The 72,089-nt window shown below is 43.1% G+C and overlaps 2 protein-coding genes across 2 annotated transcripts; both read right to left on the bottom strand.

Annotated features, from left to right (window-relative positions):
- Positions 1-21,016: 21,016 nt before the first annotated feature.
- Positions 21,017-26,905, bottom strand: LOC143415694 (uncharacterized). Its single transcript, XM_076881070.1, has 7 exons — positions 26,808-26,905; positions 26,493-26,598; positions 24,732-24,802; positions 22,666-24,631; positions 22,209-22,367; positions 22,074-22,127; positions 21,017-21,644 (listed from the first exon to the last, which is right to left on the bottom strand). Exons 4-7 carry the CDS (start codon positions 24,326-24,328, stop codon positions 21,397-21,399), a joined length of 2,124 nt encoding a protein of 707 aa, XP_076737185.1. The 5' UTR covers positions 24,329-24,631; positions 24,732-24,802; positions 26,493-26,598; positions 26,808-26,905; the 3' UTR covers positions 21,017-21,396.
- An 8,210-nt stretch (positions 26,906-35,115) lies between these two features.
- LOC143415715 (histone-lysine N-methyltransferase set-1-like) lies at positions 35,116-38,712 on the bottom strand. Its single transcript, XM_076881108.1, has 5 exons — positions 38,187-38,712; positions 37,373-37,493; positions 37,127-37,289; positions 36,816-37,008; positions 35,116-35,494 (listed from the first exon to the last, which is right to left on the bottom strand). Exons 1-5 carry the CDS (start codon positions 38,223-38,225, stop codon positions 35,366-35,368), a joined length of 645 nt encoding a protein of 214 aa, XP_076737223.1. The 5' UTR covers positions 38,226-38,712; the 3' UTR covers positions 35,116-35,365.
- Between the last annotated feature and the right edge of the window lie 33,377 nt (positions 38,713-72,089).

The following is a 72,089-nucleotide window of genomic DNA, read 5'->3' as shown; positions in this document are numbered from 1 at the left end:
GTATATACTACCCTTGGGCTCCATATTTGAAAAATACAATATTTCTTATCACTTTTACGCTGATGACATTCAAATCTATTGTCAACTGACTGATGACTTGGCAGCATCACTGAACTCCCTGTACGATTGTCTGAGAGAGGTTAAAGATTGGCTGTCAGAAAATTTTCTCGTTTTAAATTTAAATGAAACTGAAGTTATGGTGTTCGACAGCCATATTCCTCGAGACCAGCTTGTTGCCCTGCTGGGGCCCCTAGCTAACTCTCTCTCTCTCTGATTCTATGCGTAACCTGGGTGTCTATTTGGATAGCTCCTTTAAGCTCGATAAACAAGTATCATCTGTAGTTAAATATAGTTTTTTTCAACTGCGCCAGATTTCTAAAGCTAAGCATTATATACCACACAGGGACCTGGAAAAACGTATCCATGCTTTTGTGACCTCCAGGTTAGATTATTGTAATTCTCTCTACTGTGATCTCCAAGCCTTCTCTCTTCGAAGGCTGCAACTCGTTCAGAATGCTGCGGCTCGCCTTCTTACTGGCACTAGAAAATTTGACCCTATTACTCCGGCTCTTGTTGATCTACACTGGTTACCAATCAAATATCGCATTGAGTTTAAAATCTTGCTACTCACTTTTAAAATCCTGAATAACATTGCGCCCAGCTACCTCACTGACCTCCTCAATTTGTACACTCCTTGTCGTGCATTAAGATCATCAGGTCAGTTACTCCTGGCCCAACCTAAGTTTAGACTGAAGACCAGAGGCGATCGTGCCTTTGCTTCAGCTGCACCCCACCTTTGGAATAGCCTCCCTGCTTCTATTCGAGCCTCGGACTCTATCCAGTCCTTTAAATCAAGATTAAAAGCATATCTATTTGACTTGGCTTTCCCAACCAGTTAATACCCTTTTAAATCTTTTAATTTCTAAACTTTTAAATCTTTTATTAAATGTATTATTTTTATCAATTTTACTGCTGTTTTTTGTCCTCGTAGCATATTTTGTATTTATCTAACTCTCCTGGTCTTTTAGTGCCTCTATCCTGTCTGTGCTTGTGCCCGATTTGTACCCTGTTTTTGACTTATGTTGACTCTCCATATTACTGTGAAGCACTTTGGTGTGCCTTTGGGTTTTTAAATGTGCTATATAAATAAAATTGTATTGTATTGTATTGTATTAAAATGAGTTGGCTGCAACTTTGCTCACAAAGCACTGCGTCAACAGAAGGTTGGTGTTTTTGAAGTGTTTTAAGCTGTAACCTACAGCTGAATTAGGTGAACTGAACTTTTAAGGGTCACTTCACTCAAAATAAAAATCTGGATTTCCTTAGAAATTTCCACTCCCCCAGTCAGGAGGGACTACATTAAAAGTGTGCATTAGAATGAGTGATACGACACACTGACAGGATATAAGGTGAGTATTCAAATCACAGACACAAGTATGACAGTGAAACAGAAGCTTTATTCAGGGCAGACACATTTCATTGGTTCTCAGATTGCTGTATGATGTCTTTCAGTTTGGCAGATAAACACAAACTTTATCTTAATTTCATTCATGTGAGTTTAACACACAGATTTGGACTCTGAGAAATGCTTCACTGTTGTTCAGAGGTTCACACATCATCAGCTGCTGCTCAAAGAAACATGAACAGCAGAAAATCTCATGAAGTGAACGTGAGCTCGGACACTGACTTTGGTTGTTTGAAGGGAACAATGTTCAGAGGAGGTTCAAACCAATCAGAGCCCACTCTGTTGTTTTTCTAACCGCCTGTGTTTACATGAAATCAGCTTTAGTCTTAGTGACGGTGAGCACATCAGCCACAAACATGTGATCCAAACAGATTGAGGCACTGAGAATGGAGCAGTGGATTAAAGTGTTAGTCGCATTCAGAAATGTGGTTTTGGTTTCTTAGATACTTTGAGTCTGAGGAAAAAGATGATTTACCGAATGTTTCAGTGTCATTTTAGAGAAGAAGCTCATGTCACTTCATGAAGTCTGTTCTGCTGTTTCAGTTCTTGTTTCGCCTCCTCTTGCCTGTCACTGTTGGTTTATTTTTCTGTGTCCCTGCTTCTTTCTCTAATTCTATGGCATAATCATTTATGTCATTCTCACAGTGAAGCCCATAGTATGGATAATTACACTGGCAAATTCCAAGGAACATGTCTTTCATTTTCACACATTTTCCTCTGCCTTTTCTTTGCCCACAGTCCTGCTTGGCACATGGATCTTTTCCCATCATTTCTTCGTCACTTTTGATCAGAACAACAAACTTTCCATGCTTGACCCCTGGAGATTTCTCACACTCCCCTGTGTAAATGTAAGGAGTCTGATCTGAAGGGTTTTCAGGAGCAGCACTGACTTCATCTTCATCATCAGCTTGGTCTTTAACGTTAGCTTTACGGTTACCTTCCTTTTTCTTGATGCTTTGGTGAGCTTTTTTAATATAGGCGTGGACTGCTGTGTAAGTCTGAGACATTGGAATTCCTGCCACCTTTTCCCCACATGTGCGGAGTGTCTCTTCCACCTTGTAACACAAAACTTTCTTTTTAATACACTTCTCAATGGCTGTGCTGACCTCCTGTACTTTGCTTTGAGTCCCTTTCACCTGTCTGGATACGGCCACAGTAATGTGCTCTGTTGACACATTCTGGAATCCTGTCAGCACGTGTTTGTTCAGGGTTTTAATTGTTTTATGTCTGGATTTTTTGGTTATAAATCCAACAACCATCCAATCATACCTGTCATATGTCTTCTGCAGAAAATCCCAGACTTCCTGTGCCAAATCATCACGCTTTTTAGATTTATCAATAAGTGGTTTCACGTCCTGTTTAACATAAGTCATACTGCTATCAATGCATTGTTTTTGGATTTCAAACATTGCTGTCATTGCTTCATATACATTCTTCTTCATCTCATCATTTCTCGCTTCAGACTGTATGTTCTTCAGTCTGTAGTAGAATTGATTCATCATGTTGCCCTTGAAGATAAGTGTAAGAATGAGATAAGTATATTCTATGATTTCCTTCTCGTGACATTTAACATATTCAGCCAGTTCATCCCCGAGGTTATTAACGAAGCTCTTTCCTGTTTTTTTCAGCAACTCTCCCATTTCCCGAGGAGCTTTCTCATATTTTGAGTAGGCTTCTATAAAGCTTTTTTCATGTCTTTTCCTTTCATCCTGATCTTTAGCCCCAGCGAGACTGCCCAGCAGTGTTTTGTATTCAGTCCAGGCAGTCCTAATTTTCATCTCTGGCTTAGAATAAGTTGCAGCTGCCCAGATGTTCCACTTTAGTTCCCGATGATGCTTCTCAAGCTTAAGATCGATTTTTTCAAATTCTTCCTTGATATCTTTCAGTAATGATTTGTCATTAACATGTTCGTCTATCACTATCGCTATTGTCATTAGTAAGGAAAATACAGCACCTACCACTGGCACAACACTAGCCACAGACGCAGCAGATTTAAGAATATCATGACTAGTGTTTTTTAACGCATTCCCAATGCCTGTGATTAATGTTAGACAAAGTACACCAATATTTTTGAGGTTCTCCTTATTTTTTAGTGCACTTTTAAGTTTTTCTTTGCCTTGTTTTAGTTTCTCCAGAAGGGGTTTCTTGTGTTTGCTTTGGTCAGCAGACGGAGACGTGGTCACACTGGAGATGATGAAAAAGGCTGACATCATCAGCAGGAGCAGCGGACCAACAGATGCCATGTCTGAAAATACACAAGACCAAAACATCATACTTTTTAAATGTAGTCTTTTTTTTTTAAACTCAATTTTTATTATAATTTACAACATTGCAACTTGTACTTGTCAATGTTCACAAGTAGGACAGTTACAGGAACCGCAATGCAGAAATGTAAAATAAGAACTGCAATTAAGAAGCACAAAACAAAACTGGAAAGCAAAACAAAACCCAAGCAAACAAACAGACAGACAACAGCAAAAACAAAAAGAAAAGAAAAACAAAAACTTTATGTAATATTAAATAACATGTGACAAATCTAGCCATAAATGAACAAAACGAAACAGACCTATGCTAAATTATTGAAACAGTAAAGCATGTACGGGTCGCCAACGCTCAGTAAACAACTCTCTTTGAATCCGCAGAGCGTATGTTATTTCCTCCATCTGGTAAATTTCTCTTACTTTATCAAGCCACATATTATATGAAGGTGGGTCAAGATTCAGCCATTTAATAGTAATACACTTTAGTGCTGCTGTAAGCAAGATTCTTAAGAGATACTTTTTATCATTTCCCGCAAAACCATTAGGTAATACTCCTAAAATGGCTAGCTGTTGGTCTTTTGTTAATGGTTGTTGGAAAACTGTACTGAGAACTTTAAATATGTCATTCCAGAATGAGCAGAGTTTTGGGCATGACCAGAATATATGTGAATGGGTTCCTAAATAAGTACCACAATTTCGCCAGCAGGTGTCAGGATTTGTAGGCTTCATTTTGGCCATTATCTCTGGGGTTCTAAAATATCGCATGACCACTTTCCATTTAAATTCTCTCCACAGCCCAGAATTAGTCACAAGATGGGCTTCGCTGAACACCTCTTCCCAGGTGTCGTCTGAGATTTGAGTGCCAGTCTCAGCTTCCCGCCTTGCCTTAATATCCAAAGTTGCATTTGTATTGAAACTCATAAATGCGTTATAAAAATTACTGATTAATTTTGGGGAGGAATTACTTTGAAATATTTTTAGAAATATTCCCTCAATGGGTGAGGGCTCCAAAACTTGCCTCCATTCTTTATGTTTTGTCAAAAAGCTTCTTAGCTGCAGAAATCTAAAAAAGTCAGAAGAAGGAAGCCAAAACTGACCTCTCAACTGTTCAAATGAGCTCAGGTGCCCATTCCTCACAACATGACACAGTTTCTAAAGCCCGCTATTTGACCATGCTCTGAAGCCAGGGTCTTCCACAATAGGAGAAAAACCCTGCAAGGAGGAGAAGCTTGAAGAGAAAGGCGTTCAGAAGCGGAGACGGACTGCTACAGAGAGGCCAAGTACAGGTTCACTAAAGAAGTGGACGTTGCTAAACATCAGCACTCTGAGAAAATGCAGCAGCAGATCTCAGAGAATGACTCGGCCTCTGTGTGGAAAGGTTTTAGGAATATCACAAACTACAAGCTTAAAACCCCCCACTCCACTGATGACTTGCTCTTGGCCAACACCCTTAACGACTTCTACTGCCGTTTTGACGAGCCATCAGGCAGCCTTCACACCTCCAACGGCCCCAACAATAGAGACACTCTGGACACTCATTCCCCCACCTCTCCCCCCTCCACAGAGCCATCACCACCTTCAAACACTTCACCTACAACACCCCCCTCCTCACCCCACACAAAAGAGGATTTCACACCACCTCCTCCCACCACAACTCTTCATATTCATGAAGCAGGTGTGAGGAGGCAGTTTAAGAGTCTGAATGCTCGAAAAGCTCCCGGCCCAGACGGTGTGTCTCCTGCCACCCTCAGACACTGTGCAAACGAGCTGGCCCCAGTGTTTTCTGGCATTTTCAACTCCTCACTGCAGGCATGTCATGTGCCTGCCTGCTTCAAGTCCTCTACCATAATCCCCGTCCCCAAGAAACCTAGGATCACTGGACTAAATGACTACAGACCCGTGGCTCTGACATCTGTGGTCATGAAGTCATTTGAGCGCCTAGTTCTCTCCCATCTCAAGACCCTCACGGCCCCCCTCCTGGACCCCCTGCAGTTTGCATACAGAGCCAACAGGTCTGTAGATGACGGCATCAACATGGCCCTACACTTCATCCTGCAGCATCTGGACTCCCCAGGAACCTACGCCAGGATCCTGTTTGTGGACTTCAGCTCTGCCTTCAACACCATCCTTCCAGACCATCTCCAAGGCAAGCTTTCCCAGATGAATGTGCCTGATCCCATCTGCCGGTGGATCACTGACTTCCTGACGGACAGGAAACAGCATGTGAGGCTGGGAAAGAATGTCTCGGACTCTCGGACCATCAGCACCGGCTCCCCTCAGGGCTGTGTTCTTTCTCCTCTGCTCTTCTCCCTGTACACCAACTGCTGCACCTCCACCCACCAGTCTGTCAAGCTAATCAAGTTTGCAGATGACACCACCATTATTGGACTCATCTCTGACGGGGATGAGTCTGCCTACAGGAGGGAGGTTGAACGTCTGGTGTCTTGGTGCAGCCACAACAACCTGGTGCTGAATGCCCAGAAGACAGTGGAGATTATTGTGGACTTCAGGAAGCACACAGCTCCACTCCCCCCCATCATCCTGACTGACACCCCCATCACCTCTGTGGACTCATTCCGCTTCCTGGGTACCACCATCACCCAGGACCTGAAGTGGGAGCCCACCATCACCTCCGTCATTAAGAAAGCCCAGCAGAGGATGTACTTCCTGAGGCAGCTGAAGAAATTCAACCTGCCAACACGGACGATGATGCAATTCTACACTGCAATCATCGAGTCCATCCTCACCTCCTCCATCACCGTGTGGTACGCTGGAGCCACTATCAGGGACAAACAGAGACTGCAGCGTGTTGTGCGCTCTGCTGAGAAGGTGATTGGCTGCAGACTCCCACCTCTGCAGGACCTGTACACCTCCAGGACACTGGGGCGTGCAGCTCGGATCTCAGCTGACCCTTTTCACCCTGGACACAGTCTGTTTGACCTGCTCCCCTCAGGCAGGAGGCTCCGGTCCATTCGCACCAGAACCTCTCGCCATAAGAACATTTTCTTCCCCTCTGCTGTTGGACACATGAACAATAACCGTATGACTGTTCCCACCACTAACACATGACCCTACGCTGTGTTCACTGCATCATTCCATGTTTGGCACTGATCACCACCTGCACTCATGTATATATCTTTCTACTTAGCACTTTTAACTCTTATTTTTATTTTTATTTTCATGTCCATTTAAGCTTAATTTATAACAGTATTTATAGCAGTATGTTTGCACTGAAGCACCGCAGCAATTTCCTAATGTTGTAAACCCGCTCAACATTTGGCAATAAAACCCTTTCTTATTCTGATTCTGATTCTGATTGATAAAATTGAAATTTCTTTTGGAAGACCAAATGATTGCTTGATTCTACGCCAAATCTTCAGTGTGACCCTTGTCCATCCCCCCATACGCAAATTTTTAATTGAAATGTTAGAAAAAAGCAGGGATTCCAATGATCTTTCGCACATTGTCTTCTCAATGTTTAGCCACTGAGTTTCAGATAAATCCCGCACCCATACAGTCAGGGGTCTCATCTGAGCTGCCCAGAAATAATATTTCAGATTTGGAACAGCCAATCCCCCCTGCAGTTTTGACAGTTTTAATGTTTGGAACTTGATCCTTGGGCGTTTACCTTGCCATATAAATTTGGAAAAAAGTTTATCTAAATGATCAAATGTAGAGTTGGGAATGTCAATAGGCAGCATTTGGAAAAGGTATAGAAGTCTTGGCAATACATTCATACGTATACTCTCGATCCGACCTAAGAAAGACAGAGGCAGGACTGTCCATCTCTCTAAATCTTTTTTTATTTTTGCAACTATAACTTCATAATTTACTTTAAACAAGTCTGATAATGAGTGAGGAATCTGAATTCTTAAATACTTGATCCCTTCGTTTGGCCATTTAAAGCCACATCGCTCCTTGAATGTTTGTGAAATGTTTCCTCCTATATCCATTGCCAATGTTTTGTCAATATTAACTTTGTAACCAGAGAGGTGACCGTATGTACTAATAATTTCTTTTAAATGAGGTACACTGACTGCAGGATTTGAAATGTATAAAAGTACATCGTCTGCATAGATGGACAATTTATGCTGTTCTCCATTAATTGAAAGGCCCTGAATTTCATGTTCATCTCTAATCAACTGTGCCAGAGGCTCAATACTTATATCGAACAGCAGGGGCGACAGTGGGCATCCTTGTCTACACCCACGTTCCAGTGGAAATCTGGCTGATATAGATCCATTTACCTGTACAGCCGCCATTGGGTTGGAATAAAGAATCTGTATCCACTTAATTAAGTTTGGCCCAAATTTGAATCTTTCAAGTGTATGGCCCAAGTACTGCCAGGAAACCCTGTCGAATGCTTTTTGAGCATCAAGCGACAGAATCATTGTTTCTTCTTGTTTGGTCTTGTACAAGGACATTAAGTTCAACAATCCCATAGTGCCTTCCTGCAATGAACCCCGTTTGATCTGGATTTATAACCTGTGTAATAATTTTACTAACTCTTTTGGCTAAAATTGTGGTGAGAATGCGCAAATCAGTATTAAGTAATGAGATTGGCCTGTATGATTGACAATTTGTGGGGTCCTTGCCCTCTTTATGGATTACGACAATTGTAGCATCATTCCAGGATGGCGCCATAGTCCCAGACTCCAGAGCGCGGTGGTAAGCCTTCAGTAATAAGGGTGCGACTTTGTCCTTAAGTTTTTTATAGAATTCGTTAATAAAACCATCACGGCCAGGACCTTTTTTAGTTTTAAGGTTTGAAATCACCTGTAAAATTTCTTGTTCCTGAATTGGTTCGTCTAACTCCTTTGCTACAGATTCTGGCAGTGTTTTTAAATTGATCTTTTCTAAGAAATCAGATAGTGTATTGTCATCTTTACATGTATCTGAATTTTTATATAATGACTCGAAAAGCAACTTGCAATTTGATTTGGTTTGGTAATTAGGGTTTGATCTGACTTCAACTTTTGGACCATGTTACAAGTTTGCTGTTTCCTGAGTCTTATTGCCAGCAATCTACTAGCCCTGCTACCCTGTTCATAGTACTTTTGTTTAATGAATCTTAAATTGCCCTCAATTTTCTCGTTTAATAAACTATCAAGCTCACTACGTAACATTTTAAGATTGGAAAGCAAATTGTCTGTCTGTGCTTTTTTGTGTTGTTGCTCTAGGTATTTTATTTTGGCCTCCAATTCACGCCGCCTAGCCTCTTTTCTTTTTTTCCTGGCACTTGCAAATGATATTATGCGACCTCTAATGTATGCCTTGGCGCAATCCCAGAGAGTTAAAGGCGATATCTCCGGAGTTGTGTTCAACTCCAAGTAAGTATTTAGTTCAGTATGTATGAACTCACAAAACTGGCTATCATTTAGGAGTGAGGCATTTAATCGCCAAAGTTTTAGTCTTGGTGTCAATCCTAGGTCCCATGAAAGTGATAACGGTGCATGGTCAGATATTGTAATTGGTAAGATTTCAATATTGTCAATTCTATACTCTTCTGTTTTAGAAGTAAAAAAGAAATCTATCCTGGAGTAGGATGCATGTCTATGCGAGTAAAAAGTATAATCTCTGACTCTAGGAAACCTATTTCTCCAGACATCAATTAGTCCCAGTTCAGTTGTTACATGTTTTAGAGCTTTGCTCATTTGCGATGCATGGCTTTTAGAACTTGGTTGTTTATCCAAATAAGGTGACAAGACACAATTAAAATCCCCTCCTAGCAATAACACACCAGAACACTTTTGAAGTACTAGATTAGAAATTGTATGTATGAAATTTGGCTCATCCTCATTAGGGGCATAGATATTGATGAGGGAAACCAGTACTCCATCAATAGAGCCGTTGACCACAATGTACCTTCCATGTGGGTCTCTATATGTAGTGAGTGGGGTGAAGTTTATCTGTCTATGTACTAGGATAGCCACACCTCTTTTCCTGCCAGACTTGTGAGATGAATAAAACACTTGTTGTGCCCACGACCTTTTTAGCTTGTCATGCTCAATGTCAGATAAATGCGTCTCCTGCAAAAAAGCTATATGACAATTGAAACTTTTTAACTGGCCTAGAATTTTTTTCCTTTTGATAGGGCTGTGGAGGCCATTGACATTATAGCTTATGACTTTAAGTAAATCTATCTTGACTGTTTAGGGTTACGTTTGAAAGATATCTGAGAGGCACAAATAATTTTGCACTCCATGATGACCCAAAGTTTTGCTTAGCATAGGACAATACAGAAAGAACCATCAAACCAACAAACCAGAAACTAATATATAAACTACATTGTACAAGTTTTTTACCCACAAAAGATCCCCGGGAGAACAAGGGACCTGAACAGGGGTAACAACAGCAGGACAGAAAGTCAAAGGGACCCCGAGTGCAGCTAACTCAAGTTTAGATGTCTTCATATGGAATGATGAACTGAAGTTCGGGGAAAATTGCTGGGCGAGCAGTCTCAGAACCACTAATAAATCTCAGTGCTGTCTGCTAAAACACTATTGGAACTCAGGCCCTGCACAACGTAGTTACGACCAGGCACAGTGATGTAGCTTACTGACATAGAGAACTCTGAGTTACCTTCCACCTTGGGACAGAAGATAAGACAGTTATAGATCACCATCTGCTGGAGAGAGTATATTTTCCTTGACATAATCCATGGCTTTGGCAGCATCCACAAACTCCTTTTCAACGTTGTTGTAAGAGACACGGAATCTGGCAGGGTAGAGGATGCCAAAGTGGACTCCCGGTCTATCGTGGAGTATCTTCCTCATGTCAGTGAAAGCCGCCCTGGCTTTCGCCACGCTGGCCGTGTAGTCGGGGAATATGGCAATTGGGTTTCCTTTGAAGTGTAGTTTTCCTCTGCGCGCTCTCCTGAGGATGTCCGCCGCATCTCCTTCGCTGTTTAATTTAGCAATGATAGGGCGTGGAATGTCCCTGGGTCTCCGTTGAGTCAGGCTACGATGAGATCTTTCCACGCGGACTTCTCTGTCAAGCTGAAACACCTCTTTGAGGAGCGCAGAGACCGCCGCCGGTGAGCTGGAGCCCTGAGTTTCAGTCACACCGATAATCCGGATGTTTCCCCTTCTCATACGTCCCTCGAGGTCTTCACTAGGGATGGGTATCGTTTAGGTTTTATCCGATACCGGTGCCAAATCGGTACTTTTGAAACGGTGCCGGTGCTCAAACGGTGCTCAAACCGGTGCTTAAAGAATGGAGAACACAAAATTGGTCCAAAAACCTCTCATGTTCAGCTGTTTTTTGTAAAAAGATAACAATGTTAGCCTTTTCTGCAGCTATGGGGCATATATGGTATCACTCTTGGCTGGAAGCAGTGCTTAAACAATGGAAAAAACACAACTTTGTCCAAAAACCTCTCATGTTTAACTGTTTTCCACTTTTTCTTTGGTCATTTTAGCCTTTTTAGCCAGGGTGAAGGGAGTATATGCCATCAAACAAGAAGACAGCCGCATGTAGCTATGATGATGTTTGCTAGCTCACCTTACATGCATTAATGTAATAACGTGGTTAGCCTACTCAACGTAAATTAGCTACTCACGCAGAGAAGAACGGCTGCTGCCACCATCATCCGTCATCATTTCTGCTACACTGGCAGGGCTAGGGGCCAGGACTCTCCTCTTCGTGTTTTTGGGGGATGTTGCATAACAGGCAACCCACCGGCAGTAGATGTGCTCGGTGTGAGGTCTCGCAGCAAGCTATCAAATACGGCGCATTTCTGGGCTTTTAAAAAAAACGCTATGCGTCGCCAGGTGTTTCATCGGATTTGAGGTGTTACTTCCTTTGACAGTATCACAGTATCAGCTTAAAGCACTTGTTGCAGGCTGCTGAGTTTGCATCTTTTGCTATGAAGTACAGCCAGACTTTTGACCGCTTCGCCTTGGACATTTTTAATCTGTAGCTCTGCTCTAACAGAACGTACGTACCTGGCCCCGCCTACTATCCTCGGAAACGTAAAATGATTGGCTAGAATCTAAAGTGTATCACAGCTCAGGAAAAAAAAGCACCGAAATAAAGCACCGAAATGTGCGCTGCTTTTCGGTCTGGTTACTACCGTTTATGTCAGAACCGGTGCCATGACCGGTACCCATCCCTAGTCTTCACATTTGTGTTTAAGGGCTTCCACTTCTTTTGTGAGGGAATCCATCGTGTCTTGTACGGCCACCATTTCGTCAGACCAATTCGACAGACCCGCTTCTACAGATTTTACGTTAGCTCTCACCTGGTCCAGCTCGGCTCGAATAGCGGTAGTGTTGCTATTGATTTCTGCCTTCACGTCTTGGATATCCCTTTTCAACTAATCAAAGCTGACAGCCAGAGCAGACCTGACTTCCTGCTGGATGACGGCGGCGATATCTTGTCGCAAGGAGGTAAGAATATCCGTCTTGAGGTCTGCCACATCCATTTTAGCTATGGGTGCCGAATTCGGTGTTTGGCTAGCGGTGTTGTCACAACTTTTGCCCACGGCTGCACTGGTCTTAGCTGTCGACGAAGCCTCGTATTTGTATTTTCGCAGATTTGCCGCCATAAAAGCGACTTTCTTGGATTTAAATCCGTAGGAACTTTGTTTAAAAATTTAAGATTGTCTTTGAAAGCAGATTGGTAACTTAAGTGCCTATTTTTGATGCAAATTAAGCTGAAATGTGCAGAGGCTCTGAAGTAAGCGTATTCACTCCATCGCGCTCGCTAGCGCCCCCAATGTAGTCATTTATTAGAGCTTTTGTTATCTTAACATAAAACAGTCATGCTCTTAATTGAAATGACCCTCCATGCACTCAAGATTAAAGTACTAACATTAAAGTCTGATCAAAGTCTGCTATAGTCTGGAATCTACTTTGTCTACATTGCTGTTAAACTTGTTATGTACTGCTTTTTAAGGGAGCTTTCTATATTCAGAATTAGCTAAATTTGTATTTAAATTTTCACCATTAGGTGGCAGTGTTTGACAGGAATGTGTTACTGTAGAAAGAAACAAGAAAAGCAGTATTTGGGCTGAGATCAGACGTCTTTGTCAGCTGGAGCCTTTCTGAGTTTGTGTTCTACGGTTGTAAAAGACAAGCTTGTTATGCTAACTGGTGCCTTCAAATCGGCTGTAGCCATGAACATGAGAGCAAAAAAAATAGTTTATAGATTTTCAGAGCCTCCAGACAACAGTTCAATAGGTTTAAAGTGCTGACCACAGACAACTGTTTGTATTGTGAGGTGCTGCAGTAACAGGTAACCTTTAATAAAAAGCAAACGGGTCTGGAGTCGAGTGACTTGGTGTTTAAGTTTTGTTTATTCAGTGTTCTGGGATTTTCTGGGCTTTTCATGGTTTTGTCTTTTGTATTTCATAATCATTATTTATTCTTTAGCACCTCTGTGATTTTTCAGCATTTAGGTTTTGTGCCTCCCTTGTGTTCCTCGTGTTGTGTCTTGTGTCCCTGGTTCGATGTTCATGTTATTTCCTGTTTTACTTTGACAGTCCTGTGTCCTCTGTCAGTGTGTCTAGTTTTGCGTCCCCCTTGTCTCGTTATGTCTAATTCAGTGGTTCCCAAACTTTTGCTGGGTGTCAGGTTTTAGTTAACGGACTCAGGCACAGACCGGGACTCTTTGCAGGGTTTACAATTTATTTACACAACGACACCAGGTGATGCTATTTACAATGTGCTGGAGGGAGGGGAGGGGGGTCCAGGGCTCCGGGGTATGTGAGGGGAAAGACGGGAATCAGACGCCCTCCAAAGGCTCTCTCTCTTCACTCCCCACACTGGGGGAACACAAAGCCACTCACTCGCCCACGGGATGATGGGCAGGCAGGGAAAGGTCCGGGACAGATCTGTACACAGAAACTTTAGCTAGAGGCAAACAGACGGAAAGAACTCACGGATTCTGATTCAGAAACTACTGAGCGACTGACGCTGATAGCTCAACGATCCAGCGACGAGTGACACAGTGCTGCTGTCTTAAATCGGCCTTGTGATCATCCCGATAGGCAGCAGGTGCGTGGGCCAGGGGCGGGAGCCCATAATGAGCACCGCCCCGGCAGGTGAGAGAGAGAGAGAGAAAGAGAAAAAATATGTAGCCTAATACAGGGTCAGCAGGTGAGGCACAGGGACCATGACACTGGGCCCCCTTTTGTTTTACATGACAAATGTTCGCGCCCCCCACCCCCGCGCGTGCACGCACTAACACATCCTCCAACCACACAAACCCATATTTTGCTCCATTGCGATTATTTCACACCTCAAACATTTAGTAAATAATTAAGCAATTACAAGGGCAGCACGGTGGCATGGTGGTTAGCACTGCTGCCGCACAGCAAGAAGGTCCTGAGTTCAATTCCACCATCAGGCTGGGGTCTTTCTGTGTGGAGTTTGCATGTCCTCCCCGTGTTTGCGTGGGTTCTCTCCGGGTACTCTGGCTTCCTCCCACCGTCCAAAGACATGCAACTTGTGGGGATAGGTTAATTGGATAATCCAAATTGCCACTAGGTGTGAATATGTGAGTGTGAGTGGTTGTCTGTCCCTGTGTGTTAGCCCTGCGACAGACTGGCGACCTGTCCAGGGTGTACCCTGCCTCTCGCCCTATGACAGCTGGGATAGGCTCCAGCACCCCCTGCGACCCTGAAAAGGAGAAGCGGAAGCGAATGGATGGATGGATTAAGCAAATACAAGTAATCTGCAATAAATGACAGGTAGTAATAAAATAAACTACTAACTCTATGCTACGTCCACACCTATACGGGTATTTTTGAAAATGCAGCTGTTTCGTCCACACGATTTTTTAAAACCCTTTTTTTGCGTTTACGTGTGAACGAGGAATACAGAGTTTGTCACGCAACGTCAATGGTGTGTGTGTAACAGGGTCATAAATCTCATTGTTATAATTACACAAAATATGTTCTAAATCCCCAAACTGCTCCTTTTATACCTGACTTTTAGGACCTCCAAGCCTGTAGTTATGTTCATTATCAGTTAGAGCCCCTCCTCATTCTTTTCTTCTTCTTCTTCTTTGGTGCAATCCTATAAATACAGTGTACCCCTTTTGCCTCTTCCCTTTTCTACAATTCCCCTGTGGAAGAGGTGGGTGTCATTTCTTTCCAACACCTTAAAACAGGGGGGAGGAGCTGGAGTGGGCAAATTATTTACTTGGAGGTCTTTCTTTCTTTTACTTTTTTTATCAGACACAACGCAGAATCACACCGGTCACACTTGGTGCCGTGACCCGTCACATCGCCAATCCGCGATCTACTCCTCCTTCTGCTACCGCTGTTTTCCCGCCTCCTCTCTGCAGCTGTGTGCCAGAGTCCTGTGCCCTGCGCTTTGACTCACAGGTTTTTATATCGCTTTTGTGGTCGATGCCCCGCAATTTGGCTTGCAGGCATCTCTGTCACGTGTGAACTTAAAGGGCAAATACGTAGGTGATCATTTCTGTCACTGTTTCATATTGTTGCCTCAAATTATACAGGCACGGATTGTAATTTATTTTTTTTCTATTGATATTGGCTTTTACAGCCTGTTTTAATTGAGAGGAGAAAACAAACTTTTTGTTTTATTTTCTATGGTTTTTTGATTCTTTGATGTTTTTCCCCCCCACATTTCATTGTTTTGTGAAGTTTTGCATAATTGTGTGTGGGGGTTAGGCTCGTTTTTTTGCTGTTAACCCTTTAGAGCCGGTCGGAGCGGGCACGCTCTGTTTTACGTAACTATTTTTAAATCCCGGTAGCTCTGCAACCACATAAGCTAGCGCAATAATTTTTTTATGCATATGAAACCGGAGGAGTTGTACTTACATCTTATGCCATCAGCTTGTCCTAGGTCATGGTTTCCTTCCACATAAAGCTTTGCAAAAACTGCATAAAAAGCACTTGCAGGAACAAAAACAATATTCCAGAAACACGTTTTGCCGATCCGATCAGCTGTTCATAACACTTCCTACTTTGGAATAGACATCAGCGCGAACTTTTGCATGTCCGCCATTACCTGACGGAAACCGGAAGTGACGTCATTTTCGCGGAAATGTAGTCTTTTTTACCATCAGGGCCTCAGGGCTTATACTGGTGTTTTTAAGAGTTATGTTTGACTTTATGACTTTCTGTGTAGTTTCTGGGATGCTTAGGACTCATATTGCACTGCTGGAAATAGTTTATTTTGATGCAGATGCTGCTTTTTTGCAAATTTGCAGTATAATATTTATTTTCGTTTTTCCTGCATTGTATAAAAATTGGTGTATTTCAAAAATAAAACCATGAAGACACTCAAAATAAATTTCCTGTGGTAGGAAACTATTTTGTGCAACTTTTTTGTATTTACAGTTTTGAGGGATAAGCCTCTTAAATTAAATCTTAAAGTTTCTTGCAGTTTATTGCACTTTTTTGCAATTTATGTAATTACTATGCACTTAATGCAGACATATTATTTAAATCTGGGCTATAATTGTTGCATTGATGTATAGCAACTTGAAATGCTCCCAAAAATGGCACCACACCATGTAAAAATATAATATAAGCTCTGGCGGACTTGGTTCTATGGTAGGTCTTAAAGGGTTAAACAGTGATATCTCACTTGGGCCAACATGTTAGGTGAGAAAACTGCAGAAAGCGCTATGCCTGATCTGTTCTCTGCGGGGAGTAATATGACCTTTGGTTTGGGGAGGAGGTCATCAGATTGCTCCAAAGTGTTTTGGGAGGGGTAGGCCAGTAGTCCCTGGTATTGGTGCCCACACTGGAGACCAGTCAGTGATGCACTCACCATAAATGCCAGCAGCTAACTCCACACCAGCTGCTTGCGAACGCCAAACACACACCCAGGCTGTCACTAGTGACATCTTGAGCAGCTTGATTACTGACTTAGCAAAGCAAATTGGGGAAAATATCACGTCCTCTCTTAACTCTATGCACCAGCCAGCCCCCACCCAGCCACAGTCTCCCCAGAATGTGCCCTCGAGCTGCAATGACCAGTCCCAGCTGAAGGTTGTTGTTCAGTCAGACACCAAAGCTCCACCATACTTCAAGGGTGACAACACAGATCTATTTCCCATCGGTGAATGGGAGGACATGATGAGATGTTATCTGCACAGAATCAGCTGTGACACAGATGAAGAAATGCTTGCCATATTAATGTCTAGACTGACTGGCAAAGCCAGAGATGTGGTCAAGGTGTCACTTCGTTGCCGCCCTGAGTTGAATCGGAATGATCCTATTACTGCTGTGTTTGACATACTGAGGTGTAACTTCAGCGACTTGACATATTCCAGCCTGCCCATGAAAGACTTCTACAGTACTGTGCCACGTCCAGGTGAGAACGCCATGGATTACTGGATCCGGTTGAACAAGTCTATTGATGCTGCTGATGAGTGTCTCTGCAGGCGCGGCAAGCTGGTAGAGGACCTCAGTAGTGAGGTTGTTTCGATGTTCATTAATCACTGTCCTGACCACAGTCTTGCGTTGTCTTTTCAACTGAAGGCTCCTGAGGAGTGGACTGCAGCTGAGGTTCAGAGCCGTCTGGACAACTGTGTGAGGAAAATGAGACAGTCTAGTGTTTTGTCTCATAATACAGCAAGTCTGTCCATCCCACATCAGAGCCCTGTTGCTGTTAACAGCCAGCCCCACTCCAGCGGTGATCAAGCAGTCCCAGTAACAGATGAGCCAGCCTCGTACCCTATGCCCTCTGTTCCCTCTGCAGCCACATGTCAGCCTCTCTCTTCTGATGGCATGGTAAGTGTGCAGCAGCCCTCTGCTTGTCCTCCTTTGACTCTACATGTCATGCCCCCATCTTTGCCAGTTTCCGGCCCTCCTCCAGCTGAGCCAGGTGTTCAACAGATGGTAGCACTGTTTGACAAGGTTCTGTCCATGTGTACTGCATCACTAGACACTGGTCCTAGGTGCCCACAACCCACAGGTCATTCCCATGGGCACCGCAGTGCTCATCGTGTTTCGTGCAGAGTGTGTGGCTCACATGAACACACAACCCATGTGCATTGTAGGCTGTTCAAGCTATGCCACAGCTGCTTTGACCCTGGACACATGAGGCGTGAAAACCATGGTGGTTTTCTATTGATACAGTCTTAGTTCAAGCAGTAGGATCAAAGCCATTCCTTTGATCCTGACCACCTCTCCAACCACTTCTATTTGCCCAGGGAGGTAAGTTCGATCTTGTTGGTCGCTACTTATATACCTCCATCTAGCAACAACAGCGATAGAAATGCGGCGCTGAACGAACTGTATCAGGCCATCAGTGAGCAACAAACAGCACACCCAGACGGTTTCATCATCCTCGCAGGGGACTTTAATCATGCTGATCTTAAAACTGTTCTCCCAAAGTTTCATCAGCATGTACATTTTCCAACAAGGGGAGACAACATATTGGACTTGGTCTACACACAGGAAAATGGAGCATACAAAGCCATCCCCCTCCCCCATATCGGCACCTCTGATCACCTCACTGTTATGCTAATGCCAGCATACAGACAGAGAGTGAAGGTCATCAAACCTGTTATGAAAGAGGTAAGAGTGTGGCCACAGGAGGCCACCTCTGCTCTTCAAGACTGCTTTGGGTCAACTGATTGGGAGATATTCAAGGAAGCAGCCACCTACAATAACATCATAGACATCGAGGAGTACACAGACACAGTGAGCTCATACATCACCAAATGCATTGATGATGTAACACAAGTGAAAAGTATCACAACTCGAGCCAACCGGAAGCCATGGCTAACAGGAGATGTCCACCTGCTGCTGAAGGCCAGAGACAAGGCCTTCAGAGCTGGGGATGAAATAGGCCTGAGAACAGCGAGAGCCAACCTGTCCCGTGGCATCAGGAAAGCGAAACAGGACTACACACACAAGATAACCTCCCACTTCAATGACAGCAAGGACGCACAGAGCCTATGGCAAGGCATCATGGCTATTACAGACTACAAGCCTGCAGCGCGTAGCTGTGAGAGCGACACCACTCTGCTCAACAACCTGAACAGCTTCTTTGCACGATTTGAAGCACAGAACAACACACGCCCACAGAAAACACCACCACCTCCACACGACCAGCCTCTGTGCCTGTCTGCTGCCAGCATGAAGAGGACACTCATCACCATCAACGCCCGGAAAGCAGCGGGTCCAGATAACATCCCTGGTAGAGTGCTGAAAGACTGCGCAGAGGAGCTGAAGAATGTCTTCACAGACATCTCTAACACCTCCCTGAGGCAAGCCACTGTCCCATCATGCTTCAAGACTGCCACCATCATACCTGTGCCAAAGAAACCATCCCCAGCCTGTTTCAATGACTACTGCCCCGTGGCACTGACACCCATTATAATGAAGTGCTTTGAACGACTAGTCATGTCACACATCAAATCCACCTTACCTCCCACCCTGGACCCATACCAGTTCGCATACAGAGCGAAACGATCCACAGAGGATGCAATCTGCTCTGCCCTCCACCCAGCCCTAACTCATCTGGACAAGAAAGACTCATATGTGAGAATGCTGTTCATAGACTTTAGCTCAGCATTCAACACCATAATACCACAACAACTCATCTGTAAACTGGACAGACTGGGCCTCTGCAACTGGCTGCTGGATTTCCTCAGCCAGAGGCCTCAAGCGGTGCGTGTGGGCAACAAGGTCTCAAACAGCATCACCCTGAGCACGGGGGCTCCACAAGGCTGTGTGCTCAGTCCTCTGCTCTTCACCCTGCTGACACATGACTGCACACCAACCTACAGCTCCAACCACTTTGTGAAGTTTGCGGACGACACAACACTGGTGGGGCTCATCACCAAGAGCGATGAGACCCACTACAGGAAAGAGGTTGAGCTCCTGACCACGTGGTGCAGAGACAACAACCTCCTGCTAAATAATAGTAAGGCCAAGGAGATTATTGTCAACTTCCAGAGAGGCCACACCTGTCACCCCCCACTGACCATCGACGGCGCTGCGGTGGAGAGGGTGAGCAGCACCAAGTTCCTGGGGGTGCACATCAGTGAGGACCTCTCCTGGACCACCAACACTGCATCACTGGCCAAGAAAGCACAACAGCGCCTCTACTTCCTGCGCAAACTCAAGCGGGCAAGTGCTCCACCACCCATCCTGACTACATTCTACAGAGGAACTATTGAAAGTATCCTCTCCAGCTGCATCACTGTGTGGGGCGGTAGCTGCACTGACTATAACAGGAAAGCTCTACAACGCATTGTGAGAACAGCTGAGAGGATAGTTGGTGTACCACTCCCCTCCCTGCAAGACATTTACACCACTCGCCTCACCCGCAAAGCCATCACAATTGTCAACGATGCAACCCACCCCGCGCACTGGCTGTTCAGCCTCCTGCCCTCTGGAAAGAGATACAGAAGTCTCCGCTCCCGCACTACCAGGCTCACCAACAGCTTCATCCACCAGGCTGTCAGACTGCTGAACTCTCTTCCCTCCTGGCTCCCAGCCAGCAGAATCACCAGATTGGCAGAAGTATAGGAAGACAGACTGGACTCTACCCCCCACCCCCACCCCCCATCCACGCACACTCTCCAACAAGAAACACTCTCTGAACCAAGAACTGGAAAACATTCCTGAATGGAAACAACTACCTCTGCATTGCAATTGCACACACCTGCTGCTATATATTTTTAGTATTTCTTTTAGCACTATTTATATTATTATATTACCATTACTGCTGCGAACACTTTATTTTATTTATTTATTTATGTTTAGGTCTTGTCTATTTTTGTTGTGCATCTGCACTTTATTGTTTGTCAATGTCTACGCATGGGACAGTGTGAAACGTAATTTCAATTCCTTTGTATGGCAAGTACATTTGAAGAAATTGACAAATAAAGTTTTCTATTCTATTCTATTCTATCTGAAAGATCTGCTTCTTTTGATGTAAGCTTCCTGTGTTACGACAGCAGGTGGTCTGACACACACACACACACACACACACACACACACACATACGGGTCTATGTGGTATGGCGGGACTATACTACGTCAATCCGCCCGGTGGTGGTTTAAGTGGACTACCCTTTTGAAAGGACTTAGAGCCAAGGGAGCGAGGTTAAAGTGTTCGAAAAAATCTGAAAAAAATTTGGGTCACTTCAGACCTCATACACTCCCTATAGAAGTCTAGATACACTGATACACACCAACCAGACTCTATTGTGTTTTCTGGAGACATTGTCCACTTGACAACAATGTGTTTTATGAGGTCCAAAAAAAACAATATTGGGTCTTTAAAGGGACAATGATGTAATATGTAAATAGCTCATCATTACCATGAATACACATCTGACAGGACACAGGATTACTGGAACATCATTTTATTAGTGTTCTTGGATCTGAACATTAATTTTAACCATAAATAAAAAAAGAAATCTATGGACAAAAATGCCCACGCTTCCCACAGAAATATAAAAATATAGAAAACAGAAAAATTAAAAACATTTAAAATGAATTTTAATAGTTTAAAGGTAAATATTAAGGGGAGAAAATATGCATTTATAATTTTTTATTTTAAATATAACCCGTCAAAAAAAACCCTAAATAAATTAAATGTAAAAATTATGAAATACAAACTACTTCTGTATTTAACAAGAACTTTTTTTTCTTTAAACAGAACATCAGTGTTAACAACAATTGGCAATCTGACCAAGATGTAAAACCACAGCTCTCTAAACAGTTATTTTAGTTCATTTTTTTCTGCCTTTTTGCAGTTAATCCTCTGTTTCTTACAAAATCTCTTATGTTTTGAACTGTTCTTCCTGCCAACACCGGATCTTCTACCAATTTGCAATGACTGCATTCATTTTTGGTGGCTAGTTTCCCTTTGTTTATGTGGTCTTTAAAATGCCTCATCACTGCAGCAACCTCAGCCTTGGACCACATGTTTTTGGGAGCTCTTCGGGAATTGTGGGATTGAGCAGCATTTTTCTCTGGAAGATATATAAAGTAGTAGTAGTTAAAACAAACAAAAAACCAAACAAAAAAAACAAAAAACATTTGGTGGTTAAAAGAATGGATGCTACCCTGTACTAACTTCTGAAATGTGTTGCTACCATCAATATCAAAACGAGCTAAAATTCTCTTTGAAAATTTATCAAATTTCTAAAATGAGACATTTAGTGTTCCGCTGTGAATAAAAGACTGAATAAAAAGTTGAATAAAAGTCTCTTGATGCATGCTCAATCATCCAGGTAAGTAAATCCCAAAACGTTGATTCTGTTAATCTGGACGTAGCGTTTTCAGTGGGAGAAACATTTTGTCACTCATCCAAGTGACTTTTTGCCACCACTCTGCAGTTTGCCATATGTTGCAAAGTGATGAAACAATAATAAGCTTAGAGAACCAACTGCACCCCTTACCTTCAGAGGGAGCAGCAGTCTCACTTGCTGCAGGCATTGTGAGTGGTCCTTCATCTGCTGATTACACAATTTGATTAAGTTTTAATATTTGTAACAAACATTTTATCCACAGAAACCAAGCTAGTGGTAACTTACCACAATCTACAGTGTCTTGGAGCTGCGCTGTGTTTGTGGAATCAGCTACTGCATGTACAGGCTCACTGGTGCCACACGCCAACATTGTGAGTGCTGTGTCATCATCATCTGATTCACTCTCACTGTCCTTTGTTTCAGCATCACTTAATGCAATTTCATCTGAGAAATTGTGGGAAAACCCCCCCAAAAAACCAAACACAAACCCCCCAAAAACCTCACATTAACAACGAGATATGACAAAATACAGAACAAATACTGGAAATTATAGTACATAGTTTTACTATTTAAGGCCACCACTCTGCAGTTTGCCAAATGTTGCAAAGTGATGAAACAATAGACTTCAAGAACCTTAAATCATGGACATTTAACAGAATGGTCTGTGCTTTTAGGTTTTAATTCGGTTGATAAAGCATAATATTCAACTACTGCCCTAATATTTGCTCCTTTCAATACAAACCTTCTATTTTGATCTCATCCAGTGATTTCCCCTGGATCTGGGAAAGTTGTCCTTTTTCCAGTGTTAAAAGCAGTTTGGAAATCTTGGCCAGCTGTGTTGTGGGAACTGGTAATCTGTAGAATTCGCGGTGAACGCGGATATCATGACCCAGGAAATCTGCAACCTGATCAAGTTCGTTGTTTTTCAAATTAAGGACTTGTGAGAGTGTGGCAACATGTTTTCTGAGCTGTGTCGATCTTAGATACTCAGGCTGCTTTGCTCCACACTGGTGTGCATGAACACGCAAGGAGTCCATTCCTCTGTAATGACTCATTGATCGGGGTCTTGCAAAGAGGTAGATATTAGTGGCACAAATACCACAGTCAGGCCTCCTACTAACCAGTAGTGACAGAGCATCCAGCATGCTTGGTGTTAGCAGAACTGGAACATTTCTGTCCCTTTTTCCCATTATTTCTATTCTACAGAAATAGTTACAGAGTCTCTGTTCCATTTCTGAGAGCCCCATGGCAACATCTGTGTGGAGTGCTGTTTTGTCTCTTTCAAGAAAACTTTTGAGGCGCATCTTTGAAACCTCTCCAGAACGTCTTCGGTTGAACACAATGATTTGTGAGAGTGTAACTTGTGCAAGTTGGGCATAATTCTGAGCTGTGGCTTCGTTCTCCAAGCTGCAAAAGGCACTTTCTGCAGATTTTTGAAGGTAGTGATGGAGAATCCGAACATCTTCTGTAAAGGGCAATGTTGATGGCTTGTTAAACTTTGCCTCACTCAATGTGTTCAAGGCACGGTGAGACACCATCTCAGACCATTTGGAGACATACAACTTCTTGAACGCATCAGTGGACTTGATTAGGGCTTCATCCTCTGTCATGAGGGCACGACAATGGATAATGTCAGACATTTTATGCAGTGTATGTCCCAGTTTCAGCGCAAGGCTTGGAGTTTTGTATGACAGTGTCTCTTCATCAAAACCTGAAACTTTCTTTACTGCTTGCACAACTCTCTGGAAATTAGCAGGCTTAATAGCTTCTTCCATGTTATGCACTGAGAATTCTGTGCGCAGACACAACAACAAACGTCCCGCTTCACGAAGCTTCTGTCGTATATAATCATACTTTGTAGGGTCTTGTCCATGTTTATTGTAGAGGGACTGGGCAAACTGAATAACAGTAAAGTCATTTCGCACAGCTGAGGCAATCTCATCTTGTTTCATAACAGCAAGAACCTTCCAGACTCCACTTGACACCTGCGGATAACACTGAGACTCCAGAGTTAAAGCCAGGCCGAGTACTTTGGTTCTTCCAGGTTCTTTATCCGTGTCATCTTTTGGTTTGTTAGGACATCTGCGGACATGTCTCCAAAGATCCTTGCGAACATACATCCCTTGACAATAAAAGCAATGAGCAAACTTTCCCTCTACTGCTTTAATCTTGGGTCTTCTCTTCACTTTCAGTGGTCCCACTCCACCATGCAAAACTGCAGCATTATGCTTAAAATTTCCCTTATTTCTCAATTTCTCTAACAGACTTTTACGCTCGTTTGAGTCTCTAGGCAGGGAAAATGCATGCACAACATCAGGAGCCGTTTTGTGCGTTTTCAGGTGGCGGGAAATTTTAGCTTGTGGTTTGCCACAAAAATAGCAGTAATTTCTTTTACTTAAAGTCATTTTTTCTGATTCAGTTTCGCAAAGCTCACTTTTATCTTGTGGCTTGTCCTTTGTCAAGTTGTGGATTAAATTCGTTGAATCTGATTGTTCATGCGCTTTGGAGATGTCATCTTGGCATAGCAGACCTTTTGATGTGCTTGGCAATAATGAGATGTCTTCATCTGAATCTTCATCATATGACTCTGAATCTGGCACATATTCTTCTTCTGATATGCTGTGGTTGCCATCATCATCGCTTGATATTTGATCCAGAACTGAATGTGGCAATCCATCCTCCCCTGAATATTCAGAAATTTCTTCTTTCTGGAATGTAAGAACAAAAGTTTTTTTAATTGATCAATACTTTAGACAGGTAAAAAATAAACTGAAAAAAAGTCAAGCCAAATATGAATGGGATACACACCTGTGTTGACTGGTGGCAATTCTGATTTGCCAATTTTGCAAGGCAAGATTTGTGCCAGACCCCTAAACAAACTGAAACACATTTTGATAGACTTAATTTAGCTTTGCAGTTCTATTTAAGTGAAGTAGTTTTTTGTCAAAGCATTGCAGTAATGTCAAATGCTGAAAAAACAAAAAAAAAACAAAACTGTTCACATTAAGGATATTTTAATGACTACACATACACTGCTAATCCCCCTCCCCCCCCCAAAAAAGGACATCCCAGATGTGAATGAAGGAATTATTCTTATTAAATACTTTGTTCTTTAGGTAGTTGAGTGGCATGAAAGTGTGTAGTTGAATGTGTGTGGCCTCCAGATGCCTGTACGACTTCCCTACAATGCCTGGGCATGCTCGGGATGAGGTGGCGGATGGTCTCCTGAAGGATCTCCTCCAAGACCTGGACTAAAGCATCTGCCAACCCCTGGACAGTTTGTGGTGGATGGAGTGAGACATGATGTCCCAGATGTGCTCAATTGGATTCAGGTCTGGGGAACAGGCGGGCCAGTCCATAGCATCAATGCCTTTGTCATGGAGGAACTGCTGACATACTCCAGCCACATGAGGCCCAGTGTCGTCTCGCATTAGGTGGACCCCAGGGCCAAATGCACCAGCATGTGGTCTCACAAAGGGTCCGAGGACCTCATCTTGTTACCCAATGACAGTCAGGCTCTCTGGCAGGCACAGAAATGCCACCCCTCACCATTACTGACCCACTGCCAATATGATCATGCTGGAGGATGTTGCAGGCAGCAGAACATTCCCCACGGCATCTCCAGACTGTCACGTGCTCAGTTTGAACCTCCTTTCAGCTGTGAGGAGCATAGGGTGCCCGTGCTGAAGTTGCCAAACTTTGTGTTTTCTGGCAAATGCCAAACATCCTGCATGGTGTTGGACTGCAAGCTCAATCCCCACCTGTGGATGCTGGACCCTCAAGTCACCCTCATGAAGTCAGTTTCTGACCATTTGAGCAGACAGATGCACATTTGTGGCCTGTTTGAGGTCATTTTGCAGGGCTCCTCTTGTTCCTCCTTGCACAAAGGTGGAGGTAGCGGTCCTGCTGCTGGGTTGTTGCCCTCCTATGGCCTACTCCACATCCAGGTAGCACCTCCATGCTCTGGACACTACACTAACAGACACAGCAAACCTTCTTGCCACAGCTCACATTGATGTGCTACGCTAGATGAGCTGCACTACCTGAGCCCCTTGTGTGGGTTGTAGACTGTCTCATGCTACCACTAAAATGAAATCACCGCCAGCATTCAAAAGTGACCATAACATCAGCCAGAAAGCATAGGTGCTGAGAAGTGGTCTGTGGTCACCACCTGCAGAACCAGTCCTTTATTATGGTGAATTGACTATAATTTCCACTTGTTGTCTACTCTATTTGCAAAACAGCATGTGAAACTGGTTGTCAGTGTTACTTCCTAAGTGAACAGTTTGATTTCACAGAAGTGTGACTGACTTGGAGTAACATCGCATTGTTTAAGTGTTCCCTTTATTATTTTGAGCAGTTTATGTTATGGAATGGGGAATTGAGGACAATCCCAAGTATACCATTTTTACAAGGTCCTGCACCAATGAGGTAATACTGCATTTCTTTAATTAGAAGTGACCACCCATTAATTAAAAAGGGAGCAGTGTTCATTTCAGCACGTCTTAACTTGTTGAACTCTATTAATGCTTTTTACTATACACTGTACCTATTCACTAAATGTCTCACCTTTGCACTTAAAGCCAAGCCACTTGAGGGAGGAAACCGGTCCCACACACTGAATGCACTTGTCCAAAGATGATATTGTTGTGCACACCAGACGATGATTGTGACACTGTTAGCAAAATATTGCAACATTTATTTGTTTTGGACAGTTGGAAAGGTGTGTTTTCAATTCAGTTGCAGATATCAACTAATAAACTTCGTCCATGTAAATCACATCACACCCAGGTGACTGCCAAACACACACACACACAGCATCCATAAAGAATGATGATAGATTAAATTATTAGTTCATTAAGTGGTACACTGGATTATATTTACCCTTTCAGGCTCTGGATGTTTCAGGTCCAGATCATTGTTTGGAAAGCTGTTTGGTTGTGGCTTTAGGCAGCTCACAGTCTTCTGAATCTGGCTGGTCTCAGTCTTCGTGTGTAACAGATAGAGAATGAAGACAAAAGAACAGTAATCTGACAGTTACTAAAAATGCATCACTCAAGAGGATGAATAGACCATTTCACTATTGGCAAATAGCGTAAGGTACACATCGTGCATGAGAAACATTCATTAAAATCTGTCCTAGGTCAATGTTACCTCTTCAAAATCTTGCACTGAAGAAGAATGCATGGCTTCTGAGCCTTGCTGAGGCATTTCTTCATCAAGATCCTGCAACAAAGAAAAGATGGCACAAAGATTAGACCAAGTGCTCTTCTTGCAACTGTACTGGGCAGTCCTGTGCTTCTGTCTTTAATTTGCATGTGTGTGTGTGTGTGGGGGGGGGGGGGGGGGGGGGGGGGGGGGGGGGCTTTCCACTCAAGAAATGTTTTCTTCTGAAAAAAATACTGGCTACAATAATTAACAACTGATTCCTTTGCAATCATCCATCCTCTTCCACTTATCCTTATCAGGATTGTGGGGTAGCAGTTTTGGGGCCTATACCAGCTACCATAGGGCAGTACAACCTGGACAGATCACCAGTCTAACATGGAAGGACAAGCATTTGCATTCACACCAAAGGGCAGTTTTGAATCACCAGTTAACCTAACCCCATAAGCTACATCTTTGGACTGTGGGAAGAAGCCAGAGTACACAGCGAGAGAGCCCATGCACTACCAGCAGTAAAAAGTGCCTAAAACAAGTTAAGTTGTATAGTACTATCTATCTTAATGTTCAAGCCTGAGTTTCAAACCACATAGAAACAAAGCACATGTAGTCAGTTCTGCATGCTGTAGGTCAAACTGTCAAGAAATACGAGAAGACCCCTCCTAAAACCAGAGTGATGTCACCATGAAGCAAACTTTGACAGAGTCTCCCAATAACAGTGTGGTCCTCCTAAGTCACATTTGGGTGGTTAACACACACACACACACACACTCAGATGTTATCCAGACTTGCACTTTGAAACAATGAAAAGGACCTACAAGCCACAGTCCATGTAAATCACATCACACCCAGGTGACTGCCAAACACAAACACACACACAGCATCCATAAAGAATGATGATAGATTAAATTATTAGTTCATTAAGTGGTACACTGGATTATATTTACCCTTTCAGGCTCTGGATGTTTCAGGTCCAGATCATTGTTTGGAAAGCTGTTTGGTTGCGGCTTTAGGCAGCTCACAGTCTTCTGAATCTGGCTGGTCTCAGTCTTCGTGTGTAACAGATAGAGAATGAAGACAAAAGAACAGTAATCTGACAGTTACTAAAAATGCATCACTCAAGAGGATGAATAGACCATTTCACTATCGGCAAATAGCGTAAGGTACACATCGTGCATGAGAAACATTCATTAAAATCTGTCCTAGGTCAATGTTACCTCTTCAAAATCTTGCACTGAAGAAGAATGCATGGCTTCTGAGCCTTGCTGAGGCATTTCTTCATCAAGATCCTGCAACAAAGAAAAGATGGCACAAAGATTAGACCAAGTGCTCTTCTTGCAACTGTACTGGGCAGTCCTGTGCTTCTGTCTTTAATTTGCATGTGTGTGTGTGTGTGTGTGTGGGGGGGGGGGGGGGGGGGGGGGGCTTTCCACTCAAGAAATGTTTTCTTCTGAACAAAATACTGGCTACAATAATTAACAACTGATTCCTTTGCAATCATCCATCCTCTTCCACTTATCCTTATCAGGATTGTGGGGTAGCAGTTTTGGGGCCTATACCAGCTACCATAGGGCAGTACAACCTGGACAGATCGCCAGTCTAACATGGAAGGACAAGCATTTGCATTCACACCAAAGGGCAGTTTTGAATCACCAGTTAACCTAACCCCATAAGCTACATCTTTGGACTGTGGGAAGAAGCCAGAGTACACAGCCAGAGAGAGCCCATGCATTACAGCAGTAAAAAGTGCCTAAAACAAGTTAAGAAGTTGTATAGTACTATCTATCTTAATGTTCAAGCCTGAGTTTCAAAAAATTTCAACATAGAAACAAAGCACATGCAGTCAGCTCTGCATGCTGTAGGTCAAACTGTCAAGACATACGAGAAGACCCCTCCTAAAACCAGAGTGATGTCACCATGAAGCAAACTTTGACGGAGTCCCCCAATAACAGTGTGGTCCTCCTAAGTCACATTTGGGTGGTTAACACACACACACACACACACACACTCAGATGTTATCCAGACTTGCACTTTGAAACAATGAAAAGGACCTACAAGCCACGGTCCATGTAAATCACATCACACCCAGGTGACTGCCAAACACACACACACACAGCATCCATAAAGAATGATGATAGATTAAATTATTAGTTCATTAAGTGGTACACTGGATTATATTTACCCTTTCAGGCTCTGGATGTTTCAGGTCCAGATCATTGTTTGGAAAGCTGTTTGGTTGTGGCTTTAGGCAGCTCACAGTCTTCTGAATCTGGCTGGTCTCAGTCTTCGTGTGTAACAGATAGAGAATGAAGACAAAAGAACAGTAATCTGACAGTTACTAAAAATGCATCACTCAAGAGGATGAATAGACCATTTCACTATCGGCAAATAGCGTAAGGTACACATCGTGCATGAGAAACATTCATTAAAATCTGTCCTAGGTCAATGTTACCTCTTCAAAATCTTGCACTGAAGAAGAATGCATGGCTTCTGAGCCTTGCTGAGGCATTTCTTCATCAAGATCCTGCAACAAAGAAAAGATGGCACAAAGATTAGACCAAGTGCTCTTCTTGCAACTGTACTGGGCAGTCCTGTGCTTCTGTCTTTAATTTGCATGTGTGTGTGTGTGTGTGTGTGTGGGGGGGGGGGGGGGCTTTCCACTCAAGAAATGTTTTCTTCTGAAAAAAATACTGGCTACAATAATTAACAACTGATTCCTTTGCAATCATCCATCCTCTTCCACTTATCCTTATCAGGATTGTGGGGTAGCAGTTTTGGGGCCTATACCAGCTACCATAGGGCAGTACAACCTGGACAGATCGCCAGTCTAACATGGAAGGACAAGCATTTGCATTCACACCAAAGGGCAGTTTTGAATCACCAGTTAACCTAACCCCATAAGCTACATCTTTGGACTGTGGGAAGAAGCCAGAGTACACAGCCAGAGAGAGCCCATGCATTACAGCAGTAAAAAGTGCCTAAAACAAGTTAAGAAGTTGTATAGTACTATCTATCTTAATGTTCAAGCCTGAGTTTCAAAAAATTTCAACATAGAAACAAAGCACATGCAGTCAGCTCTGCATGCTGTAGGTCAAACTGTCAAGACATACGAGAAGACCCCTCCTAAAACCAGAGTGATGTCACCATGAAGCAAACTTTGACGGAGTCCCCCAATAACAGTGTGGTCCTCCTAAGTCACATTTGGGTGGTTAACACACACACACACACACTCAGATGTTATCCAGACTTGCACTTTGAAACAATGAAAAGGACCTACAAGCCACGGTCCATGTAAATCACATCACACCCAGGTGACTGCCAAACACACACACACACAGCATCCATAAAGAATGATGATAGATTAAATTATTAGTTCATTAAGTGGTACACTGGATTATATTTACCCTTTCAGGCTCTGGATGTTTCAGGTCCAGATCATTGTTTGGAAAGCTGTTTGGTTGTGGCTTTAGGCAGCTCACAGTCTTCTGAATCTGGCTGGTCTCAGTCTTCGTGTGTAACAGATAGAGAATGAAGACAAAAGAACAGTAATCTGACAGTTACTAAAAATGCATCACTCAAGAGGATGAATAGACTATTTCACTATCGGCAAATAGCGTAAGGTACACATCGTGCATGAGAAACATTCATTAAAATCTGTCCTAGGTCAATGTTACCTCTTCAAAATCTTGCACTGAAGAAGAATGCATGGCTTCTGAGCCTTGCTGAGGCATTTCTTCATCAAGATCCTGCAACAAAGAAAAGATGGCACAAAGATTAGACCAAGTGCTCTTCTTGCAACTGTACTGGGCAGTCCTGTGCTTCTGTCTTTAATTTGCATGTGTGTGTGTGTGTGTGTGTGTGGGGGGGGGGGGGGGGGGGGGGGGGCTTTCCACTCAAGAAATGTTTTCTTCTGAAAAAAATACTGGCTACAATAATTAACAACTGATTCCTTTGCAATCATCCATCCTCTTCCACTTATCCTTATCAGGATTGTGGGGTAGCAGTTTTGGGGCCTATACCAGCTACCATAGGGCAGTACAACCTGGACAGATCGCCAGTCTAACATGGAAGGACAAGCATTTGCATTCACACCAAAGGGCAGTTTTGAATCACCAGTTAACCTAACCCCATAAGCTACATCTTTGGACTGTGGGAAGAAGCCAGAGTACACAGCCAGAGAGAGCCCATGCATTACAGCAGTAAAAAGTGCCTAAAACAAGTTAAGAAGTTGTATAGTACTATCTATCTTAATGTTCAAGCCTGAGTTTCAAAAAATTTCAACATAGAAACAAAGCACATGCAGTCAGCTCTGCATGCTGTAGGTCAAACTGTCAAGACATACGAGAAGACCCCTCCTAAAACCAGAGTGATGTCACCATGAAGCAAACTTTGACGGAGTCCCCCAATAACAGTGTGGTCCTCCTAAGTCACATTTGGGTGGTTAACACACACACACACACACTCAGATGTTATCCAGACTTGCACTTTGAAACAATGAAAAGGACCTACAAGCCACGGTCCATGTAAATCACATCACACCCAGGTGACTGCCAAACACACACACACACAGCATCCATAAAGAATGATGATAGATTAAATTATTAGTTCATTAAGTGGTACACTGGATTATATTTACCCTTTCAGGCTCTGGATGTTTCAGGTCCAGATCATTGTTTGGAAAGCTGTTTGGTTGTGGCTTTAGGCAGCTCACAGTCTTCTGAATCTGGCTGGTCTCAGTCTTCGTGTGTAACAGATAGAGAATGAAGACAAAAGAACAGTAATCTGACAGTTACTAAAAATGCATCACTCAAGAGGATGAATAGACTATTTCACTATCGGCAAATAGCGTAAGGTACACATCGTGCATGAGAAACATTCATTAAAATCTGTCCTAGGTCAATGTTACCTCTTCAAAATCTTGCACTGAAGAAGAATGCATGGCTTCTGAGCCTTGCTGAGGCATTTCTTCATCAAGATCCTGCAACAAAGAAAAGATGGCACAAAGATTAGACCAAGTGCTCTTCTTGCAACTGTACTGGGCAGTCCTGTGCTTCTGTCTTTAATTTGCATGTGTGTGTGTGTGTGTGTGTGTGGGGGGGGGGGGGGGGGGGGGGGGGCTTTCCACTCAAGAAATGTTTTCTTCTGAAAAAAATACTGGCTACAATAATTAACAACTGATTCCTTTGCAATCATCCATCCTCTTCCACTTATCCTTATCAGGATTGTGGGGTAGCAGTTTTGGGGCCTATACCAGCTACCATAGGGCAGTACAACCTGGACAGATCGCCAGTCTAACATGGAAGGACAAGCATTTGCATTCACACCAAAGGGCAGTTTTGAATCACCAGTTAACCTAACCCCATAAGCTACATCTTTGGACTGTGGGAAGAAGCCAGAGTACACAGCCAGAGAGAGCCCATGCATTACAGCAGTAAAAAGTGCCTAAAACAAGTTAAGAAGTTGTATAGTACTATCTATCTTAATGTTCAAGCCTGAGTTTCAAAAAATTTCAACATAGAAACAAAGCACATGCAGTCAGCTCTGCATGCTGTAGGTCAAACTGTCAAGACATACGAGAAGACCCCTCCTAAAACCAGAGTGATGTCACCATGAAGCAAACTTTGACGGAGTCCCCCAATAACAGTGTGGTCCTCCTAAGTCACATTTGGGTGGTTAACACACACACACACACACTCAGATGTTATCCAGACTTGCACTTTGAAACAATGAAAAGGACCTACAAGCCACGGTCCATGTAAATCACATCACACCCAGGTGACTGCCAAACACACACACACACAGCATCCATAAAGAATGATGATAGATTAAATTATTAGTTCATTAAGTGGTACACTGGATTATATTTACCCTTTCAGGCTCTGGATGTTTCAGGTCCAGATCATTGTTTGGAAAGCTGTTTGGTTGTGGCTTTAGGCAGCTCACAGTCTTCTGAATCTGGCTGGTCTCAGTCTTCGTGTGTAACAGATAGAGAATGAAGACAAAAGAACAGTAATCTGACAGTTACTAAAAATGCATCACTCAAGAGGATGAATAGACCATTTCACTATCGGCAAATAGCGTAAGGTACACATCGTGCATGAGAAACATTCATTAAAATCTGTCCTAGGTCAATGTTACCTCTTCAAAATCTTGCACTGAAGAAGAATGCATGGCTTCTGAGCCTTGCTGAGGCATTTCTTCATCAAGATCCTGCAACAAAGAAAAGATGGCACAAAGATTAGACCAAGTGCTCTTCTTGCAACTGTACTGGGCAGTCCTGTGCTTCTGTCTTTAATTTGCATGTGTGTGTGTGTGTGTGTGTGGGGGGGGGGGGGCTTTCCACTCAAGAAATGTTTTCTTCTGAAAAAAATACTGGCTACAATAATTAACAACTGATTCCTTTGCAATCATCCATCCTCTTCCACTTATCCTTATCAGGATTGTGGGGTAGCAGTTTTGGGGCCTATACCAGCTACCATAGGGCAGTACAACCTGGACAGATCGCCAGTCTAACATGGAAGGACAAGCATTTGCATTCACACCAAAGGGCAGTTTTGAATCACCAGTTAACCTAACCCCATAAGCTACATCTTTGGACTGTGGGAAGAAGCCAGAGTACACAGCCAGAGAGAGCCCATGCATTACAGCAGTAAAAAGTGCCTAAAACAAGTTAAGAAGTTGTATAGTACTATCTATCTTAATGTTCAAGCCTGAGTTTCAAAAAATTTCAACATAGAAACAAAGCACATGCAGTCAGCTCTGCATGCTGTAGGTCAAACTGTCAAGACATACGAGAAGACCCCTCCTAAAACCAGAGTGATGTCACCATGAAGCAAACTTTGACGGAGTCCCCCAATAACAGTGTGGTCCTCCTAAGTCACATTTGGGTGGTTAACACACACACACACACACTCAGATGTTATCCAGACTTGCACTTTGAAACAATGAAAAGGACCTACAAGCCACGGTCCATGTAAATCACATCACACCCAGGTGACTGCCAAACACACACACACACGGCATCCATAAAGAATGATGATAGATTAAATTATTAGTTCATTAAGTGGTACACTGGATTATATTTACCCTTTCAGGCTCTGGATGTTTCAGGTCCAGATCATTGTTTGGAAAGCTGTTTGGTTGCGGCTTTAGGCAGCTCACAGTCTTCTGAATCTGGCTGGTCTCAGTCTTCGTGTGTAACAGATAGAGAATGAAGACAAAAGAACAGTAATCTGACAGTTACTAAAAATGCATCACTCAAGAGGATGAATAGACCATTTCACTATCGGCAAATAGCGTAAGGTACACATCGTGCATGAGAAACATTCATTAAAATCTGTCCTAGGTCAATGTTACCTCTTCAAAATCTTGCACTGAAGAAGAATGCATGGCTTCTGAGCCTTGCTGAGGCATTTCTTCATCAAGATCCTGCAACAAAGAAAAGATGGCACAAAGATTAGACCAAGTGCTCTTCTTGCAACTGTACTGGGCAGTCCTGTGCTTCTGTCTTTAATTTGCATGTGTGTGTGTGTGTGTGTGGGGGGGGGGGGGCTTTCCACTCAAGAAATGTTTTCTTCTGAAAAAAATACTGGCTACAATAATTAACAACTGATTCCTTTGCAATCATCCATCCTCTTCCACTTATCCTTATCAGGATTGTGGGGTAGCAGTTTTGGGGCCTATACCAGCTACCATAGGGCAGTACAACCTGGACAGATCGCCAGTCTAACATGGAAGGACAAGCATTTGCATTCACACCAAAGGGCAGTTTTGAATCACCAGTTAACCTAACCCCATAAGCTACATCTTTGGACTGTGGGAAGAAGCCAGAGTACACAGCCAGAGAGAGCCCATGCATTACAGCAGTAAAAAGTGCCTAAAACAAGTTAAGAAGTTGTATAGTACTATCTATCTTAATGTTCAAGCCTGAGTTTCAAAAAATTTCAACATAGAAACAAAGCACATGCAGTCAGCTCTGCATGCTGTAGGTCAAACTGTCAAGACATACGAGAAGACCCCTCCTAAAACCAGAGTGATGTCACCATGAAGCAAACTTTGACGAAGTCCCCCAATAACAGTGTGGTCCTCCTAAGTCACATTTGGGTGGTTAACACACACACACACACACACACTCAGATGTTATCCAGACTTGCACTTTGAAACAATGAAAAGGACCTACAAGCCACGGTCCATGTAAATCACATCACACCCAGGTGACTGCCAAACACACACACACACGGCATCCATAAAGAATGATGATAGATTAAATTATTAGTTCATTAAGTGGTACACTGGATTATATTTACCCTTTCAGGCTCTGGATGTTTCAGGTCCAGATCATTGTTTGGAAAGCTGTTTGGTTGTGGCTTTAGGCAGCTCACAGTCTTCTGAATCTGGCTGGTCTCAGTCTTCGTGTGTAACAGATAGAGAATGAATATACAGTGCATTTTTGAAGAGGCTTTTGAAACATTAAATAAACTGTATGAGAAAGATAAGTTTCAAGCTATTGTCTTTAAAATATTCACTGTCATGTATAGAGAATTTAAGGCCCTATGATTAAGAGACAAATAGTCAGTGTGATTTCTTTATTTTTTAAGCCATTGCTAAAGGAGTAAAACAATCACCTGTAGCAGCAACGAACTGTCACTAGGGCCCATTTATCTTCAAGGGACAAAATTTAAAATGAATCTAACTAAAGAGGCTACACAGCAAAATCTCCAGTGTTAAATTAACACTAGAGAGTGTCTATATGGGTCCACACAACACTGTTGAGTGTTGAATTAACACTTTTGACAGTGTTATATGTTTAAAAGTAACCTAGTCAGTTTTGAAGATTAACAAAGACTAACACTGAGCAGTGCTGATTTTCTAACACTGGAATATTTCTAACATTTTGAGTTATTTTCCAGTGTTAGAAAATCAGCACTGCTCAGTGTTAGCCATTGTTAATCTTCAAAACTGACTAGGTTACTTTTAAACATATAACACTGTCAAAAGTGTTAATTTAACACTCAACAGTGTTGTATTTAACACTCAGAGGTGTGGACCCTTATAGACACTCTCCAGTGTTAATTTAACACTGGAGATTTTGCTGTGTAGAATCACATTAAACATCAATCACTGTTAAAATTTAGAAACCGAAAGCCATTTTTTATTTCTGCATACCTGCTGATATTTTTTTAGTGCTTTTAGAGGGCTTTGATGTGGCAGCCATCACAATTGCCTGTTTTCCATTAGTACCTACCCCTGTTTTTCCAGTAGGTTATAGTACCATGTAGTTTTTCAGTAACTACTGCACCAAGGTTCCAAGTGATCCAAAGTGATCAGAAAATTTGACATAGACTGAATGCCACCAGGTGGCTGGTCAATGGTGTCACTCGATAAGTTATGAGTGCGCCTCCTTCGTGAAAATCCAAGCCATCATTTTTGAAACTCTGAAATGTTTGAAATAGCGACCAAAATTAACAGCGTGATCCCTGAATTGAACACTAAAGTATAGACTGAGCAGCAGGCATTTTGTCACCTTGACGTCCATGCTTGATGTGGCATTTATATCACTGGATGCTCGGCTGCATTGCTATAGTTACCCCAGGCACAGTAGGTGATACTCAATTTCAGTGAAAAACTAGATGCCCTAAGTCACGTTAAGCCAATTTGAGTAGGTACAAATGTAAAAATGGCTTAGGGTATGCAATTTATCAGTTCCAAAAAGTACAATTGTAGAAATACCTTGCATCTCCAGAGCCAATCCGAGTCACCATAATTATAGTCTATTTCTTCGCCTGGACTTATGTCTCTGCTTGCAAATAAGCATAGATGGGGCTTTCCATTGATATTTAATATTTTCATCTTAGCACTTGGACTGATGTGGTTGTCGTTGACAAGTCTGCCTAATGACCCATCTTCTTGAGATGCATCCACACTGTGGGGTTAGGCAAAAAAGTATTAGCTTAACTAGTTAGTTAGGAAGCTTTTTTTTTCATAAATCAAAAGCAATGTGTCATTTAATCTTAATCAAACTACACTGATATAATACGCACCACCAGAGTTTTCCATCAAACTTGAATTCAAACATGAACACCTTCAGGCTGTCATGATAAACTCTGTGTCTCCGCTCACATTCTTCTTTTGTTATGAGTTTACCTCTGTATTCCAAAAGAAAGTCTCCTTTTTGGAATGGAACAGTCGTGAAAATGCCCCGACCTGAATTGCAGAGGCATACCAAGTGAGTGACAAAAGACAAAGTGACAAACTCCAAATCTAATCCAAACTAAAGACCAACTTACCTTTGAAGGCATTTATGTAGTGGATATCAAGTCCCAGTTTGTCCCTTCCAGCAGAAACATGACAGACTGCATCCTCCCGTGGAGGAATGCGTCTCCTTCGCATGTTCTCCTGTACGATTGGCTGTATTACCAAAGCATATAAAGTATTACGATTATCGTCATCATTGTCATCATCATCAGTAGTAGCAGAACTAGCAGTAGTGTAGTTTACAGCATAAACACAGCTGACTTATTCATAGTGCTAATTTATGCCTTCTTTTAAAATGTTAAAGGCCTAGTACTCAAAATGGCGACATGTGACATTTCTGTAATGGCGACTGCAGAGAGTGATACAAGTACTGAGAAAGCTTAGGCATCAAAACTGTAAGAAGTTTTTTCTTCAGGCATATAAATAAATACACGACTAAATACACTTATACCCTTGCTTTTATTTTAGGGCTGTCAGCAGAATGACAGACATTGGACAAACTGCCCGAAATTAGCTAACAGCGACATCAGGGATTTTGACTCAGACTGCGCTGGTTTAATTGTTAATCGCGTTAGTCGCGATGTCGGCATTAACACGTTTAAGCCACAATAATGCTTTAACACCGAGTAAATCCTAACACGGGTTAGCCCGCTTTATCGCGTTGACGCGGTTAGTCGTCAGCCCTATTTTATTTACTCAATGACAAACGCTGGGGCCGTTTTACTTCTTCAAAGACTCACTAACAGTCCATAAAGCATAAATTAAACCAGTTTAATATAGGCCTGTGCACCTATAATTTCATATAGTATTAAAGTCATGGTGCATTTTACATTAAAAAAGGCTTACCTTTGTGTTTTTAATCCGTCTTCGTATTGCCGTCGACATACACTTGTTAAAGGGCACGCGCGCGAAAGTTGTGGCGCCGTTTCCTGTAGGTACCGCCTATATATATAGCCTACCAATCACAATGACTTCCGGCCGTGTGTATTGAAAATGTGTATTAAATTGCAGTACCTACACACATCCACTCTAACTCGAAACGTCGCTGTGCAATACACTGGAATACACAAAAATCAGGTGAGGGGTATAGGTGGACTTTTAAGAAAATCAGAAAATCTTTTAATTATAGTTTAATAAATGAATTTACACTACAGTTTAAGCAAATACAGGTCAAAAGATAAATAATGACCTCATAAGAAGTAGAAAAAATTATTATTTAGACACTTAAAAATGCATTTACAAGTCATGTTTTAGGGGGACACATGAATACACAGCAAAAAGTCGAAATGTCCCCGGAGCCCAGGTACAGCGCAGGTCAAATGTCAATCCATACCACATAGACGCACTCACACACACACACACACACACACACACACACACACACAGAGACGAGGCCTCCCTTGCGCAAGTGTTTGATCGATCGACTGTCTTGTTTTCTTCATGATGAATAAGTCTCTAGAATTAGCGGGGCTTGTGGAAACACAGACCCAACAGTAATAATATTCAACATTGCTTTCAATACATTTTTCAAAAAAATGTCTCTCTGTGCAAAATGGGTTTAAAAACATGAACAGCTGTGGGATGCTGTTTGTCGGTGATTTGAACAAAGGGAACAAATCGTGGCAGGATCAGCCTGATATTATTTGTATCTCCTGTAACTTTACTGTATAAAGAGCAAACATCTCCAAAATGTCAGGAGTAGTTAGTCATTACAAGTGTTTGTGAACTAAAAATCAACAATGTGGGATATTATTTGTCCGTGATTTGAAGAGCCCAGCGCTGCTCCTGATGAAGGGAAAACCAGTTCTGCAGGGAGACCTACCTCAGCACTTGTGCAGGTGAAGCCAAAGGGCAGATTTGCTTCACCATATTTTCTAGTTTTTGGCTTAGAATGAAGTTGGTTTGGAAACACATTCAGCGATGCTTCATCTCCTGCTTTGCGTTTCTGTGGGCGCCCCGTGATAGCAACGTCAAAGCGTTTTGTCTCTCCCCCTGCAATGGCTCTGCACCCCCTCCCCCCGGGGGCGGGCCCCACACTTTGGGAAGGTCTGGTCTAATTGATCCCAGCTGTGTTTCACTCGTGTTTCCTATTCCCTCATTACTCCTTGTATATTTAAGCCCAGTGTTTTCCTCATCGTACCTTCTCATGTGTATAAGTCTTGCTGCGTTTTTAGTTTCAAGTGTTAGCACCTCATTTCTAGTTTCCTGGTGTTTGAGTTTTCATTTCTCAGTGTTTTTGTTTCTAGTTTCCATTTTTCTAGGTTTGTTTTTGTGAGCTTATGTTTTGTAAAAATTTTCACAGCAATAAAGCTGCTGCCTTAAGTTAATCTTTTGTGTTCGAGTTCTGCATTTGGATCCACCTCCTGCCTGCCTGCCACAGCCCCAGGAATACTAGCAACCACTCTTGTGGAAGCTAATGGGGTTCCTTATAAATAAACAAATAAACATCTGGGTATGCCATTATAAGCGTTCTGAATTAGGCATAAAATCATCTATTTCCCCTCAAAAAATAAAATAAAATGAACTTAGAAATAAATAAAATGAATAAGGATCAGACATAAAATTAACTGTTTTTGCTGTCTGTCCATGTTTAGAAATATGTATTAATTTATCACAGCTGGTTGAATAAAGCTATTCATCGTCATTGTCAGCTAATATAATTTGTTCATTGTCTATTTTTAAGAGATAGGATGCAGTCAACAAACTTTTAAAATAGTGTTATGTAAAAAAAGGAAAAGACTGAGAAGTTTAAATTTTTAAAACTAGCATCTGAAAACGCAACATTTCTGATTAGTGGATGAACTGCTACATTTCCTGAGCTACAGCGACCTCATTAGAGTAATCTTTAGCATCCACTATTCTCAGTCCTTTATGCTTACGCTGACCTTTTCTACTCAAAAAGGCACATTTCAATTTTGTAAAGTAAATTTGGAAATTGTTTTGAACAGAAAATGCAGACCTGAATGAGGTTTGGACAGGTGAAGATCCTGATGCTGGGTTCAGAGAGAGGAGCTGTCAGATTGGATCGTTGTTTTCTGGACGTGATGATGGAGTCCGAGGCGGCGGTCTGGATGCTCGTGTGTGTCAGAGAGAAGCAGACATTTTTATAAGACCCTGGAAAGCCACACCTCTGCTGCGATATTCATCCATATTTACTTTGCAGGAACATCAGAGAGTTTCACCTTTGGAGTCCAGGTGAGGGAGGGCTGATACCTTTGCATGTTGTCTTTGTGTGGATTCTCTTGTCCTCCTCCAACTCTAAAGATGTGCAGGTGCATTGGTGACTCTGAACTGGTTTTAGTGTGGACTAAAAAAGGTTCCTAAAACTCCGAATGCACAAACCATCAGCCATGCTGTGTGCTTTCAGCTGAGGGAATAATCTGTGTGTGTGTGTGTGTGTGTGTGTGTGTGTGTGTGTGTGCATGTTTAAGTAGGTAAATGTGACAGAGTCTCCTACACTAACGGCTGCTGTGGCTCTAATGAAGCTTCTGGGGGTGTCACTTTCAGAAATTTGAATCCTGGGAGAAATTGGACTAAAGTTCTGCAGAATGACTACAAATAATCATTCTGGCCTGTAATGTAATACTACTGCAACTTGTAACACTACAGAGTAGAGTATTTATACAGTGAGAATAATCAGATTACAATAAAGACGGGAATGTAAAAAGAATATGTTACACACTGCGATATGCACAGAGCTCTGTGCTCACAGCACTTTGAGTCTTTTTCACCCTCTTTTTTTAAAATGTTTTATTTTAAAGTTTTATAATTATGACAATCATCCACATATAAAACAAAAAACAACAACAACACAAAAAAACAAACATAATACACACTGGCAATAACATGTTGGCACAGTGAAACCCTCAGATCTGCCCAGTCTGGGGGAGCTCCCCTCCACCTCTTTTCAGGTCCCATGTCATCAGGTTTTTGCTACTGTCCATGCAGCTCTTACAGTCCACCCCTGGTGATATTTCGGAAGGGTATTTCCAGTCTATTTTATGAGCTGTCTTCTGAAAACAGTGGTCACGGCCTTAGCGGCTTTCCTTCTACCAGTGGTTGCGTGAAAATACTTAGCTAAGCTCTGGTTATATAACCCACCACCCCTCATCCCACATTACCACCTTCAACAAACCTCTCCCACTTCTTCCAGTTTTTATAAAATTGGTCCATTTTGAGGTTCAAAAAAGATGTAAGTTTTTCCATTCTATCAATTTCCTCCATTATTCCTATCCAATCTTTCTTTGTTGGGGTCTCTTTCTCCAGCCACCTCCTGATAAGCGCTTTTTTGCCCGCTCTCAACAGGATGTTTATCAGATATTTGTCCCTTAAGGAGACTGTTGATGGGATATCGCCCAGATACACAGGTCAGAAATCCAAATTAAATTTGAGACCAGTCACCAAGTAAATCACCAAGTAAATTGATTCGAACCATTTCACTCCAATATGGTTGGATTATTGGGCATTTCCAAAATATATGAAAATGATCTGCCATGTTTTCCCCACAGTTTCTCCAGCAGTATAAATCTGTCAGTTGACCTTTTTGTTTGTATTTTTTTTTGGGGGTTATAAAAAACCTAATAAAATTTTTCCATGTGAATTCCCTCCAATAACCCAAACTAGTGGTTTCCATCTGTGTCCCACATATATTTAACCAACTGTCCTCTGATATGTTGATTTTAGCCTCGATAAAAAAGTAATCTAACCTGGAGTGTACTTTATGGGGGTATGAGAAAAACGTATAGCCCCTTTCCTTGGGATGTAACTCCCTCCAAACATCTATAATATTTCCTTCTACAAGAAGCTTTTTAACTGTTTTGGTCTCTCGAGTCGTCCTTTTAGTTTTGTTGTTGGAATCTAAGTGGGGCTGTAGTTGTATATTCCAATCGCCACCACAGATAAGGGTTCCCTTGGTGTGTTCCGCGATCAGATTAAATCATTTCTTAATAAATTCCTGATCATTGCCTGGCAGCCTGTAAATATTTAACAGAGTCACTGGTTTATGATCAATTTGACCCACTACCATAAATTATTCGTCCTTTTCTATCCCCTATAGATAAAATTAAAATACATTTATTTTCTTGGAAATCAGTATTGTAACCCCCCTTGCACACTTCTGTCTACATGATGAATAGTATAAGTGTTTGAACCCCAAGCGTTTTAACTGCTCATATTCCGTATTGTTTAAATGGGTCTCCTGCTAAAATACTATATCATGCCTTTCCCTTCTCATTTTCGTTGCTATCTTTTTCCTCTTAATGGGGTTTTGAAGACCGTTAACATTCAATGATATTATCCTATACTCCTGGAATGACATGGTTTCTTCCTAAAGTGCCATCTATGAGATAAACCCTCCCCGCCCCGAGCGATCAGTCCTGAAAAAACCAACCTGTGCCTAACTTCTACATCAGAGTCTTTTTCACCCCCACAGCTGGATGTGTCACTGATTTCAGAGCCGATTCCTGTCTCAAAATGACCCTTGACCTATTGATGGTCCTGAATCAGTTTGTGACTGGCTGAATTAAACATGGAGGTCAAACTGAGTAAAGAGCAAAAGGACACGTCTGCTGAGTGAAGATGGAACAAAGGCCAGTTGTGATAACAGAACATCCTGCTGGTGTATTTTAATAAAATCTACACTCGACAGCTGCAGCTTTGTCTTCATGTTTGAGCAGACAATCATATCTGATCTACAACAACTGCTGTGAGCCTGTGAGTATGACATAAGCGTGTCAGCGAGAGTTTTACTGTTTTACATAAGGATAAGGATAAGCTTTTTTTGTCCATTGCAGTTGCCTGCACCCGAGATGACAGACCTAGATGACCATACATACAATATGCAAACTTACACTGGGGAGACAAGTCAGGCTCAACAAGTGAGTCATCATGAGGAGAAAGGACAAAAAACTCCATAGCACATAAGGAGCACAGACATCATCACACTATACGCGATGGAGGTATGTGGTGTGTGGTGTGTTCTGCGATGGAGCTGCAGGTTTGGTGGTGGTGATGTGTGCGGCTGCCAGCGGGAGAGCTGCAGCTGTTGAATGTACTGTTACAGCAACCGTGCGATTATTGTAAGAATAAATTAAGCCGCAAAGCACGAAAATGCCATCGGGTCTGCCGTGGTGGCGATCCTTTTTTTTTTTTTGAAAAAAGTCTTAAGTGCACGCAAACCAGTAAACAAATTAAAACAAACACTGTTGATAAACTATAATACAAAAATTACAATTAAAATTCTAACCCTAACAAAAACAACTGGTAAAAATATAAATATAATTAATATGTAAAGAACTTAACAACCCCCAAAGTGTCTAAGTCATGTGACGTGACAGCGCAACACCGAAACATAAGAGGAAGAAAGAGGAGGACACAGGAGCGGCGAGGACACAGGAGCGGCGAGGACACAGGAGCGGCGAGTCCAGAGACCTGGCTGTTTCGTCTTTGCCGAAAGCACAGCGTTGTAAACAAGCAAAACTCAAAGTAAAGAATCTGTCTCACCAGGCTAGTATTGATCTGATACCGATGTCGACTTGGTATCGATACTATTGATACTTGGATCGATCCGCCCACCACTAGCTGACGTCACTGCTGTCTAAAAGAATGAAAGACCAAGGTTAATATTACTTTAATTATCCATAAAATCATCACATTCTCTGTAAGATTAAGGTGGACTATTGAACGGCGTACATTTTACAGTAAAGGCTTTAAAACCAAGCTAATGATAAAAGTACAAACATCACTAATGTCACATAACTTTGCCGATATGTGGCCAACAGTAATGTTCTTCGTTATTGAACATTTGCACATAAATAAGTGACATCGTATTCAGTACTTACTTTTGAAAGTTTACTCTTCGGCTGCCCCTCTGCCGTTTTTTGGCAAAATGATCCACACCCACCACGAAAAGGGGACTGGAAAGTTCCAAGTCTAAGATAGCGCCTGAGAATGCTAACGAGGAGAGTGCTACACCCAGCAACGTGCTAATGGATAGCGTCCATAACTACGCAGCTACTACGGTGGCACTCGGGTTAGCCGAAGAAGAAATGGTTGAGTTCCCACGTCTTCCTGTTACCCCTCTTAAATCACCAGCTCCGAAGAAGATGATGTACGAACATAGCAGCTCTGACGCAGTTGATGTAATTTCCAGTTTATCGGCACTAATAAACACCAGGTCTGATAACATAGAGAGCATGGTGAGAGAGAACTCGAACATGGTGAGAGAGAATACGCTCAAGATTGAGGGTCTCAAAAAAAACGATTGATTTTGTGTGCGCGGAAATGAAAGACATGAAGGGGGAAGTTTGCGACTTGGGAAAAAAAAGTAACTAAAGAGGAAGGCCGGGTGGACAACTGCCAACAGAGAATATCTGAGTTGGAAAGATATTCCAGGAGGTGGAATCTCAGATGGAGTCAAGGAGGCTGAGAAAGAAGACGTAAGGGGAAAGGTGATAGAGATGTGCCAGTTTTTATGTTCTTCATTATTAAACATCAGAATCAATCAGAATCAGAATACTTTATTAAATCTCGAAGGAAATGAATTAAAGGAACATGTCACAGTCCTGGGTCGGTGACCCAGTGTTTTGAGTTTTGCATCATTATTGAATTTTGATTTTGTCATAGTTTATCTTTTCTAGTCTTTTGGTTTCAGTCTCTGTGTTCTCTGGTCTGCTGTATTCCCTAGTCCAGTCCGTGTCTGTTATGTTTCCTGTCTTACTTTGAAAGTCTGTGTCCAATGTCAACGTATTGAGTTTCGCTTCCCCTAGGTCTTGCCATGGCAGATTACTCCCAGCTGTGCCCTTCTTCTGTGTCTCATTTCCCTCGTTATCCCTCAGCGTATTTAAGCCCTGTGTTTCTCTTTGTCAGTGTCGCGTCGTCTGTGTTCCACGCCCTATGTCATGTCAGGTTCCAAGTCTCTGTGCAGGTCATGACTCATGTTGCTTATTCTTATGTTTCATAGTTCCTTCATGTTCTGGCACAGTCGTGTTCATAGTCTCACTGTTCTTAGTTTCTTCCCAGTTTAGGTTCCTGTTTAGTTGTTGTCCCTGTTCAGCTCTCGTTTAGTTTAGTTAATTTACTCCAGCCTCAAATAAAGCCTCGCCTTTTGTCTAAAGTAAATTTTTGTCTGCTCATCTGTGTCCGCACCTGGGTCCTCCATGCACTCTCCACACGATCTGCCCCGCTCGCTGTGACAAAACATTTGCACATACAAAAGTGACTTAATATTCCAGACTTTAACGTGTGTTTGAACGAGCTGATGGTTCACTCGTTAAGCTGAAAGAAAGATGCTTCAATCACAGGAGTTACACATGTGTCCACTGCACCATCTGGGAACTCTTCTTGTTTAGCACTCGTAATAACACAAACACTAAATCCTTCTTCTCTTGTGCTGTTTTGTAGCAGTGTATACACCTGAGACTGTCACCTGTCTGTCTGTCCTGCACTCTTCCTCTGTTTCTTTCTCTCTGATTGTAGAATAAAAGTATGAACTTGTATTTATAAGTTGTGTTTGAATCCTGCAGCTCATAGGGATGGGTATCAAAAACCGGTTCTTGTTGAGAACCGGTTCCCACTGTTTCAATTCCTTGGAATTGTTTGCCATTTTTGCAAACAATTTCCTTATTGATTCCAGTCGCCCTGAATGACGTCACCACGTTGCGGAGCATCATTTACCTGGCAGGAAACACGGTGCCTAAGTGGCTGAAACGCTCAAAAGTTTGGTTATACTTTACGAGAACGGATGACAACAGGGCAACTTTATGGGAGGAAAGACTACGAATTTGCAAAAGCATTTGCTCACAAAACACGCGATGACCTTAAATGAATGTCGTGTTTTTAATTCCGCTCCGGACTCGTGAATCTCAACCCAGCAGCAGCGGTAACGTTTGCACGTCCTCTCCCGTTAATGCGGCAGGTAAATAATCAACTAACAGTGCATATTATGTTAGCGCGATCTGCCTTATTACAAAACCTGCCATTACTGTGCATTTAGGTGACCATGATGAGAGAGACAGACAGAGTCTGGCTCAGATGCTGGCAGTTCTCGCTGCAGTCTACCGGTAGCGTCTCCTTTCAGGCCAGGATAGACGAATGTCACCGAGCAGTGACTAAGTTTGTGGTAAAAGGCTTGAACCGATTTGCCACAGCAGATGCTCCCAATTTTCGGTAAGTGAATGTGTTTAATTGTAGGCAGGGACATTACTGGATATTCTAAGTGGTTAAAAGTGGTGGTCGTCTTTCAGCCTTTCTTACCTTGGCCATGTCTCTGAGTATTGCACACCTTGTGCTTTTGGGCACTCCAGTGATGTTGCAGCTCTGAAATATGGCCAAACTGGTGGCAAGTGGCATCTTGGCAGCTGCACGCTTGACTTTTCTCAGTTCATGGGCAGTTATTTTGCGCCTTGGTTTTTCCACACGCTTCTTGCGACCCTGTTGACTATTTTGAATGAAACGCTTGATTGTTCGATGATCATGCTTCAGCAGCTTTGCAATTTTGAGACTGCTGCATCCCTCTGCAAGATATCTCACTATTTTTGACTTTTCTGAGCCTGTCAAGTCCTTTTGACCCATTTTGCCAAAGGAAAGGACGTTGCCTAATAATTATGCACACCTGATATAGGGTGTTGATGTCATTAGACCACACCCCTTCTCATTACAGAGATGCACATCACCTAATATGCTTAATTGGTAGTAGGCTTTCGAGCCTATACAGCTTGGAGTAAGACAACATGCATGAAGAGGATGATGTGGACAAAATACTCATTTGCCTAATAATTCTGCACTCCCTGTATATAGGGCCTTGAGGGTGGGCACGTTAATGGCGTCCAGTGGACGGTCTGTGTACTCAAACCTACCTCTGGCGCCGGTGCCCACCTCTCAATTTTAAATCCATGTAGACATTGAGGGTTCTCGGGAGGGGCCGTGCTAACACCTGCTGCTCTCTGGCAGCAGCACCATGCTCTCCCTTGTTTTAAATGCACTTTAGAACAACACGCAGCAACACTACACATGAGCGGGAGGAGGGAGGTATGGGGTCTTCACACACCCCCGTTCTCTGCTAGCCATTGGGGCGGGGGGGCTGGGAGGAGATGTTGGCTGTCCGATTGGCTTCCCTGCTGCTGCGGAGCCTGGGACGGTCTGCTTGCCTCCACCCCGGGGGGAAGGGTAACATCTCTTGGGTCTGGGTTCTGTTTCCCCCTCTGGGGGTGAGGGTACCTGGACCCGGGGTATATAGTATGTTTGGGGAGTGTGATTGTGTTCACATGTCCATTTATGTCAATCCTTACGTTGGGTGAGTGCTGAGTGTTTGTATATGTGTGCATGAGGGTGGGAATGGATGTTTGTGTCTGTGTGTGCCTGTTTGTCTGTGTCTATATGTCAGGTCGGGTCTTAGACTCCACCTCAGGCCCTCCAAGGCCTATCTCCCCTCACCACACTCCCTGCCAGTGACTTGTTAAGGTTCAAAAATTGAGGAAGGAGAGTACAAACCACCATGGTCCAGAAGATCTTGGTCAAACAATGATTTTAATGAATACACACATGTGGGAAGAACGACTCTGTACGCAGACAGCAATCGATCTTCGACTTAATCAAAGCATACACAGATTTTTATAGCATCAGGGTTTGATTTACTGACGCCCCTTCGTACGTCACCGACAGAATATATACATACGTCAAATCAACCACAATGGCTTTTAACACAGTTTAAAAGAACGTTGTCTTCGTCTCGTCTGGAACACGAGCCCCACATCCTGCCAGACGCTGTTCCTCTTTCCAGAGACAAACATGACCAACTTCTCTTTTTTTTTTTTTTTTTTTTTTTTTTTTTCTTCTTTTTAAATGACATCAGAAACAGCAGTATGCGACATTACGTGATGGCAGAGCTTCAGTTCATCCTTTGTCATTTTTTTTTTTTTTTTTTTTTTTTAATAAATAGGACAGGGGGAATGAATGAGAGAGAGAGGGGGAGAGAAAGAAAGAAAACCAAAGGGGAGAAGAGACGGTGAGAAGGGGGGGGGAAGAGAGACAAAAAAAAAAAAAAAAAAAAAAAAAAAAAAACTCCTGGGTCACCTGTATGGAGAAAAAAAACAAACAAACAAACAAACAAAAACAAACAGAGGAGACAGCAAACAACAAAGAGCAACATAATAATAGAGAAAACAAAGCACCATACCATCACAATAAACTAGCTAGTCATAGATATCAGTATTTACTAAGTAATAAACGATATTGTGCAGCACGCAAGATAGACAGCGCACAGTGTGCTTTGAGGCAGCAGCCAAGAAAGCTTTAGTCCGCGTCTGTGAATACCCATGTGTGCATACCTGTGTGGATCAGCATGCTTGCATTCCAAAGGTTTCTCCATGTAATGATCTGCTAGGGAGTGTGGGGGGGCCACAGCCCCGTCCTCCAGGGTGTGAAGCGGGTATGGAGGAGATCAAAACTCCAGACATCCAGAGGCCCCCAGAACACAAGAGACCAAGGAAGACCAACAGAGGGGCAGCCGCGCCACTGTCCCAGTAAGAGCTGAGGAGAGTCCCAGATGAGGGCTCGCCCAGCAGCCGCGGAGCAGAAGTCAGGGGGAGTTGCAGTGACGCGCCCGTGAGCTCCGCCGGCCCCCAGCTGCGCCTGAGTGACCGAGCCCTAGGCCGAGAGGCCGGGGGCACCCCACCTCCAAAGGGGCCCGAGCGAGCCCCAGGCCCCAGGCCCCGACAAGCGGCCGCCAAGGAGTGAGCCAGTGTGTACCCGGACGCCCACCCCCAGACACAAAGAACCACCAACACACCGACACCTGAGGGAGTCCGCCACCGGCAGGGGAAGTGGTGGTGGGTGGAGATAGGCCTCCAAACCTTGGAGGGCCTGAGGTGTCCCCAGAGAGGTGGCGTCTGATACCCAACCTGACATATAGACACAGACATACAGGCACACACAGACACAAACATCCATTCCCACCCTCATGCTCTCATATGCACTCACTCCACACTCAACCAACGTGGAGACAGACATAAAGAGACGCTGTACACACAATCACACTCCCCAAGCGTACTCTACAAACCGGGTCTAGGTACCCTTGCCCCTGGAGGGGGGAATTGCACCCAGACCCAGGTGGTGTTACCCTTTTCCCTGCGGTGGGGAGAGGCAGACCACCCCGACTCCGCAGCAGCAGGGAGGCCCCACACCCCAGACCGCAGTCGGACGGCCAACTCCTCCTACTAGCCCTCCCGCTCCAGCAGGCCGCAGAGAATGGGGGTGGGAGAAGACTCCAAACCTCCCTCCACCCGCTCATTGTAGTGTTGATGCATATGTGTTCTAAGGTGCAATTAAAACCCAGGAGGGCATGGAGCTACCTGCCAAGGAGCAGCAGGTAAGCGCATAGTCCCTCCTGCTAACCCTCAATGACTAAGTGTATTTAAAATTGAGAGGTGGGCAACGACGTCAGGGGTGAGGTATACACCCTGATGGTGATTTGGACTCCGTGATTGTGCCCACCCCCAAGATCCTATATGTATGTGTAATGAGAGTGTGAATAATGTGAATGTCTAAGTTGTGGGATAAAATTGAGGCAGAGGCAGCCAGAAGGGGACAGGGGGGGGGGGGGTAGCCTCCTCTGCACCCTGGTGACATACCCCCACTCCAAGGCCCTGCATGTGTGGGTGGTTGTGGAGGAGCGGGAAGAGGGAGGCAGCTGGAGATGGGGAGGGAAGGAAGGGAGGGGCAGGTAACCCCTCCCTGGGGCCAGCTCCCCCGCTGACCCCAGTAGGCACTCCCACCCTCCGCGACCCGCCAGGGAAGGGGGGCCCAGGCCCATCAGACCGGGGCCCAGTGCAGTAGCGCCCTCCGGCTCCACAGAGCCCTGGACAGTCCACCCAACCCCACCACAGAGAAAACTGCACCCACCCCACCAACCACACATCTTCCAGACTACATAAGACGGTAAACGCCCAGGCTGAGATCTTCCTCCACCTCTCCTGTATCTCCCCCTCCTGCAGAGAGTTCCTGAGAGAAGAAAGCTCCTGCAAGATGTGACCATCCCCCCCACCAGTTGAAGAGCCCCCCAGGCGGCTCGATGCACTGGCGGCACCCTGCTCCAGGGCCGGGCCCCCATGCACCCACCCGCCCACAACCCCGGCAACACACCAACCAGGACCCGAGCCCCCGAGGCCCGGCCCGGGCCCCAGCCCAGAGACTGAGCGCCCCCAGAACCTCACGCCCATCCCGGACCCACCCAGGGGCAGCCAGGTTGCCAGGTCAGTAACCCGCGTCCGTCAGCACAGACCCTCCCCTAGCCCCGCTGCACGCAGCCGCGAGGAAACAGTCACCTGAGAGCCAACAGAGCCCTCAACCGGACGTGACCGCTACCCCGGGTTGAGCCCCCCAAGGAAGATGCCTCCGGGGAACCCCCCGACGCCCTAAGCCTGTCCCTACCCCCTCACCAATCACAACAGTGAAGGCGGGACCAAACTATGACCCCCCACCCCCACTAGGTGATGGAGCTGATAAAAGGGGCCCAGAGCAATTGATCTGATGTGGTGGCAGAGGCTGTGTCAAGACTAATGTAATCTAATAGATAATTTCTATATTGGTTAGAATTAAGATTATTTTTATTTTTCCAGTTCATGAGGACTGTTTTCTTGGCTATGCATAGGGCAGTGAAGATCATATGGGCTATATTCTTTTCTGAAGTGACATTATCTAAGCTGCCCAACAAACACACTAAGGGGGAGGTTGGAATGTTACATTTCAGACATTTTGATAAGTCTTCACATATCTCGCGCCAAAACTTTTGCACTGGTGGACAGAACCAAAGAGCGTGGATGTAATTGTCTGGTGTATTGCCTTGACAGTGTGAGCAGTTGTTGGAAGATGTAAAGCCCATCTTGAACATCCGATGACCTGTAAAGTGCACTCTATGAAGTATTTTGTATTGTATTAATTGCAGACTGGGATTTTTAATTAATTTAAAAGTTTTTAAGCAAATCTGAGACCAGAAGTTTTGGTCTAGGTTGACTGATAAATCTGCTTCCCACTTTGCAGTAGGAAGGGATATTGATTCATCTAATTTAGAAAGTGTTCTGTATATTTTAGATAATAATTTGGGGGATTTAAGAGTAAGAAAATGTGCCGCACTTAGTGGTGTTTGTAATTCAACTTGACTGAGGTTAAATTTCTTTTTTACTATGGATTTAATTTGTTGATATTCTAAAAACCTTGTCTTGTTGATCCCATATTGTTCAACTAGTCTGTCAAATGGAATAAATTCTGTTCCCTCTAATATATGTTCTAAGTATTTAATTCCTTTACAACTCCATTCTGGGAAATTAATCATATTATTGTTTTGTAATATGTCAGGGTTATTCCAGATAGGTGTACGTTTGCATGGGATTAATGAAGACTCCGTTATTTTTAGAAACTCCCACCATGCTGTTAGAGAAAAGCTGATGTTGATACTTTTAAAGCATTCATGTCTTTTGATGTTTGAGCTGATAAATGGTAGGTCTGAAATCTCTAGATCCTTGCATAGTGCCTGTTCAACATCTAGCCAGGGCTCAACTAAGAAGGTATGTTTTAACCATTCTGAGATGAACTGAAGCCTGTTGGCTAAGAAGTATTGGTGAAAATTAGGCAGATCTAATCCTCCTCTATCCTTGGTTCTTTGTAGCGTTTTTAAGCTAATACGCGGGGGTTTATCTTTCCAAAGGAATTTGGAAATATATGAATCCAGAGATCTGAACCAATCTTGTGATGGTTTGTTAGGGATCATCAAAAATAAGTAATTTATTTTTGGCAAGATCATCATTTTTATAGTGGCGACCCTTCCCATGAGTGATATGGGTAAAGATTTCCATCTAGTCAGATCGCCTTCTACTTTCTTTAGAAGTGGGATGTGGTTTAGTTTAGTTAAGTCTGAAAGCTTAGGAGAGATATTAATACCTAAATATTTAATATTTCCGGATTGCAGTGGGGCAGAGGAAGAATTATGGAAGGAGCAGTTAATGGGGAGAACTGTAGATTTTGGCCAGTTAATTGAATAATCTGAAACTCTTGAAAACCAGTTTATTAAAGTAATTACCTCAGAGAGGTTGGTTTGTGTGTTTTGCAGAAAAAGCAACACATCATCCGCATAGAGACTGATTTTATGTTCTATGTTCTTACATTTTATGCCCTTAATTGTTGTAGCCTGTCTAAATGCTGCTGCTAGAGGTTCGATAAAAATTGCAAAAAGTGAGGGGGAGAGTGGGCATCCCTGTCTGGTGCCCCTCAGGAGACAGAAGCTGGAGGATGTCTGGTCATTTGTTCTGATACGAGCCGTTGGTGAATTGTATAATATTCTTATCCAGTTTATGAAAGAGTTTCCAAAACCAAATTTGTGTAAAGTTGCGAATAAAAATTTCCAATTAACTCTGTCAAATGCTTTTTCTGCATCTAGAGATAATATTATGGCTTCGATGTTTTTATCGTATGAGTAGTCTATTAAATTAAGTAATCTACGAGTGTTTGTTGAGGAGTGCCGACCTTTTATGAAACCAGTTTGGTCAGGATGAATTAAGAGGGGGGTCATTTTCTCTAATCTCTTTGAGAGAGCTTTGCAGATTATTTTAAGGTCTACATTTAAGAGAGAAATTGGACGATAGCTTGAGGGAAATAAAGGGTCTTTGCCTGGTTTTAGCAGGAGACTAATGTTGGCAGAATTCATATTTGGTGGTAGTCTGCCCTTTTCCTCGATTTCCTGCAACATGCTGTGGAATACTGGTGCCAAAATTGTCCAGAATTCTTTGTAGAATTCTGCAGGGAAGCCGTCTGGACCTGGAGCCTTATTATTGGGCATACTTATCAGGGCTTCCTGGAGTTCACTTGGCGTCAGTGGCGAATCCAATTCCATTGCTTGACTGTCTAGTAATTTTGGAAGAGTTACGTTGTCAAGAAACAGATCAATTTCATTTTTAGATGGGTTTATTTGTGGTGAGTATAAAGTTTCATAGAAATCCCTAAAAATGTTGTTTATTCTTCCAGGATCATATATTGTGTTCCCCGATAAATCTTTAGCAGCACATATAGTTGTTTTTTCTTTATTTATTTTTAGCTGGTTAGCTAGAAATCGACCTGATTTGTTACTGTGTTCAAAATTCTGCAAGCGAAGTCTTTGTATAAGGAATTGTGTTTTTTTATTAATAGTTTCATTTAATTCTAGTTTTGTTTTGCATATTTTGTTCAATGTTTCCTGATCTTGGTGGGACGCGTAGGCTTCTTCTAGTGATTTGATGTTTTTTTCTAATTCCTGAATATTTTTGTTTTCTTCTTTCTTTTTGTGTGATGAGAAAGAAATTATTTTACCTCTCATCACAGCTTTCCCTGCTTCCCATAGAACAGAAGCAGATATTCCGGGAGTGTCATTAAAGTCTAAATATGAAGTCCATTCCTTTTTAAAGTATTTAATAAAGTCTTCATCTTTAAGTAGTGATATATTAAATCTCCAGTTTTTACTTGGCGTAGTATTATTCTTGTGCATTAGTGTTAAAGATACAGGAGCATGATCGCTGACAGCTATAGGATGAATCTCAGTGTCTGAAATGTCACACAGCAGTGAGCTGCTGACCAAAAAATAATCCAGACGAGAGTAAGAGTGATGAACATGCGAGAAAAAAGTATATTCCTTACTGGTGGGGTGAAGAGAGCGCCATGCATCGCAAAGACCAAAGTCGTTCATATACTGTTTGATTATATTTGTGGACTGCCAATTACGCTGAGTTCCTGTTGTGTTGAGCCTATCCATTTCTTCATTTAGTCCAAGGTTGAGGTCACCGCCAAGAATGAGTGTGCAATCAAGGTGTTCAGAGAGTGCACTAAAAAAACCGTGGAAGAATGAGGGTTCATCAACATTTGGACCATATATACTAACAATACATAGTTTTTTGTTCAATATTGATAGTTTAATAATTAGAAATCTACCCTCTGGATCTATAACTGTATCGAGTACTGTAAAATTAACATTTTTATGTATTAAAATTGCTACTCCCCGTTGTCTAGAATTATAACCGGCTGCAAACACGTTAGGAAACTCAGGTGTTTTAAGTTCATTTAAACCTGTGACAGGTTTGTGAGTTTCTTGTAATAAAACAACATCTGCCTGTAGTTTTTTAAGCTGGTTAAATATTTTTAACCTCTTTCCTCTGGTGCCAGCTCCATTTACATTCCATGTGACAAACCTCAGCATGCCCTTAATTGTGCGTGTATGTTTAATGATGTACGCTGGGTGTTTCGTTTAGACAGGTGGAGAGAATATGGAAACATCCCTTGTTTGTAAATAGAAAGAGAAAAAGAAGTGTGGTGAGAGACTCCATAAGTCTGACTATGTGTGTGAATATTCACTAATATGAACAAGCGTGGCTTGCTTATGTGTCCTGCAAGTCTGTGCGTGCTGTTAGGCTGTTGTGAATGTGCTGCCGTTGAGCTGATGTGTTTGCGTGATCGTGTTGTGAAAATATGGAGAAATAGAGGGTGTTGTTTGTAGGTGAGTGGGGAAGTAGGTGACCACAGCAGTGAAAGACAAGAGAAAGAAAGAAACCACATGAACTGTGAGCAACAACAAAAAAAAAAGAAACGAAACGGAAACATTCCAATTAAAGCAATGACGGAGGGTGACGGTGTTATATCTGCTATGACATCCTACTGATATTACTAGGTTAAACACATTTTAAAGGAGAAAGTGTGAATGAATAAGAAAAGAGTGTAGCGGGTTCTTATCTGGAGTGCAGTCAGTATAACCACGGTGTGGTGCCGGGGTCGCGGTACAGCTGTCCGTCCACGTAGAGCCGGTCCACAGCGATGACAGCACGGGAGCCTTTCTGGATAAAGCTACGTCGAACTGGGAACAGGACCTTGCGTCGTTCCAGGATCTCTTTGGGGAACTGGTCGTTCACGCTGAAGTCCGTTCCTTTCAGCTCTCTGCCGCGACTCTTCACCTGTTCCTTCTGTTTGAATTGACTGAATTTGGCCACAATAGGCCGTGGTCTCCCGGTCCGCGACCGCGCGCCCCCCAAGCGATGTACTCTATCGAAGTCGATGTTCTTTACGGTGTCCTCCGGCAGCTTCAGGTGGATTTTAATGAAGCTTTTCACCGTTGCCTCTGCGTCCTCTCCGGCAGTTTCTGGAATACCAGAAAACACAAGATTATCTCTCATGCTACGGGCTTGTAGATCGATAACGGACTCTTTTATTTTTTTATTTTCAATGTTTAGCTGGGTCACGTTATCGGTGAGAGATTTAACCGACTCCCGTAGCGTGGCATTTTCAGCGGCAAGCGTTTCCACCTGCCGCTGGCTGAATTCCAGGGATTCTCTCAGAGATTTAAATTCCCGGTGTAAAATCTCCACCAGGGACAGCCTCGCATCGAAACTGGACAATCGCTTGTCGATTGACTCCAGGATTTCTGCGATGTCTTTGCCGGCAGGCGATGTTGTACCGGGGGAGTCTGCCTGGCGACTTCTCTTCGATGACGGCGTCTCGATTTTGGCCGGGGAAGATGCACTCTGGGCCTTATGCATTACTAAATCTTGAAAACAGCGGTCGATGTAATCTTGGAGAGCGTCTAAACTCTCCCCGTTGTCCTCCAGGGTGTTAGAGATGATAAAACAGATGTTGTTAGTTATATGACAATTGATTAGTATATTTGGTAATACTGAAGCTTGGAAAACCTTTGTTAAACTCTATGCTACCATTTGCTTTTTCTCCGCCAAAATCTCCGGCGTCTGACGTCACCTACAACATCACTTCCGTCACTTCATGACCAACTTCTCACCTATAAATGAGTCTAACTAATGTGTGTGTGTGTGTGGGTGTATGTCACGACCTCACTCAGCCTCTATGTCACCTCTCACTTACTGTCTTGTCCTTAAATGCTCTTTCTCAATCCACCTGTTGCACTTCTGACCTTTCACCAGAACAGAGGCTCATCCTAACTGAGACTATGTATATGTCATCTACTAAATAAATGTTTTAATCAAGAGCCTCTACTAAGAGCTTAGTTAAAGAATATAAAAGTATAACAGACAATTTAAATAACCTAGACTTTCAAATAACCTCGTCTAGCCTGCTTCTCAGAATACTTAGACTCTGCTTTCGCTTCTGCAAACTCTCTGCAAACTCTCTGCAACTTCCTGTCAGCCTGCTGCACTTAGTCTTTCTAAAAGACACACACTGTTTAAACCTCTGAATACAATATCAATGCTGCAAATTCTATTATTAATGCAATGGTAATGATGATGATTATTTAACAATAGCAGTAAAATAATTTCCCTGCTCCACAGACTGATGCCCTCAGGGGTCGGTGCATTGGTGGTTCTTGGTGTCCGGGGCTGGGCACTCAGGTATGTACCGGCTCACTCCCGGTGGCTACTTGGCGGGGCCTGGCGCCTGTTGCTCGGTCAGGCCTCCTCCAGGGTGCGGGGGGCCCTCAGGCCTCCGGCCTCTGGGCCTGCGGCTCGGTTCACTCTGGCACAGCTGGCTGCCGGCAGAGCCGGCGGGCACGCCGGTGCAGCCCCCTCTAGCTACTGCTCGGTGGCTACTGGGTGACCCCTCGTCTGGGGATCCTCAGCCCTTCCCATGAGGGTGGCACGGATGCCCCTCCGGTGGTCCTCCTTGGGATCTCGCACTCTGGGGCCTCTGGATGTCTGGGGCCTTGATCTCCTCCATGCCTGCTTCATGCCCTGGGGGACGGGGCTATGGCTCGCTACATCCTGCTGCAGACCATTACATGTGGAAACCATTTGAATACAAGCGCGCTGATCCACACAGGTATGCACACGGGTGTTCACTGCTCGTAGACTTAAATTACACCTTTCTTGGCTGCTACTTCAAAGCACATTGTGCGCTGTTTGTCCTGCACAACAACATTGAATATTTAGTATTTACTGCTGTCTACACTTAGCTAGATTAATGCGATGGTATGTTGCTTTGGTCTTTTTTGCTTGTTTTCTATTCTTTCTGTCACGGACCCAGTTCCAGGGATTCGGGGTCCGTGAGCAGTCTGGACTACTATTGTAGTTATTATCATTATTATTGTGGTTATTGTTATTATGGTTGTGTCTGCTGTCCTGTTTTCCGTGTTGGTGTACTGTCAGGTGTTTATGGGTGTGTGAGGGTGCGGTCGTGGCAGGCACTTTTAGGCCTGGTGGGTGTGGCCCTGCCAGCTGACCGGTCCCACCCAGGAATCCACACACACCTGGCGCCGATCAAGCCTCGTCAGAGGAGCTTCAAAACAGTGTGGCTGAGAGCTCCTCGACGCTGGATCGTTGAGTGACTTCCCGTCAGTCTTAGTTTATTGTGCAAGGTTAGTGCAAGTCTGCCGTTAGGTTTTGTACTCACGGCTGCCTTTTGGTATGTGTGTTTCCTCAGGAGGAATTGTGGCAACCAGGAGGCAGCACACGGACAGTACACAGGGAACAGAGACAGAGCACGGAGCACGGGATAAAGGAGAAGACACGGAACGGGAGTTGGGATCGCACGGGGAATTTATTGTTGTTTGGATTGTCACCACTGTAAATAAACGCACTGCCTTCAGCGCCAAGTCCTGCATTTTGGGTCCTCATTTCTCACATCCCCACGGTCTGCCAGCCAGACCGTGACACTTTCTCTCTCAACAGGTGATCCAGGAGATTCCCCCCCCCCCCCCTTTCTCACTGTCCCTCTCCCCTTCTGTTTTTCTTTTCCTTCCTCTTTCTTTCTCCCTTTCCTATCCCTCACTCATGTCTGTCCCGTCTGTAACATCTGAAAATAAAATAAAATATATAATAAAAACAAAGGTCAATCAAATGGACCAATACGGCAATGCCACGATGATCCATTTGGAAAAGTAAATCCATTGGGTATCCTTGTTGGTCTTCAGACAACAATTCTGACGGCTAAAGAACCAAATGGTACAGGCAAAAAAAAGTCGACATCTCATGTGATATTTTATTTGAGTTTTCGTCTTTAAGATCTGTCAATTATCTGCTGTAAAACAAAGTGCGTTATGATAAATAACATGACAACAACAACTTTTTAGACAGAAGGAAACCTGCTCTTCAGCTCCTGAATAATTCGGGCTTTGAATTTGAAATGTGGAAGTAAAGTTTCTGCTCTCATGTTGGCTCTGTTTTGTGTTTTGCAGAAACGGATCAGAAGTTTCTGGCACCACATCGCAGCTCCTTCCACGGAGACGAGCATAAGATCTAACAATGGTGATGATGATCCTGATGAATGCCACAAGCCGACATGTGTCGGTGGAGCAGTGAAGTTTTCTAAATCATTCAAATGTTCCTTGAGCTCCAACTTTCTATTCCCTTATTGCTTCAGGACTGTGTGTTGATTTCACTGACAGCTTATTTATTAATAAGTAATTATTTATATTATTGTTGAAAACAACTCCAAGAGCTAAGTTTAGTTTTATAGAAAAGAGCAGTCTCTGTGTCAGGTGAACATCTACAAGTATACTAACAAATTAAACCTTCATCTGAAGATGACAGTCAGCAATGCAGCCTGATTTAAAAACATTAATAGGGAAATAAAATAATGAATGAGTGACTGATGCTGCCTGAACTTGTAATGTGACTCTTTCCTTACTTGTTTAAAATGTCTGAATGATTAGTCATTACTGCTTTTCTTGAAATCTCAACACAAAAGAAACGCCTGCGACCTTTGAGAGAGATTGAACATTGTGTTTTTGAGTGACAGCAGATTACTGCTTTTTGGCGAGTGATTGAAACTCCACGTGCCGCCATGACCACCCTGTTTCCCTGAACGTATATATACGTATGTATAATAATAAGTGTTCAATGCTTGTACACAGTGTGGGGTTTTCTAATATTGTCACTAATAAAAGATGAATAGAATTTAAGATGTTTTAAATAAAGTGGAACTGCTGCCAACCTTTGAATCTAGTGGGTCTTTCAGTGTGTTCTCCCTGTGTCTCTGTGGACCGTAGCACCAAAGTCCAAAAACAGACATGTTAGGTTAATCTGTGATTATTAACTGGTTGTAGGTGTGAATGTGTGTTAGTCCTGCATCAGACTTGTGACCTTTAGGATATGTTGAAATGTAAAACACCTGAAGCACCTCCTGGTACTAACTGCATTCCACTAAACTGTCATCATCTGTCACACCCACGCAGAGGTAATGAATGCTTCTGTGTGTCTGTAAAAATTTCCATTCTCACGACTGTTGCTGTCAGTCAACTCTTTGGGTTTATTAAATAGTTAAAGAGCAGAATAAGTTTTAGAACAACGACACTGCAATGTTGTTTTCCAACATGTACTGAACTTACTGCTCAATTATTTTTCTCTTGCACTTTGACAAACAGCTCAGTCAGTGAAGCATCAGCACGCTGTGCTGGAATTAACTCTTGCTGGGAATCTGATAAATGTTAAGAACAAGAAAATCTGGTTCAACCTGACACTCTTCTGCTTGAGTTACAGGCCCTGCATCCCTTTTAGCTGAAGCCCTTGTAACAGCACAAGCTGCAAATTCAGAAAAAAACCTGTTGACCTGTTGATATAACCCATGAGACTCATTCAGAACTTAATTTAACAGGCAGAGAACTATCAGCCCAGACTCCATTTCCAGCCAAATCATTCCCCAAAATCACATGTACGCCCTCAAGTGGCAAAGCAGGATGAACACCAATGCAGATATGATCATCCACATAAGAGTCCTGGCCATCTTACAATGCTGTGATTGCAGCCATTCCCCAACTCTCTGTGAATGGTACTCGTGGCTATTGATCAGTGGTTTGATCTATTTTCCCATTTTTGGACATGGATTTTTTAGTTCCTTTGTCATTATATGTGTGTGTTTCTCAACACAAACTATACATGTTTTTGTAGGGATTCTGTTAGGTTCATACTCGCTTTATGCCTGCGGCTCAGGTGGAAGAACAAAAGCTTGTACTTCTTGATATTTCTGTTGTAAGCTGACAGTTGATGGTGTTGAACAAACACTGCTGCAATGACGTCAAACTGAAACAATGCTGCAGTAGTAGCTCTCATTAGAAAAAAAAGCCTCTTCATAGTGTGTGAGATTAAAAAGATTTAAAAAGAAAAGTTTGTTTTGACAGCTGAACTTTTTAATGTTTTTAAAAAACATTTAGGAAAAAGCAGCAGGTAATAAACTGGACTCACGGAGACTGACAAAATCCAAAAATATAAACAGACAAATATTTCATATTTTAGGGCAATCAACCCTCAGACCCAGGAGATGTTTCCCTTTGCTCTTGGGTGACGACAAGCAGACCTGCAGTAGCAGGAAGGCCCAGAATCCCAGATCCTGACCAGACGGCCAACTCCTCCAACGGGTCTGCTGCTCCAGATGGTGAACAGAGAAAAGGGCTTTGAATTAATTAATTCTTCGATCTTAAATATGATCAACCTATCTCTAATGATCGGCTATGTACCACAGGCCTTCAAGCTGGCTGTAGTTAAACCTTTACTCAAAAAGCCATCTCTAGACCCAGCAGTCTTAGCTAATTATAGGCCAATCTCCAACCTTCCTTTCATATCAAAAATCCTTGAAAGAGTAGTTGTCAAACAGCTAACAGTAGGCACCCCCACAAAAGTACCTATTCCTAACCTAATACACTTTAGTGCAACCAGTTCACTTCAGTAAAAGCAGCAGTGGGAATTACTGGCGCAAAAATGCTAACCAAGTGTTTCTCTTTATAAACAGCCAGCCATTGTAAAAACTAAAATGTTCATGTTGTCTTCCAAACAGTTTCACTAACACTGGATGGACAGGAAGTGTTTGCGATGTCTTCTCCGGCGCTGATAATTGGCGTCTGTCTTGTGTCGGTGACGTAAAAGACAGATTTAATGCGACATGACCGTTCAAACAGCAGTCGCTTTCTGAAACATTGGATATTCAGGACCACATACGAAAGTAACCCAGATCGGATTTGAAAATATCGGATTTGTGCCGTTCACACTGTCATGACATGATAGGTCGCATTGGGCCAGAAGAGTTGGATTTGATGCGGATTTCACCTGCAGTGTGAATGTAACCTTAGAGTACTAATCAGGTGGAACCAGATACGGCACACATGATCATTTTTCACGACACAAAAAAGATGCTTTGAACAATTTTGAAGAATTGTCCTTACAGGTGATGCTCAAAAAAATAGAATATCAAAAGGTGAAACTAATATATGATATAGACTCGTTATTTGCAAAGCCAGATATTTAAAGCCTTTATTTGTTATAATTTTGATGACTATGGCTTACAACTTATGAAAAGCTGTAAGCCAGTAAGAGCAGATTTTGCATGTCATTTGGAAACCAAAGTGCAAAGTGCAGAGTCTGCAGGAAGAATGGAGAGGCACACAATCCAATATGCTTGAAGTCCAGTGTGAAGTTTACACAGTCTGTGTTGAGTCATCTGCTGGTGTTGGTCTACTGTGCTCTATTAAGTCCAGAGTCAACACACTTAGAGCACTTCATGCATCCTTCCGCAGACAAGCTTTATAGAAATACTGACTTTATTTTCCAGCACGACTTGGCACCTGTCAACACTGACAAAAGTGCCAAAATCCTGGTTCAACGACCATGGGATTATTGTGCTTGATTGGCCAGCAAAGTCGCTTGACCTGAGGCCCATAGAGAATTTATGCCAAGAGAAAGATGAGAGACATGAGACCAAACAATGCGCAAAAGCTGAAGGCCACTATTGAAGTATCCTGGTTTTCCATAACACCTTAGCAGTGCCACAGGCTGATAGCATCCATGCCACAGCGCACTGAGGCAGTAATTCATGCAAAAGGGGGCCAAACCAAGTACTGAGTACATAAGTATTATTATACTTTTTACAAGTCCAACATTTCTCTATTTAAAATCCCTTTTTTAATGATTTCATGCAATACTTTGAGATTTTGACACAGAAAATACTGAGTTTTGTAAAATCAATAGTTAAGTTAATGGAAATGGCAGATGGCAGACTGAAGACGTCAGTTGGATGAGTGACGAAACGTTTCTCCCACTGACAACGCTACGTCCAGATGAGGAGAATGAACCTTTTGGAACTGCACTTACCAAAATATCAAAGTTCTTTGTGTATGGTTATTTAGTAAATTTATGAGAAAACAACTAACTGATTCAAAATTTTCTAATTTTTATTTTAACAAACACCTAGTTGATTTTCACAGAAGTGTTTAATGGAATAAATAAATGCAAATGAACTGCTTTTTGGTGCAGCGGGAAGCACCAAAAATTATTTATAGTCTTTATCAATGCATCTTGCACTTGTATGGTTTCTCTCCTGTGTGGACTCGTTTGTGTCCTTTAAGCTGACCTGCAGTGGTGAAGGATGACCCACACTGATCATTGGGAAGCCATATCACATGTCACATGAAGTGACATGAAGAGGAGGTAGACTTCCACCGTAACCTCCGTGCGGATCTGTGATATTTTGCTCGGCTAAAAGTTATCAAGGCTGACGAAAGCTTGGTTTTGCATTTGCTGGATATTGATCTGAAAACTCTTTTCTTGCTGCGTCACGACTGACTTTTTAGCTAACGTAAGCTAAAGTGGCAGTGTCTGTTTTTGTTTTTGACGCTGTCGCCGGTACGAGATTCCGGAATGGCACCACTTACCTCAACATCCAGCTGTGAAAGCTGCATCAACCTGAGCCAAAAAGTGATCGAGCTGGAACAAAGGATATCCACGCTATACCAAATCCAGGGGGCTGAATGCGAACTTGACACGATCCTCCTTGGCAAAGCTCAAACCACCGCTACTAGCGCTGAGCTAGCCGACACAGTGCACCATCCAGCTGCTGTGTCCCAAGATCCCGCCAACAGTCAACACAGGCTCTCAACTTGCGTCGCTGGTGCTTCTGCCAAGGACGAGAACTCCTGGTTTCAGCTAGGGGCCAGACCCAAGGCTCTGGTCAGCTCCACTCCACTCCAACCAGCGCCATGGACCATGGTTGAGACGCGTGGTGGCTGCAGAGGGGGCAGGAGGATCCGTCTCTCGCACCCTCACCCCTCCGGTGCGGTAGTATTGGAGATTAAATTCAATGTCCTGGATCCTGTGGACTTTCCTCCTCTGACCACTAGCCCTCGCCATCCCACTGTGTCGCTGAGGTCTGCGCCATCTCCACCACTACGCCCCCGGAGCCGCGGCGGGCAACCCGACGCTGTGGTGCAAACTCACCGCGGAGAGCTGTGCTTTACCCCGGCTCCTCGGAGAAGAGGACCCACGGCGCGGCTACCTGGGAGTCACTCACGCAGTCCGGCTGGCGCATCTCCATCTGAACACCCCCGGTGTCGCGGCGCGGGCGTCTCAGATGGCCAACAGCCCTCGGTGGCACCTCCTCTCTCCACGCTGGTCCTCGGGGATTCCATCGTCAGGAACGTGCGGATGAGGGGGGCGCTCACGCTGTCGTTCCCGGGAGCCACTGTTGTTGACATAGTGGACAGAATTCCCAACATTCTGGCATCCTACCCACAGGTTAACCGGCTCATCATCCACATCGACACCAATGACATCCCCAAACAGCAATCTGAGCTGCTGAAGTTGGACTTCCTCGAACTCTTCAGCCTCCTTGGTCAGTTGCAGGTGAGTGCTTTTATCTCTGGGCCCACCCCCACCTGTGGCAGAGGGATAGGCCGTTTCAGCCGGCTGCTCAGCCTTAACACCTGGCTTTCCTCTGCCTGTATCTCCCACGGCATGGGTTTTATTAACAACTTTGATGCCTTCTGGGAGAGGAGGCATCTTTTTGGGGCAGACGGGCTCCACCTCAACGCCTGGGGACGCCGTTTGCTGTCCGCCAATTTGGCATTTGGCGTACAGCACTCCCGCACATCGCCACTGTCTGCCACTGACTGATGTTCCCTTGGTCCCAGCTCCTATATTTGTTCCACTTTTAACAGTAATACACAAAACTCTGGACTAGGACCTCTCTCTCCCACAGTCAACACAATACCCGTCATAATCACAAACAGAGAGCAACAGAATTATCATAAATCCAGTAACTCCAAAAACATTAATAACCTCCGGCCTCTTCAAAAATATCAACATCCATCCATCCAACTCTATTGTCAAAAATCCACCAGTCTCAATCAGTATGGCACTTTTAAATGTATGCTCTCTGTCGAACAAGTCTTTTATTATTAATGATATAATTTTAGATAATAAACTTGACTGTTTATTTTTAACTGAAACATGGCTGGGTTCGGATGCACCAGTTGTTCTCACTGAGGCCTCCCCACCAAATTTTAGTTTCTCTTTTTCTATTAGAAGTGGTAAGAGAGGTGGTGGGACTGCATCTTTAGCCAACAACACACTCACCTCCAAACAAATTTTATTTGATCATTTTACCACTTTTGAATTCCATGCTATTGTTTTCAGCAGCCCTCCAGTTTTATCTGTCACAATTTATAGACCACCTAAAGACAGCGCTGCTTTTATCAAGGAATTCTCAGAATTTTAACAAACATACATTCAAACTATAATATGATAATTTTAACCGGTGATTTTAACCTGCACATAGATAATCCTTCTGACCCTGCAGCAAAAGAATTCTTAAACATTCTTCACTGTTTGGATTTTACCCAGCACGTCACGCAGCCGACTCACAACAGAGGACACACTCTGGACCTGGTCATCACCCATGGGCTGTCCACCAGCGTGTCCTCTGTTGTTGACTTGGCTGTCTCTGACCACTACTGTGTGTTTTTTAACATCACCGGTTTTATTCAGCGGAAGACCTCGGTGCGAACTGTGAGGAGGCGCTATCTAACCTCTGAAGTGGCTGCAAATTTTACCAGGGTTTTAGTCAAATGCCCCCCTGTGATTTTACCTGCACCCTGCGATTTGATTTTTAGTTATTTTAACAGCAAACTGAAGAAAAGCCTTGACTCCGTTGCTCCACTCACCACCAAAAAGATTAACGTAAAACATGCATCACCCTGGAGAAACGAAGAAGTCAAAAAACTCAAAAGAAATTGCAGGGCAGCAGAAAGGAGATGGAGGAAAAATAAAAATAATATCAACCATCAAATATTTTCCGAGCAACTTAAAATGTACAATAATACATTAAGGAAGTCAAAAAATTCATACTTCGCCAAAATAATCAGTATTAACAAAAATAATCCCAAGGTCCTCTTTTCCACCATAGATCATTTATTTAACCCTGATTTTAAAAGCTCCAAAAGAACCCCCACAGACTCGCTCTGTGAGCAGTTTGCAGAAAACTTCAGGGGAAAGATCAGCGCCATCAGATCTGATATTTTATCTAATCGCGATATGATTGTAAACACATCTGAGGGCTCGATTGTACCTGAGGAGACACTGGACAGCTTTGTCCTGGTTAATGCTGAGAACCTTCAGAAAGTTTTCTCCACAGTGAGACCCACCACATGTCTTTTAGATCCAATCCCTTCTTCACTCTTTAAAACACTTTATGGATTTTTTGAGGCTGAGCTTTTATACATGATGAATTGCTCTCTTCAGTTGGGTGCCTTCCCTGCTGCCTTTAAAACGGCGGTGGTGAGGCCCCTTCTGAAGAAGAGCAATTTGGATTGTAATGATTTTAATAACTACAGACCTGTATCCAACTTACCATTTTTAAGTAAAGTCTTAGAAAAACTTGTTTTTACTCAGATTACTGATTTTCTCAATGATAGACAGATCCTGGAGATATTCCAGTCTGGATTTAGGGTGAACCACAGCACAGAGACGGCTCTCCTAAAGGTTTTAAATGATCTTAGATGTAACTGGGACTCCCAAAAGCTCTCAGTCCTGGTGCTACTGGATCTAAGCGCAGCCTTTGATACAGTAGACCACGCTATTCTTTTAAACAGACTAAAACACATGGTGGGCCTCTCTGGTGCTGTACACAACTGGTTCACTTCCTATCTCTCTGACAGATCTTTTATGGTGAGTATGGATACATGCAGAGGTGGGACCAAGTCATTGTTTTGCAAGTCTCAAGTAAGTCTCAAGTCTTTATCCTCAAGTCTCAAGTCAAGTCTCAAGTAATGTCAGGCAAGTCAGAGTCGAGTCTCAAGTCACTGGTGTAAAAGTCCGAGTCAAGTCACAAGTCTGAAACTTTGAATTTCAAGTCCTTTCGAGTCTTTAAAAAAAAAAAAAACAACGAAAAAATAATGTTGCAGTTATGCTAAATGTAAATATTAGACCATGTAATTTTTTAATCTGTGTTTTTCTCAACACATGACAAAATAGTGAACGTAGAAAATATACACAAATTGTGAAATTGCACCTCTTTAAAATGCAGCTCAATTAAACCTAGCTCCAAGAATAGTTTTCACCGATAGTTCTGAGATAAGCTGCATGTTATTCTTGGATGCGGTTGTAGGACCAGCTTTAAAATCGCATGACAAAAATATCATACATATTAAAAAAAACTGCATCACCAACGTAGCCTGGACAACATTTGCTAGTTAGATGAAGTCAGCTATCTCATCGTAGCATATTTATATGCATATTTATAATCATACGGCTCTTGGAGTGAGTGCATACACTCGTGAAGTTTAGTAACTTCAGGTCACTGCAACAAGCCCAGGTACAGTTTACCGACGGATGGGTACAGGACCTTGAAATGCACCGTGTAGAACGAAAGAGCATCGTACGTATCATAAGTTTACCAGTCTCACAAATCGTCGTCATAAATACACATTCCTTAACCGTTTATTAATAGGACCTTGGAGCTCAACGGTAATTAATTAGTAGTGGAAATAATTTCTGGTAGCATCACAGAAATGTAGCAGTGACAATAAGACTGTATGCTGTAATCGTACTGGGCAATTAGTGATACAAACCTGTTTTATCCTGTGAATAAAAGTATATGTTTTTGTCAATGTACCATAATAACAGAAGCGAAACGCAATATTGTGTCAGGACAATTCACTATTTATGCACAATAAAGAAAGGAGCATAGCGCGACCATTTCTGTTCAGCGCCAGACTTGCTTGTAACCTATATCACCAATTATGTTATGAAAAATGACGTATTAACTACTAAAAAACACTGACCTTCGTGTAAATGCTTGGAGCAGACTAACCTGTGAGCTGGAGGGTTCTGGGACGTTATATTTGGTCTTTGAATGGCTGCAATCCAGGCCACCCGTCGCCTCTTTGTTACTTCGGAAACATGGCTCGAACAATTTCTCTTCAACGACGTAATCCGATAACAACCGATCTCTTTACCCGTCGGCTTCCCGTGGCTGTCATGCGACCGGCTATTGCAGTTAATAATACAACGGCTTCTTGACATTTTTGTGTTTCTTTTTATCGCTGTGTGACTGATTTCAATTGAAAGCCTGCGTGCGCTAGTACCGCTTGCCACGAGTTCCCAGAATCCTTTGCGGTTCTACCCGTGAATGACGTCACATTTTCAATCTCTATATAATATGCATGTTAAATTTTATATTTGGGGTAAAATATCAAGTCTTTTCAAGTAAACCGGTTCAAGTCCAATTCAAGTCCCAAGTCATTGGTGTAAAAGTCCAAGTCAAGTCACAAGTCTTAGAACATTTTTTCAAGTCAAGTCTAAAGTCATAAAATTAATGACTCGAGTCTGACTCGAGTCCAAGTCATGTGCCTCGAGTCCACACCTCTGGATACATGCTCCTCTAAGATCCATGAAATGACATGTGGTGTGCCTCAAGGGTCGGTTCTAGGCCCTGTACTTTTTAATTTGTATATGTTGCCTCTCGGCGGTGTCATCAGGAGGCATGGAGTGAACTTCCACAGTTACGCTGATGACACGCAGCTGTACATCTCCGTGTCTCCTGATGACACCAGACCAATGGATGCCCTTTTTAACTGTATCTTGGATATAAGATCTTGGATGGCAGAAAACTTTTTACAGCTTAACCAGGACAAAACTGAAGTTTTAATTGTCGGTCCTGAGGCTCAGAGAGAGAAACTCTTGTCTAAATTAGAGGCATTTTCACTATGTCCTTCGCTACAAGTGAAAAACCTGGGCGTTATTTTTGACTCTGAGCTTGGTTTTATCCCACATGTTAAACATGTAACCAAAATTGGATTTTATCATCTAAAAAATATAGCCAGAGTCCGCCCTATTCTCTCTCGGGCCAACACGGAGATGCTGATGCATGCTTTTATTACCAGTCGCATTGATTACTGTAATGCCCTGCTCTCTGGTCTTCCTAGCTCTCTGGTCTTCCTAAGAAGAATATTTCAACTTTACAACTCTTGCAAAACTCGGCAGCTCGTGTGCTGACGAAGACCAGAGGGCGGGCCCACATTACACCGGTTTTAGAATCGCTGCACTGGCTCCCTGTGTGTTTCAGGATCGATTTTAAAGTTCTTTTATTGGTTTTTAAATGTCTTAATGGTCTTGGGCCTTCTTATCTCTCAGATCTGCTTTTACCATACGAACCCTCGCGGACCCTGAGGTCCTCTGGTACTGGCCTTTTGATTGTCCCTAAAGTCAGGACACATACTCACGGAGAGGCAGCTTTTCAGTGGTATGGTCCTCGTCTGTGGAACAGCCTGCCGGAGGAGCTCAGGGCCGCAGAGAACGTACATGTTTTTAAGAACAGGCTCAAGACCCACCTTTTTAATTTAGCTTTTACTTAGCGTTTATTTATTTTATGCTTATTTATTCTATCCTGTTATTCTATTATTAATTTAGGATTTACCTAATATTTCTTGATTTTATTCTTATTCATTTTTTAATCTTCTTACTCTATTTATATTTATATTTATATTGTATCCTGTTCTTATTTATTTTATCATTTTACCCTGTATACATCGTATTGCGTCATATCTCCAGTGTTTCCTCGGAGGGCGCTCTCTGCACCGGGGCTGTTATTGACCGTGGCTGCTGGGTCTCTGGGGTCCTCTCAGCCTGGTTGGGGGGCTCCTTTGCTGTGTGCCCAGCCCGGAGGCTGCGGTCTGTGACCGGCTCCCGGTGCAGACGGCTCTCTGTTATAATGTTTCCTCACTTGGCTCATGCGAGCCCAGCCCAATTTTTACTCTTTAAGTGTGCGCGTGTGTGTATGTGTGTGTGTGTGGGGGTGGGGGGATATATGTGTATTGAGAGTGTGGGGAGTGAGTTGGAGGGTGGGGTGGGCTGCTTTTAACTATGTAAAGCACTTTGTGCTACATTTTTTCTGTATGAAAAGTGCTTTATAAATAAAGATTGATTGATTGATTGATTGATCAGACAGTCTTGCTGTAAGTCAGACTCACGGTTTGGCTTTACACTCCTTCTTAAACATATGCTGTCAAAGCCCTGTGAATTTAGCGCAGGCAAAGCTCACATAGAGGGATGATGCGAGTTTCCAGTTAAACTTGTTCGGTGTATCAATGAGCCCCATGCTCAGTCACGATGTTAATGTTTCTGTAGAACGATCTTCAAGACAAAGGTACATTCAGGAAGTAATATAGTAATACGTGTTTAATCTGACATAAGTCTTTCATAATTTCTATGTTTAACACCCAATGGTGTTTGGATACAGAGATGACCTTGTGTAGATTAAAAGGACATCTTTTCAAATATGGGAAGATATATACAGTACATAAATACACAAATAGTGTTATTTCATGTCATGATCTGTCACCAAATCAGCACAGAAAATAGGGTTTATCCCCTTTTTTTCTAATAAAGAGTTTCATTCTTTTATATGTGAACCTCACCTTTAAAATTTTTAGTATTAATTCAAATTTGTCTTTAACAATTTGTGTGTGTAAATTTTTTACTTTGGAGATTGTTATTAATGTTGTGTTCTTTTTAGTTGTTGGAAGATCCCTCAACTTAAATTCAGCTGATCAGTATGTAGACTATGCATTTTGAATAGGTTTTGATGGATGATTGTATTGAATTAAACTACTAGTTTTGAAATTGAAGCAGCAGAAAATGACTAAGTTGGCCCTACTTAATCTAACTTAACTCTGCCGATTTACATTTTATTCTAGGTTGAACGAGATGGAGCTCCATGTAATCACTGATGACCAAATGGAGAAGTTGTTTCTTCCATCAGGGATCCCACCAACAGTAAAGGACCTGCAAAGTGTTGTGAAGGATAGTTGCATGCTAGCAACTGCCGCAACTAGCTAACGTAAGCTAAAGTAGCAGTTTCTGTTTTTGTTTTTGACGCTGTTTGTTTTTGTTTTTGACGCTGTCGCCGGTACGAGATTTCGGAATGGCACCACTTACCTCAACATCCAGTTGTGAAAGCTGCATCAACCTGAGCCAAAAAGTAATCGAGCTGGAACAAAGGATATCCACGTTTGAAACCAGAACTCCTGGTTTCAGCTAGGGGCCAGACCCAAGACTCTGGTCAGCTCCACTCCAACCAGCGCCATGGACCGTGGTTGAGACGCACGGTGGCTGCAGGGGCCAGGAGGATCCGTCTCTCACACCCTCACCCCTCCGGCGCGGTAGTACTGGAGAATAAATTCAATGTCCTGGATCCTATGGACTTTCCTCCTCTGGCCACTAGCCCTCGCCATCCCACTGTGTTGCTGAGGTCTGCGCCATCTCCATCACTATGCCCCCTGAGCCGCGGCGGGTGCAAACTCACCGCGGAGAGCTGTGCTTTACCCCGGCTCCTCGGAGAAGAGGACCCACAGCGCGGCTACCTGGGGGTCACTCACGTGTTCCGGCTGGCGCATCTCCATCTGAACGCCCCCGGTGCCGCGGCGCGGGCGTCTCAGATGGCCAGCAGCCCCCGGTGGCACCTCCTCTCTCCACGCTGGTCCTCAAGGATTCCATCGTCAGGAACGTGCGGATGAGGGGGGCGCTCACAATGTCATTCCCGGGAGCCAGACTTCAGAAGACCCTGAAGGCTACCTGCGTCAGCGACCCCTGGCTTGTCCAGTTCTGCTTGTCTCTGAAGGCAACTGCATGATAGCTGTTGGAACCACACCGGTGAGCACGTTTGACCGGAAGGATCTTAATGAGGGATTGCTCTATCTGATGGCATATTACTATGCCCTCCACCTCACATATCCAAAGTGCATTTCCACGCTTCTGTCTGTCTTGCAAACTGAAATACTCAAGGACTTCATCCATGACCGAGATTCAACCCCCTCTTACAGGAAGGCGCTTGGTGAGTGGAAGTCATTCATTGAGTGAGTCTCTCAGATGACAGACTCCATCTGCCTTGTTTATCAGACTCAGTGTTAGTCAGTGAGGTTGTTTTTTTTCTCTAGAAAAGTTGTACAAATGTAAAACACATGTTTGTTTGCGTGGTTTTTAAACTTGTTCTTCTAAAAAGTTACGTAATATAGGATTTGAAATAGTGATTGTTTTAAGCTTCAGCAAAATTTATTTTTGATACCAGCCATGAGTATGTTATACTGTTATTATTCATGTTAAAAGTATCTGGAATATGCACTTCTTATATTGGCCATGTTACACAGTACCCTGCTGAAATGTAGGTAATTTTAGACATGATTCTCCTATTGCTGTGTCAATAAAAGCACAAAAACTAAGAGTGCTTTTGCTGTCTTAATTTAAGATGAATTCCCTTATTTTCAGTAGTCGGTCAGTTTTTTGAAGAAATGGTGTCTTATTCTCAGGAATTTTTGCTGATTATTGTTCTCAGAGTCGAGACATAATTCTTATACTTAGCTCAATCAAGAAAGAAACAATTCAGTTTTAAGAAAATTTGTCCTATAGTATTTTTTTTTATGTGAAAAATCTCAATTAAGGTGTAGAATCTTAAAGTAAGCAAATAATTCTTGAAAACAGCTTGTTCAAGAAAGCATAATACTCATTTTAGGTACAGATTTTC

Source organism: Maylandia zebra, unplaced genomic scaffold (assembly GCF_041146795.1).
Source record: "Maylandia zebra isolate NMK-2024a unplaced genomic scaffold, Mzebra_GT3a scaffold02, whole genome shotgun sequence".
NCBI classification, from domain to species: Eukaryota; Metazoa; Chordata; class Actinopteri; order Cichliformes; family Cichlidae; genus Maylandia; species Maylandia zebra.
This window is presented reverse-complemented; position numbering and strand designations above follow the sequence as displayed.

Excerpts from the sequence above, each read along its gene's own strand:
- LOC143415694 (XM_076881070.1), bottom strand. The coding sequence starts at position 24,328 with ATGACTTTAAGTAAAAGAAATTACTGCTATTTTTGTGGCAAACCACAA. Across the intron at positions 22,128-22,208 it reads CCAAGACACTGTAGATTGTG|ATGAAGGACCACTCACAATG; the intron begins GTAAGTTACCAC and ends TGTAATCAGCAG. Across the intron at positions 21,645-22,073 it reads GACTGCTGCTCCCTCTGAAG|AGAAAAATGCTGCTCAATCC; the intron begins GTAAGGGGTGCA and ends TATATCTTCCAG.
- LOC143415715 (XM_076881108.1), bottom strand. The coding sequence starts at position 38,225 with ATGTCGACGGCAATACGAAGACGGATTAAAAACACAAAG. Across the intron at positions 37,494-38,186 it reads GACGGATTAAAAACACAAAG|CCAATCGTACAGGAGAACAT; the intron begins GTAAGCCTTTTT and ends TTGGTAATACAG. Across the intron at positions 37,009-37,126 it reads TTTGATGGAAAACTCTGGTG|TGTGGATGCATCTCAAGAAG; the intron begins GTGCGTATTATA and ends CTAACCCCACAG.